At 38.7% G+C, this 71,629-nt stretch overlaps 4 protein-coding genes and 2 pseudogenes across 10 annotated transcripts; 5 read left to right on the forward strand and 1 right to left on the reverse strand.

Annotated features, from left to right (window-relative positions):
• The first annotated feature begins 5,430 nt into the window (after positions 1-5,430).
• LOC143883894 (disease resistance protein Roq1-like) lies at positions 5,431-10,549 on the forward strand. The gene is made up of 3 exons (XM_077387226.1): positions 5,431-5,731; positions 6,930-7,027; positions 7,166-10,549. Exon 3 carries the CDS (start codon positions 8,027-8,029, stop codon positions 9,059-9,061), a length of 1,035 nt encoding a protein of 344 aa, XP_077243341.1. The 5' UTR covers positions 5,431-5,731; positions 6,930-7,027; positions 7,166-8,026; the 3' UTR covers positions 9,062-10,549.
• Positions 10,550-12,780: 2,231 nt separating this feature from the next.
• Positions 12,781-18,222, forward strand: LOC143883895 (universal stress protein PHOS32-like). Of its 5 annotated transcripts, none has more exons than XR_013252592.1 (4): positions 12,781-13,617; positions 16,957-17,002; positions 17,456-17,657; positions 17,950-18,222. XR_013252592.1 is itself a non-coding variant. In XM_077387227.1 (3 exons), exons 1-2 carry the CDS (start codon positions 12,924-12,926, stop codon positions 16,962-16,964), a joined length of 702 nt encoding a protein of 233 aa, XP_077243342.1. In that variant the 5' UTR covers positions 12,781-12,923; the 3' UTR covers positions 16,965-17,002; positions 17,950-18,222. The 5 variants fall into 5 exon arrangements, 1 of the variants encoding a protein (XP_077243342.1); XR_013252591.1 differs by having other exon boundaries at positions 17,531-17,657; XR_013252593.1 differs by having other exon boundaries at positions 17,536-17,657.
• A 1,628-nt stretch (positions 18,223-19,850) lies between these two features.
• On the reverse strand, positions 19,851-26,752 carry LOC143883897 (uncharacterized). The gene is made up of 6 exons (XM_077387228.1): positions 26,602-26,752; positions 26,446-26,495; positions 23,266-23,736; positions 21,716-23,165; positions 21,430-21,576; positions 19,851-20,587 (listed from the first exon to the last, which is right to left on the reverse strand). The coding sequence occupies exons 3-6, from the start codon at positions 23,314-23,316 to the stop codon at positions 19,980-19,982; spliced, it is 2,256 nt and encodes a 751-aa protein (XP_077243343.1). The 5' UTR covers positions 23,317-23,736; positions 26,446-26,495; positions 26,602-26,752; the 3' UTR covers positions 19,851-19,979.
• A 9,613-nt stretch (positions 26,753-36,365) lies between these two features.
• On the forward strand, positions 36,366-41,551 carry LOC143883898 (uncharacterized). Of its 3 annotated transcripts, none has more exons than XM_077387229.1 (4): positions 36,366-36,831; positions 37,796-38,004; positions 40,226-40,336; positions 40,674-41,551. In XM_077387229.1, exons 1-4 carry the CDS (start codon positions 36,540-36,542, stop codon positions 41,373-41,375), a joined length of 1,314 nt encoding a protein of 437 aa, XP_077243344.1. In that variant the 5' UTR covers positions 36,366-36,539; the 3' UTR covers positions 41,376-41,551. The 3 variants fall into 3 exon arrangements, with proteins under 3 accessions (XP_077243344.1, XP_077243346.1, XP_077243345.1); XM_077387230.1 differs by having other exon boundaries at positions 36,369-36,831; positions 40,229-40,336; XM_077387231.1 differs by lacking the exon at positions 40,226-40,336 and having other exon boundaries at positions 36,368-36,831.
• An 11,214-nt stretch (positions 41,552-52,765) lies between these two features.
• On the forward strand, positions 52,766-55,559 carry LOC143883899 (G-type lectin S-receptor-like serine/threonine-protein kinase At2g19130 pseudogene; annotated as a pseudogene).
• Positions 55,560-65,107: 9,548 nt separating this feature from the next.
• LOC143883900 (G-type lectin S-receptor-like serine/threonine-protein kinase At2g19130 pseudogene) lies at positions 65,108-67,666 on the forward strand (annotated as a pseudogene).
• Positions 67,667-71,629: the final 3,963 nt, after the last annotated feature.

Consider the following 71,629-nt stretch of genomic DNA (forward strand, 5'->3'; position numbering starts at 1 on the left):
GTTTTCAATGTGCAATCAAGTAATGAAAAAAACATTAAATTTTGGAAAAGTTTTTCTTTTTTCAAGTTCTCCAAAAATATGCAAAGCCTAGGGTGTATCTGGAGGCTGTGTTGAAAATGATTTTTACACTCCCTTATTTTGATAATGACACTCCTACAACTTAGAAAATTACATCTTTCTCGACCTATTAATGTCGGATAACAAGTTTAGGGTGTGACCACTTTGCCTAGATGGCCATGCCCTAAAAATCTTTCTACACTAGACAACCCTAAAAATCAGTAGCACTAAAATCGTAAAACATGAATAATTTGGGTCAATAAGATTTTGGACCCCACATGTACATTGGTCAAACAGTATAAAAACGATTCCCCTTGAAACAAAAGAGATAGCCACGGTAGCATACCAGACCAAGACCAGAAACAAAAAGACATTTTTAACTCAGCCCCTTTGGTATGGACCCGACAGATCTCATTGTCCCTTGTCTTTTTTCTTACCAAAAAAAAACAAATATGCATGAACACCAAATAGACTCCCCTTTGTTAAACACTAAGCCCTGTTCGGTTTAGATTGTGATAACGGATTGTTGGCCCCAAACCTATTTTGAGTCCGTTAACGTCCTGTTTGTTTAAGATTATGGCATAATTTTGAGTTCAATAATCAGTTTGGCTGTCACAATCGGTTGTAATAATATCAAACAAACAGAGCCTAATAGGTTTGGGGTCCAATGGCCTTATTTTGAGTTCAATAATTGGTTTTGGACTCACAATCGTTGGTATAATCTCAAATGAACACGGACTACTAAATGGTTGTTGATTGCATTTTGGGAATTGTAAGCCTCTAATCGGGGTGTCAATGGACCCAGAAAGTCCGATGGATCCAAAGGATCTGAATGTTAATGGGCAGGATTTGGGCACAACAGTTGGATGTTGGATCCGATACTATTCATTAGATTCATATTCTAAAGTCTGAAATTATTTAGAATCATGACCCAAACATAGTGACAAAATCCAATGGAGCATCCTAGAGCCAAATGGAGGGAGCCTATATTAAAAAATACCCTTCATACTTTTGTTCATTTATGTCTACTCATAAGGGGTATTATTGCAATGAATAATGGTATGGTTGGTAACAACCGTTCGAGCGTGAACCAACAAATTAAATAATCTCTTGACACCGATACGGCTACTTGCCTTTTCTTACCTCCTGGTTTTTTGCATTTTTCTTTAAAATGACAAAGCTAGCCCTCCTTAAGCCATGTGACTTGTAGGGATTTGACCGGTTCCACTCTCGGTTAGGCAACCTGTTTCCTTAGCAGCAGCACTCTTTTGCAATATTTAGGCATCCTACTCAAAACAACAAATAATATTTTGTTTAGGGAGATGATTTTTTCACCCCCATTCCTACGATGATGCGCCCCCTGTTAACGTGAATTGGCGGCAGACTTTAACGCTTATTGACGTCAAATCACGTTAAAGGGGGGCGCATTATTCCTACAGGGGTGAAAGAAACATCGCCATTTGTTTATTCTGCATTTTTGTTTAGATGATGATCCTCCTCTCCCACTTGAGTTTCTTCCCTCTTCCCTTCGCTGACTTTAAGCCATAAATGTGTACAACGAAAGTAGCACCATAGAGACTTCGACGGTGACCTAGATAGAAAGTATGATCCGAAAGCACTTCCAAAAGGATCCGATTGGGAAGGGACCAAGATGAATCCGTTCAGAAGTGGATCCATTGACACCCCTAGTCTCTAATAAATAATTAGGAAAGTAGAAAATGAAGAGAATAGTGTCATTATCAAAATAACAACACCTTTTTCTTTTTTCTTCTAGAGAGATGCTACCTTAATTGCACCAACCTGCCCAACCACATCTATCTACATGCTTATATCTTTGTATGCATTCAATTAAGTAATGGTCTTTCATATCATCTCAAAATTTTCCAGCCATTAAAAGGTTTCTCCTTTTGGGATATGCCTGCTTGGCACGGGATTCCCGTTGTGTTTGGTGGTTCCAACGGCTATCTCGTGAAGCTTTTTTAATGCCAAAAAATTTTGAAAGTTACTATTCTTTCATACAATGTCCTTAGTTTGGTTGGAGCAGATAAAGGAGGCAAAAGGGTCGTGATTGGGGGTTGTTCTGTTTCACTTCCTAGTCTTCTAGAAAGGGACCCTCTTCTATACTTTTGGAGGGTAAAGCACAGAAGTGAAAGGCACACTACTTTCTCCATTAACGCCTTTTGGGTTCTAGATAAGGTCGAAGTCTAAGTAAGTCTATGTTGTGAATTTATATATGGAACTACTGTTTGGTGAGTGTAGTTTTGGGATTTGCTAGCGTCCATCGCAAAGGGATCAAAATAATGATGAAATTGTGTTGATACAATTATACAGAGAATCAAAATAATGACTTGAATCATTCAATTGTTGGAGACAATCTCATTGAATGGCATGTGAAGAAAATCGAATTTGCACATAAGAAATACACAATTTTCCCGTAGGACTTTTTGGGTTTCATAAATGTATCAGATTATCCGAGTACAACTCTTCGCCTCTAATGGCTATTAGTTGCACACATCTAATTAATCGTTACATAGTCCATCATAACCCTCCACGAAAAAAAGCTCGAGTACTGTGAATGTAGCACCACCCCTGAATGAAGGAGACAAATCAAATGTTGACAGAGAATTTGATGGGGTGAAAGAAGTAGAAATGAGGAAGAAAAAGAAAACTTCAATCCACAAGGAAAAAGACGGAAAAAAAAAATTTACAAAATTTCACTAATAATAAGCAAAAGATGTCCTTTACAACTAGTTATCAGAGATTTTATACGGTGAATGCACATGTAGATCGGTATCAAGGGTACCGCCCCTGATATTTGATCCAGCTGTAGGTACTGCTGGATCAAATATCAAGGGGGGGCACTTTTGCCGTACCACCAATACCAATCTACATGCGCATTCACCATAATTTCTCTCTTTAACAAGCCTTAAATAAACAGTCAAGGCTCCTAATCCAACCAAGACTTTTAACCCAACCCCACTTGTGTACTTACTAAAAACAGTAAAATCCGGCTTTCTAAAAATTGTAAAAATATTTGAATCTATCCAAAACTCAAAAGTAATCATTAATTAAGTGAATTCTAATATAATGTGATACTCTACAAACTAAAACGACTTGAAAACGTGCATGATGAAAAATAGTAATTTTTGAATCAAATTGAAATTTGACCCTCAAAACAGCTTCTTTTTATGATGTTGTCAGACTGCCAATGAACCTTGGCTGTGGCACCCTTGTAGGGCTCGTCATCATCTTTCTAACCGCATGTAATAACAGTGATTATTTCAACCGTAGCACCAACGTCAATTGCCCTTTCAACCCAAATGTTCAATATTAAATCCCAAGAAGGGCTCAATATTTTTGGTTCCTTTTTTTTTCTTTTTGGCATAACAATCTCGTATACAAGCCTTGTTTAAGATTCCACCATTATAAGCTGTAGGGTTTATTTTAGTAGGAATTACATATGGCCGTTCCATTTGACATGCATGGGAATAGAACCACGTCGATCTAGGGGTGCAACTCAGGTCGGCTTGGGTTGAGCTTTTGCTAAGGCCTTGTCCATTTCAGATTGTGACAACCGATTGCTAGCCCCCAATCTGACTATTCGTTCAAAATTACCAATAATCGGTTGATACAATTTGAAACGAATCAGGGCCTAAAAAAATGAATTGGAATCCACCCAAACCCAACCTGATTTTATGGTAAAAGCTCAACCTGAATTCTCAAGAATTGACCGAGTTGCACCCCTATGTTGGTGGCCTCAGAATGGTCCATCGGATCAATATTCAATAATCACGATTACACACATGTGCCAAATAGGGATCTAATGTTGGTCGTTGGGATTCAATCTTATGCTCACATAATCACTTCATGTAAAAAAGGACAGGATAAATGGTGAATCTTTATATGATGCACACATATGTTTGCCATTGAAAAATATCAGCGTGCTTAAGTTCAAGTGAGGACTGATGGGGTATAAAAACAGCAACCTGTAACAGGTCGACACTTGTCCAGGGGTATCATTGTAATTACTTCAGAGTAGGTAAACTCAAACCTATGGCAGGACGACACCTGTCCTGGAGTAGGTGAACTCAAACCTATAGCAGGTCGCCACCTGTCCAGGGGTAGGCGATCCCACGTCACCAATTTTCCCCTATAAAAGGGGATCCAATGTTCAAACCAATGGGTAATGCAATAACCTCTCATCTCCCACTCTTAAACTTAAAATTAGCTCTGCACTCTTGCACATACTGACTTGAGTGTCGAAAGGCCTGTCCGGAGTAACACCTCGGGTTAGTCTTCTGACCTCGTTTGCTCCTTGCGCAGGACTCAACTCCTTAGCTCCCTCACTTCAGTTCCTCGGGCCCTCACGCTCAGCTCTAACGTCACTGCCGTACCTGTTACCAATTTTAGGTCTAACAAAGCCCACATGTTTAATGATGAAAACCATTTATCTTATGGGTCTTGCCATAGATAGAACATGCACAAACCCAACGCTAATCAGACAATTATACATCTCTAAATTGTGGAGTCTTTTTCGATGAAATACAGATTTTATGTGGTGTGTGGTCCTATTGTCCAGTATTTTTCAAGACCGTTCATTTGTTGGGCTACAATATAAATAATCTGAGCCCCAAAAGTCTTTTCTATACTATTAATATCCCTCCAATTATTGGAGGTTTCTATAGCACTGTTTTTTGGAACTTTTTGAGGGAGCCATTTTACACCAAATGTATTGGTTGGTTAGGAACATCCATCCTACGAAGATGGTTTTTGAGATATGGCCTATCTAGCACGGGACCCACAAATGACGGGTTTAGATCATCAAAACAGGGAGAGCTTCGATCGGGTCTTGGACACAACTAGGGGTGCTTATTCTGTTAAAACCGAACCGAAAAAACCAAAAACTTAAAACCGAACTTATTTCGGTTTCCCAAAATTCGAACCTAAACCGAAACCGATTAAAAATTCGGTTATAACCGTTATTCAGTTATAACCGAATTGTGGGAGGAAAAGAGGGAAAAAAGTAAAATCTTGATTTGGCTCGGAGGGCTAGGATCAACCGATCGAAATGATTTTTTGAGCACAACCTAATTAAGTTGTGATCAATCAAATGGACGGTTTTAATCATCCCATGTAGTGCACATATAGAACTTTTTTTTGAAAAAAAAAAATGATTTTCATCCATTATTTCGGTTAAGATTTTTATTTTTTTGAGATAACCGAAACAGAATAACCGAATTTCCAAAAAAAAAGAACCGAAACCGAACCGAACTGACCAAACCAATTTGGTCGGTTCAGTTCGGTTATTCGGTTTTAACCGAAGGATAATGAACGCCCGTAGACACAGCTGCTATTCAAGTCCTTGTAAGCACATTGTTTTGCCCCTAAAAAGCCCCCTGCGAGGCCACCTCTTGAAGACTTGAACTGTCCGTGCGTTCGCACCATCGCTAGGGTTTTTGGGGATGAAATGGAAAGGGGATTTCAACAAGATATCGAGGGAGAAAAACGACGAAGTCGTTCAATTGCCCATGGTTACTTGAAATGTAGAAATCTTTCAAGGATTTCACGGACGATCAAGAATAAAAAGAAGAATAAAATGGAGGAGGGAGAGGGATTTGAAGCTACGAGAAGAATTGGAAATAAAGCAAAGGAAAAACTTCCTCAGGCTGTTAAGGTGCCTGTTCCAACACTATAAGTTGCTCTTGTATTTGATGAATCATTTAGACCACGTTTGGATACCGACAAGATTTAGATTTGGATTTCTCACAATTGCAGTCGAGATTTGGAACTGGATTAGATCCTTAGATTTCCAAATCTGCAACAACAGTGGAAAAAATTCCAATTTTCAAATCTGTTCTGCAAAGACATTATTTGGAAATCAATATTTGTGGCAATTACCCTCTCTCTCTCTCTCTCTCTCTCTCTCTCTCTCTCTCTCTCTCTCTCTCTCTCTCCCTCTCCCTCTCTCCCTCCCTCCCTCTCTCTCTCTCCCTCTCTCTCTCTCTCTCTCTCTCTCTCTCTCTCTCTCTCTCTCTCTCTCTCTCTCTCTCTCTCTCTCTAGTACAGCATGAGCATCAGCATGACCATGAGGATGATTGGTGTATTTTGTATCCAAACGTGGCCTTAATGAGGCATGATGCATTCTTGCTTTTTGTTAATTGCCCATTGTTTGTGCGCTGACAGTTCTGCATTTTGCTATGATTTCTTCCTGGAATTAAGGAATTGAATCAGTAGTTTTAAGCGCTGGCGGTTTTGGATCTTCATTCTGCTTCTTTGCCTTCATCTGTGCTGGAGATTATGCATAAATTAGAGATTATGCATAAATTAGTGGTACAGGATTGCATTCTGGCCCTGTTTGGATTGCAAGAAAAATATTTATGATTGAAAAGTTTTTCTTTGGATTTTTTTTTTCTATAATTTAGAGGGAAATGATATGATTATGGCTGATTTAGAGGCATATCAACATAAATTGAAGATACCTCTAAATAAAAATTGAATAGGATTGGTTCAAGTTATACTTTTGGTGTGTAAAAAAGTAGCAAATTTTAGAAATGTTTCCTTTTCCGAACTTTCCCCACAAATTATTGCAAATCAAACAGCGCCTATTGTTCTGCACAATTCCAATGTGGTATTATATTATTCTTGTGTTCTTCTAATGTAGGTTCTCAAGAAATGACCAAGTTCATAGAGTAACCTCATTGAAAAGATTTAAAAAAAAAAGGAGAAGAATGTAGGCCAAAGTGGGCATTTATATAGACATGACAAATCATTCACGACATTCAAATTTGGGATCGATGCTTACATCATGATTGATCTGCCTACTTCCAAGTTTGAATATGATGGTCTATGACCCATTTCTCTGTTCCCTTCAGTTCGTGTTGACAGGAGATATGTTGCAAAGCCGAATATCAATAGCTGAGCTTGTGCAGTCCAGGCTTACATTATTTTATGATTATTGGAGTCAAATGAGGTATTAATCATTTTTTTTCACGTTTCCTTTTGAAATCCAATTGAGTTCATGCTTCTTGCATACAGCTTACCATTGATCCATCAGCTCATTAGTGTGTTACCATTTGTACATTCATTTATTTTTATGACTTTTCTGTAGCATGGTACATGGTGTGTGACTCTGAGATGTCATCATTGAAGCAGAACTTTCATGCACATATAATGTATGACAAAGGAAGGTTGGGATAGTACCTGTTGGGTGGGTGATTCACTCGATCACTATTCTGGTGCCATAGGAAGGTTGGGATTGGCCATACCTGTCAATTTAGGAAGATTGGTTGGGGGTGTTCTTACAAAAATTTCATCTTGATGGAAAAGGAATTTGATGTGTAGGGTATAGAGAGTGTGGAGGTTCCTTTTGGGGTTGGCAACAAAGATGAAAAAAGGAATGTTACTGTTGAGAGGAAGAGACAAATCTTCTAGGATCCTCTTATGAAAGTAAGGTATTATTCCTCTTTTTCTTTTACGTAGCAGTGTAGTGATCTTCGCACCTCCCAAAAGGAAAAGTAAAAATAGAGTAAAGCATCTATTCGGTATCTGCATAAATGACTGCGTTCTCCCAAGTTTCTGAGGCCAACAACATAATATTTATTTCGAGGCTTGCGATCTATATAAGAAACCCTTAGACGAGAAGCTGGTATTCAGTTCTTGGTACGTTGCGCTTGATGATGATGATGATGATAATGATCTTCGTTTTGATGTTGGTGTTGATGTTGGTGCTGATGAGAAGGTAGCGTATAGAATCCTTGGGTCGTTGGTGAGTAGAAGCTTCTTGCTTATAATTGAACATACTTCTATTTCGGATAGGTTGGAAGAAATAGGAGTTCCCATAGGCAGTTTATTGGCAAAAAGATCCAAGATTGTAATAGTGACCCGTAAAAATGGTTGGTTGCGAGAAAAACCCTATCAACTCATCAGGTTTGATGGCTCAAACAAGGATGATGCATGGGAGTTGTTGTATATGGAGGCGGCTGAAGTGGCTACTTTGTTGAGATGTGGAGGAACTACTGCTACTCTAACTCCAGACATTGTCCTCGACTGCCTCTTTTATTGTCAGGTATTCAAGGTTAGAAATATGTCTGACTGCAAATGGCTTCTAACATGTTTGATGGCAGAGGGATTGATTGAAGGAGTGGAAGATAGCTATTCGCTAGCGACCACGATGCTTCTACCTCTACTCGTGGAACTCCGGGGGGATCGTGACATGCTCGATGATGATTATAGTCTGCCTCAAAGTATATGGGAAATAGCTTCTTCCAAAGGTTTTCTAATATGGTCTGCTTCCTCACCAGAAAAGCCTCCCATGTTTGAGGAGTGGGAAGGCGCAAAGAGGATCTACGTCGACTCCAATGACGATGTGAGTCTGCTCTTCGTGGACAATAGATTTAAGCTTCCTCCAAAATGTCCTAAACTAGTTACTTTGTTGAACCTCCATCACTTGCAACATCTCCCTGAATCCTTTTTTGAGCACATGTCGGGGCTTCGAGTCCTCCACATCTCATCCTACGGCATGTCATCATTGCCCTCTTCTTTGTCTTTTTTGCACAACCTCCGATTACTCATATTAAACGACTGTAATAACTTAGAGAATCTTTCCCCTTTCATATTACAAGCTCTAGAGAAACTTGAGTGGCTTGATCTTAGTGGGTGTTCCTTCAAGAAAATGCTAGATGAAACCTTTGAGCACATGCGCAATCTTCGACATCTTGATCTTTCTTTTACTGAAATCATCTCATTTCCATCATCAATTTCCAGTTTGCACAATCTTAGGTTTCTCAATCTTTCCAACACACTTATCATCTCACTTCCATCAACGCTGTCTAGCCTTCGAGTTCTCAAGAACTTGTCATTAGAAGGTTGCACTAAATTAAAGACCGTGATGCCTTATTTGCAACAGCTCACCACACTCGAACAACTTGACCTATCGAATTGTGCAAACCTACAAGATATCCAAGAAGCTGCTGCTTCTTTTAGGCACATCTTGCCAAAACTTTGAATCCTTGACCTTTCAAACACAACCCCAATTGTTCACCTCTCCCTTAGAGGTAACTCGACCTTGGAGATCATAAACTTGAAAGGGCTAACAAACCTCGAGGTCCTGGATCTATCTGGTACTAGTATCAAGAAATTTCCATATGAGATCTCTTCCTTTACATGCCTAAGATGCTTGGTCCTACAAGACACAAAGCACCTTCTCTCTGTTGATTGGGAAAGAATACGTCGGCTACCTCAAGAACTGATTTGGAATCAATGTAGAGGAAAAAATGGAGATGGAGATGGAGCCTCCATTTCGGTGACCAATACTAAGTTTTTTGGATCTCTAAAAGCTTCCTCTCCCTTATGGGACCAAAATTGTTTCTCCCAATTCTGTTTTTGTATCTCTCCTTGTGACGAACAGGGGAATGTGAGTAAAGATGTCCTTCATTTTCCAGGGGAGCAATTTTTCTACAACAACCATTGCACCCAAATCCAAAGACACAATTTTGCTAAACCTACAAGCCATCATGACAGACAATTAGAGATTCGAGGAGGTGGGAGGCTTGGCGATAAGATCTCTGGAAGCAAATTTATTGACGGGGTTTTATGCCACACACAGTCATTAACTATATGTAACAACATGTTTGTTACAAGATTATCGGTTTTGGCGAATGTCAAAGACATGGAGGAATTAAAAGAATGTCGGATAATGAAATGCGAGATGATGGAAAATGTCTTTGTTGGAAAAACTGCAGAGGTTGCCTCATTAAGTTGCCTAGAAAACCTGTGGGCCTCTAATCTAGCAAGACTGAGAATGGTGTGCGAGGGTACATTTGGGAGGGGAAGCTTCTCTTCCTTAAAAAGCATATGCGTAGAGTTTTGTCCCAGACTTGTGAAACTCTTCTCTTCTGATGTATGTTTAGGAAGATTAGAAACACTTGAAATAAGATTTTGTGCCAGACTAGAAGAGTTGTTTCAAGGGGGAGGGATAGAAGAAGGATCGCTCCAGAGGCTACACACCATATGTTTGTGGGAGTTACCGCATTTGACAAGTATTTACGGTGGGCATTGTCTGCGTGCATTAAAGAAGCTAAAAGTTAGAGGATGTCCAAAGCTAAGGAAGCTCCCTCTTCATGTCATTGTCGATGATCTAGACCCAAATGCTGCACCAACAAAGGTAGAGATTGAAGGTGAGCTGAAATGGTGGAACCAACTCAAATGGGAAGGCGAGGGGATCAAACGCAACATCCATTTTCTTGAATCGCGCCCCTTTACCATCTGAATCTTCACTCCTTATTCTTCATGGCTTCCAATTATATCTGTTCGTATTTGTTGCTTGTGTGTATTCATATCTGTGGTTTGTGTATTTAGTCGTTAAGAAAGTTATTCTATGAGTCCATGATTTGTGATTTCGTTTGTATATTTTTGTTTTTTGAATGATATTGATCCCCATTTGTATTCGAAGTGGTTTGCTTTCAAACTGGCAATCGATATCAGGTTTGTATTAGAGGCGGCTTGTTCTTCCAACTTTGATGATCCTCATTGTTTGATAGGTTAACTTTTGCTAATCGAATGTACAGATTGTCTCATTCTCACACCAATATATATATATATATATATATATATATATATATATATGAGGAAAATGATTGTGAGCTTGAAGCTCATATAGCTTATATGAGCTTGAGGGCCCAAACACATGTGGGCCCACATTGTTAGGATGATCCAAAGCATTCATTTGAAAGGCCCTTACATAGATAGAGTGTGTACAAAAAATCAGCTCCATAGGATCATCCTAACCCATCCAAAAGTGGAGGGCAAAATGGACAGACACTGTTTGCCACAAATCTGCCCATTTTTGCCCTCCGCTTTTGGAGGGGTTAGGATGATCCAATGGAGCTGATTTTTGGTACACACTCTATATATGATCGGGCCTTGCAAATGAATGGTTTGGATCACCACAAAAAATGTGGGACCCATATGTTTGGGCCCTCAAGCTCATATAAGCTATATGAGCTTCAAGCTCACAATCATTTTCTCTCTCTCTCTCTCTCTCTCTCTCTCTCTCATATATATATATATATATATATATATATATATATATATATATATATATATATATATATATATATATATAGCAGAAGAGAAAAGGAGAGAATTTTGTCCATTTAACGCGTCAATGTGGATGATTTTTACCGTTTTTTGCCCTCCCTACATATCTGTACATACTATCTATGTGAGGGTAAAAAAGCTATGAATGTTCGGAATTATTTGCAAAATCTGTGGCATTAACACCTTGCTGGTAATTTCGAATCTTGATTTGCTAGCCACCTTCTCCAAACGCTATGTCTCGCCCATCCTTTCCAATTGTATGTCTTCAGAGATTTGTCTTATTAGATGTGATGAAAAACTGCACGGAAATACTATTTCTTGAAAGGTTGATAGCAATAATACGTAAAGAAAGAAGCTAGCAAATAATCAGAGAGAAATTATCGGTTTCGGTTTTTAAAAATTTCGGTTCGGTTTCGGTTACCGAAATTTGATAACCGAAATTATTTTGGTTATCAAATTTCGGTTATTTCGGCTCGGTTATAACCGAATAACCACCCCTAACCCAGATTACCCCTGTACCGTTGTTCAATCTAGACCATTCAACTAAGTACCTGAGCAAATATTAGCTAGAAAATCTGCAACCTTTCATGTAGACCTGGCAAATGGGTGGGCCGGGCTGGGTTTGACCCGACCCCTACGGGTCCGGGTCAAAATGACCTGGAAAAATTTACTGGTCACGAATCTTGGACTTCCAGCCCGTACGGGTCAACCCACATGTCACCTGTGTTTTTAGTAAATTTTTGTTTTTTCTATTTATTTTTTTGTTTTTATAGATATTTGCTAGCAACCTTCTTCAAAGACTACTTCTCGTCCATCCTTTGCAATTGTATGTGGAGAGATTTGTCTTATTAGACGTGGTGAAAACTGCACGGAAATAGTATTTCTGGAAAGTGGCTAGCAATAATAAGTACCGAGCTAGCAATACTAATCAAAAGTACTAAAGTTTTGGAGGAAAATTACGGAAAATGCTGTAAAGTAGAAAAATTACGGAAAAAAGTACCGACAAATGGTACCTTTATATGACAATTACAGAAAAAACTACAAAGAGGTATAGAAATATGACACTTACAGAAAAACTACTTTGTTTCATTTCTCCCGGCACCCGCGGGGGGTGGACCCACCCAGTTGCTGGTCAACTTAGAAACAGGTCACAAAATGTTGACCCGGAACCGGAAATTACGGGCGGGCCGGATCGACCCGCTGGTCCTGGTCAATTCTTGCCGGGTCTACTTTCATGTGGACTTCAGCTCCAGTACTTAAAAGGCTATATGGAAGTCATGTGGGCAAGAGAATCAATCCCCCTTGGTTTGTGTAACTCAAAACAAAGTGGCCATATAGGGGAACGGTTTGAACAAAAAAAGGGAGTGTTGATACGGTAGCATATGGTAAACTTGAAGGTCATTCAATCCTCAATAGGATTGCGTCAAAACATAACTTTGGATGGTACTACCAAAAGAGCATATTAACAGATCAGTTCTTTAAGCCCGGTTTTTTAACGAAAACGAATTCCCGTTTTACTACCACTCTAGCATCCCTCATTTAATAATTTAAAACTAATAGGAAGGTTACTTTCGTCATTTGACACAAATTCCACATCCTTTACCTTCCTCGTCGCCCCTTCCCTCATTTCCTTTCTTAAGTCAATCCCCATACACACTCCCTCGCAACCCCCAAGTCCCCAACTAGGAGAAAGAAAGCTGCAATTAGAAAAGAAAAAACACATAAAAGCTTAAACCCTAGACTTGTGAACGATCATATCAACTCCCACCATGTCTACCCAACAAAAACCCTCAGAATCGGACCTTATTTCTTCCCCTGCCATCCAACCCTCTTCCCCTCGATTCCATCCCTCACCCTCTCCCTCCGGGTCCCACCACCGCAAGATCGCGATCGCCGTCGATCTCAGCGACCAGTCCGCCTTCGCCGTTAAATGGGCCGTACAGAATTACCTCCGGCCCGGAGACTCCGTCATCCTCCTCCACGTCCGGCCGACGAGCGTTCTCTACGGTGCCGATTGGGGTTCCGTCGATCTCACCACCGACGAAGAATCTCAGCAGAAACTCGAAGATGATTTTGACGCCTTTACAACAACCAAAGCCACTGATCTTGCTCAGCCCCTTGTTGATGCCCTAATCCCTTTCAAGATTCATATAGTCAAAGACCATGATATGAAGGAGAGGCTTTGTTTGGAGGTAGAGAGGCTAGGGTTGAGTGCTGTTATAATGGGGAGTAGAGGGTTTGGAGCTTCGAAGAGGAATAGTAAAGGAAGACTTGGGAGTGTGAGTGATTATTGTGTTCGTCACTGTGTTTGTCCTGTTGTTGTTGTTAGATATCCGGATGAGAAGGAGGTTGATGAATCTGTAGTTGCTGATGTGGCGAAAGGGGTTAAGATGGTCGTGGAGTTGCATCCTGTGCCGGAGGAGGAGCTTGATTATCATGATGCTGATTATGAGGAACACAAAGGTCTGGGTTCTTTGTATTCCCCCATCAAAAAAAAAAAATAATTTGTTTTTCTGTTCTGGGTTTCATTTGTTGTTTTTGTTTCAATTCAAGGCTGCTTCTTTTGGGTTTTGTTTGTTTGTTCTGTTTATATAATAGTCTAAAGTTGTATGTATTTATTTATTTGACAATTTTGTTTGGAGCTTTTATCTGTTTATGTTGAGTTTCGGAGTTTCTTTTACCCATCTTTTTTTTTTCTTTTGGAGTTTCTCGTGTTTATTTACTGTATTCTGTTGGATGGTAGGAAGTTTGAGTTCTTTACTAATTTTATCTAAATTTCTCCATTGGAGGCCTTATTGTTGCACTAATTATTTGCTGAAATTCTACTTTTTTTTCCTGAAGTTTGTAAGATTGTTTTATTTGTGTTGCTAGTGACACTGTGTGTGTATTGCACTTAGCCTTGATCTTCTTTTGCTCTTTTTGGTTAGCAGTTGTCGACTCCCCCAAGTGGGCTCCCTTTTACCTTGGCTAAAAGATAAATAACACACGCCCAACATTCCCATTAAAAAAGTAAATCTAGTTACTTGTTATAAGTAAAAGATTAACTAGACTATATCTAAGATTCCGAATTGATCTAGAACTACTCGTGAATGATCGTTAGAATCAATATGTTTCTCCAATATCGAATCTATGTTTTGGTTTCCTGTGCTTCTTTCACGCATCTTTGTATTGTATGTAATATAGACTAAAGCATTTAACTTCTCTTGCTCTAGTTTATATCTTTTTTAATGGACCTATAATTAAAACTATTTTATTTTAAAATAAAAAATACTCTAATTTCTCTCACAGCCTGAAATGTGTGGCTTAGGACCAACACATCAAAGGATGCCAACTTTGGCGTCTGGATCCAAAGCCAATCCACCAGTCAGTTTTAGCAACCGTCTAATTTATTTGGGAGTTGATATTTTTTCCAGATAAATAAGTAGTGAAACTGACAATCAAGATATCGGATCAAGATATGTAGTCCCTTGTCTCTATATGTACTCTCTTCATTCATGGAATAAAATTGTTACCTTTGAAAAAAAAAAAAGATATCAGATTAAGTGATAACTAAATAAGTAAAAAAATAAAACTAAAACGTATTGGAGAGCTCTTGTTACTTTTCTCATGGCCATGCAGCTGCCAAAATCTATCTGCCCCCGTCATATAGATCTACCTGGACATCCACGTCAATGCGCTCTTCAGAGCTCTTACCCAGCATCCTATCCATACATCCATAGAGACTTATCATTTACCTTGCCACATTGGAGAAGTTATCTCCATACACCCATAGAGACTATCTTTTACCTTTGCCACATTGGAGAAGTTATCTTCATGTCTGAGCTGGGGATTTAAGTAGTAGTCGATTACTCGATTGTATGTAGAGGGCGATGCATCTCTGGAGTCCATCTCTTATCTATCTTCCTTCAAATAGGACTATAATTTCTTTTGTTATCCAATAGTTATACACATTCTTTTCTTCAGCTCAGAGATAAATCCCATAACAAGCCTCTCCTCTGAATTCACATCTTTAATGATAGTAACCAATGGCATTATAGTCTTCATACAAAAAACTACATCTGTCCAAAAGAGAGGATCAAATAGTATTTTATTTCGTGCCTTAATGTCCTCAACCTTATTAGACTAAGCATCGCTACTAAATGATTGAGGAAAACAAGACAACGAGAGGCTACTTCTGCTTATACAGGCTTTGCAAAGTGATTTAAACCGTGGAAACTCTTGTAATTGCAATGCGGAGAAGCACATTCTTTGTATGGGTTCTCATGAAGTTTAGAGCCCATGGATGCTTATAATAGTTATAAATAATCTGAAATATGAAAGGAGATAATCTAAAATATGAAATAATCCAACAGGACAAAATGATCCCAAGGGACTCGAGTTGTATAACATTTAATTAACAAGCATTCTAAGATCCTTTTCAACTTAACTACGTTTGTTACTGCTGAATATCAGACGGGGATTGGTTCGGTCAAGGAAGAGACAACTTAGCGGCAGAGTGAGAGTTCACATGGAAGTTCGTCAAACTCGGATTGCCTCTCAGACATGATATTGAATGGCAAGCTTGAATCCTCCTTCATGGAACTTAATTTTTTGAAGCAATGATTTTATTAACAGGAAAAAGGAAAGTTACATCAGGGTAGAGCTTGCTGTATATATAATACATTAGAACCAGCTCCTCTTTTCGTATGGGAGTCGGCTACGTTGTTGGCCACTCTAAGGACCTATGTCATGGGTATGACTTTTACACTTTAATGCTGGACATAATGTCACCAATTAGTTTGTGTGGAACGCAGAGTATAGCAGCAACAAGAAATTATGCCGGGAGAAATCCTTGGACTTGCTTGAGCATATGCTAATGTATTTCATGAATGTGGCTTTAGCGGGATACAAGGAACTATTCTGAATTTCTGATATAGACGTTGAGTTGTGTGACCATGAACAACTGATAGAGGTCCTGGGGTCTCGTGATTTTGTAGTAACCTGTCAGCAATTAATATCACGTTACCCGAACCAGAAACTAAGGTCCTTTTCGTTTCGGATTGTGGCAGCCGATTGTGAACCCGCAACCAATTATTGGACTCAAAATTAAACTTAATTTTGAGAGCAATAATCGGGTTGGGGCTGACAATTGGTTTTCACTATCCGAAACGAACCGCGCCTAAGCTACCTGCACACTTGCATTGGTGAATCAATAGCTAATCTGTTATGATGTTCAATTCATGAGTGGCATTTGAAATACCTGCATGTCGGTTACTGTTTTACGGTGGTTAATTAGTGGATCTGTGAGGCATTTTTTGTTAATTCATGCATTAATTATTTTGAAACCAAGATATAGGGTATAGTTTTATATTTTCTATGCTCAAAACAATAGAATTCTGAGACATTTTCTTTTAATTAATGCACCGTACAATTTATTTGGCCAAAAACTCATCGTTGAACATTATTTCATGCCCTATACAATTCATATGATGAAATGTACTGTATACAACATTTTACATTTAATTCCAGTCCCTTTTTGGTATGCGTATACTGAGGCATGAGAAGCTCAATTGCAATAAGTATGGCATCATAAACGCCATACACTGAAAACCTTACAATCAAATATGGCATTCATTTATTATTTTCTTTAACAGTTAGCATCAAATATTGTAGCCATATATCATTTTTTAGCATTTTAAGACGATGCTATTTTTGGGCGATGATTTTTAGAAGTTTTATCTTCTTGTCTCAATCAATCTCTTTCTTTTTCTTTTTCTTTTTGAAGAAATGTCTCAATCAATCTTTATTCTTCTTTTATTGCAGATGCTTGACAAGTATCGGGGTCATGGCATGGTCCTCTTGAATACAGGTGAAGGGACATTTTCTTTCATGTCAAGAATCATAACATTTCTCTTAATATGTTGATTTGCAGACTTCTTTTTTTCTTTTGTATCTCGCAAGTAATATGTTTAGGCTTCCAAGTGTTTAATGAGATATCCACATTCACTTCTATTTGTTAGTTGTGCAATCTAAGGCCCATTGTTATCAACATCTTTATGCATGTGATCTTCAGCTTCCATAGCTCTTTGTTAGTGTGTTCATTTAGGCATTGTTCGTATTGGATTTTGAGAATTGATCGAGTCCAAAGCTGGGTATTGGACTCGAAATCTAAAACGAACAGGGACTTGGAGTCACATCAGGTCTTAAATTGGCTTTTTGGTCACAGGATTTGTTATCTTTGCATGTCCTAAATAGATGCATGTTCCTTCATTGGCATTCTTCATTCGGACATTTATATGCTTCATCTGTTATCCATTAGTAGGTGTTAGATCTCTGCATGTCCTAAGAACATTTTTTCTGTGATCATCTGGGATGATGGCATGTGATGATTTGCTAGTGAAGGTAAAGCTGATTTGGTCTGTGGGGTTTGATAGTACGGTGCAGAAAGTGATGTTGATGTCCAACTCATTGCGATAGGGGAGCTGGCTCATTTGTGAGGCAGATTCATGCCATGATATGGAATGGTACTCTTATTGCTACTCTCTTCTTCCTAGTCAAACTTCTTCACATATCGACTGGATGTTTTGTGGTGTTGTATCTTGTGGGTTTTTTGGGTTCTTGTAAGGTCATCGAAATGTCCTACTGTTTTTCTTGTGAAGTATCACCAGAACTGTTTATGACTACTCTTTCAAATAGTCAGATGGTTTGTTCTTAGCTGCGGAAAATAACCCAAATTTAGTCTTATATTGCTTATTTAGGGACTTGTTATGGTTTTCTTTTCCATGTTTGCTTGACTTGATTTATGTGATCTCGTAGTTTGTTGCTGCCAAGAGAACCAACGCAGATAAAGCTCTCCGACTTGGGTCACCCCCCCTTTCCTTTGAAAGGCTCATTAAGATAGAGAGCTATTACCTTAATACAATTGGGTCCCATTGTTGTCTATGTGAGGTACCATGTTGCGAATAAGAATTCAACCGTTGGAAGCAATCTATTGCTTCACCTAAGTTGGCCACACACGATAAAATGTAAATTGCATCCTAACATTTTTCTAGATTGATTTAAATAATTTCAAGCTCATGTTTTAAACTACTCTGGGTGCCATTTTATTTGGTACGTTTATGCACGTATTGTCGAATATCCAATGATCTTTTCTTTGTACAAAATTACCAATTCGGGTGTGTGCGTTCCATGCAAGAACGGATATTGGTATTTAATTCTAGCAGGGCCAGCATTGTTGGATTGGACAGTTGATGATCTACCAGATCGACGGCTCTGATTTTCATGAATGGGTCATGTGTACTGTGGGCCATATTGGTTCTTGTTGGTGAAGAAACTATCAGGTCCTACACCCACTTCTATTCTCAAGGAGATTATTGTAGTTAATAATAGTAAACAATTGAAGCTGCTTTCGTGTGTGATAGAAAGAAGGGGTTTGCTAGGGACCATCGCAGAAGGCATTTAGTGGGCAGGCTGTTGCATGAGAGAGAAGGCACCTCAGTTGACTTAAATGAATAAGACATGAGACAGAAGTGAGCCTATGTGGCTGCTCTCTCATGCAACAGCCGGTCCGCGAAATGCCTTCTACAATGGTCCTTAGCAAATCCCAAGAAAAAGTATCACACTTGAAAGCTAATATTTCAAATTTAACATAAACCATGTAACTAGGGGTGGCAAAATTGGCCGACCGGAAACGAGCCAAAGCCGAACCGAAAATTCGGCTTCGCTTTGGTTTGGTTTGGGATCAAACTGAACCGAAACCGAATATTTCCAATGATTATGAGTAAGGAGTGGCAAAATTGACGGCAAACCGATTCAAATTTTGGTTCGGTTCAGTTTGGGGATCAAACCGAACCGAAACCGAACCATTGCCACGCCTACACATAACCATCTTATATATAAAACTCGCTCGAAGTACATAAAATGTTGAGAAAAAGATGGGGAATTGAGTCCATACTTGGGAAGTAGGGAGATTGTAGCAAAAACAAAGGGTAGGTGTGGTGATGGATGGAAAACTAGAAGTAGAGGGTGATTACATGAAAGAGCAGCCAGATAGGCTCACTTTTCAACAGATTTTGACATTTTGACTTGTTCATGTGAGGTAGCTTGACTTGTTCATGTGAGGTAGCTGCTATCTCATGCAACAGGCTGTCTGGAAAATGCCTTCTGCGATGATCCCTGGCAATTCCCTTGACAAGATGAGATCCGAGTTTTGATAGATCTTTTTCACTTATCCCTAGAAGCATCAACGGTCTAGCTGACCGTTTAGTCAGATATAGGGCTTCTTGTGTTCTCTTTTATGAGGGTACTTCTTTACCCCTAAGATGTGCACATGTAATATTTATCTTTCTTTCTTAATAATAATTGGGAAATGATATCCCCCCCCACTGACGGATAAAATCCCCCCTTAACAGCTGCCCGTTGCAGCCAATGGGGGCGCCATTTCACCCCATTTCTGCAGGGGCACCCTTCAGTTTAGAACACCCCCGAAAATAAGAAAAGAAAAGGGTGAAACGCATTCGATTCCAAATGAGTTTGCTTTAACGACCGAATAATCAAGATGTATAGCCTATATGTTTGACTATCCTGTGTATAGTCTTGGATCAGTACTAAGTGTAATCTTCAATGTCTTCGGTAGGCCCATTGAAAAACGATACTGCTGTGTCTGAATTGATCTTTTAAGTGGAGTGGTGGCTGATAGACCACACTAAGATATGACAGGCATAAATGGCAATAGATTAAGATATGATATTGCTAATATTCGACTCATTGAAGTAGATAAACATAACCCGAATAAAAAGTAAAACCAGGTCCCCAGCTAAAAACACAAACTTGCCTGAAGTAAAAGCTCAGAGTGTTCCCTCACTTCGACTCCTGCGCATAGCATGAGTTGATTGCAAGCTCAGCAGTCTGTTTCCAGTGTTCAGCTGCTGATGAGCTTCTTTTGATCCACCAATTGGTGGCAGACGGCCATGCCGGCTCTTGGATCGCTTTGGAGAGCCCACAGCTTGATTCAAACGGCCATGATTTGATGAAGATAAAGACTTAGGAGCAGTTGTGCTATGGATTCCTCTGCGGCCGAGTTTATGTTCTGATCTCACCCCACGATCAAATTGATTATATGTAGTAATGGATCGAGCAGGTCGGTCTGTGACTTCTTTCGAGGAGCTACTTCGGATTGCCTGCCTGTTGAAGTAAACTAGATTGGGAAGAAGACCCAGTAGATACTTCTTCAGTGGCTCATCTCCAACATTTCTCTGAGCTGGGTTGCCTTCCAAGTTGATGGCTTGTAAGGAACTGTAATTAGCAGCAAGTTGGCCTAGACATTTGGTTGTTGAGATTTTGTTGAAGCGCAAATCTAGGACATTCAGTTTCAGGAGACGGTGGAGACCTTCCACGTCGCTAATCTTGTTGCCAGCTAGATACAGCTCTTTTAGAGATGAACAAGAAGCCAACCCTTACAAAATCAAAGGAGAGAGATGTGGGTCAATAACAGGAACAGAAACAAATACAGTGAGAAGAAACCAAAACCAGAAAGTTGATGTACACGGTTGAAGGTGCACATTGTACATTAAACATCAAGATTTTTCATGTGGACAGGTCAATGCCATGTTTCAGACAAACAACAATGCAGGAAGATATAAGAGGTGGAGTAGGAGTCGTGGCCTGCCACTTTTTTCATGCAGAACTATCATACCGACAACATGCATTACGTGGCAGCAAAATATTGCGACGCCCTAAAGCTAAAACATATCAGATCTTTTACAGAAGAAGACATTTGCAAATAGCTAAAATATTCCCCCCTTTTCTGCCATACACATGCCAGTTAGTTCAAAAGAAAATGATTATTTCATCTAGAAAAGTGCCAATGGTAATTCTGCATTCACACTCAGTTTTCATCCACCGACCACTACTGTGTCTTCATAATGAAAGACGAGATATAAGGCCCTGAATATTATATGAGAGAACTTGAAGATATTCAACAAAAAATGGAGCAAACAGATCCATAAAGTTCAATGTCATCCAACTATTGCATTTCCAAATTTTACAGTTTCAAGAACCAAATCATGCCAGCAGGTGATGCAGATAATACAAGCCATAGTGAATTAATGATTAATATCCTCTTAATATGTAAATTTGAAATCGAGCTAGTCTATAAGAACTAAGCAGCACAATATAAAGCATATGAGCACTTCAGTTGTACCTCAGAGTTGAAACACAATAAAATTAATACAGCATAACAATATAAGTTTTAATTAACTAGTCAAAATGTCGGTGCTAGGATAATATATGCAATACCATGCCCGATTCTAAAAATCCGGTTGTAGCTCAGATCCAGCACGCGCAGACGCGACAGTTCACGAAGACCTTCAATGGTAGAGAAATTGTTTTTTGACAGGTTTAATGCATGAAGACCTCTTGGAAGAGCCCCAGCAGTAATTCGCACTGGACAAAAAGTTGTACAAGGTAAGTGAATAAGAGACCTTGAGAATGTATTTGGGGTAACATGGTAGAAAAGATGAAAGAAGTATATTAGGAGTTACTAAGGGTGACATAAGTCCTTCAGTGGTAGTAATATTCGTACCTATAGCATTGCCTGATAAATTTAGCACCCGCAAACTAACGAAAGCACTGAGAAATGGGATCACAACCAACCCGAGATTTGCCATCTGTGCTGATGAAGACATGGCAGTTAAAGAAGCAATATAATTGTTAGCCATTTCCATGCCAGGAATAATCCTAGCATCGAACTTGGCAGTAGTCACACTGTTAACCACATTGGGATCTTTCTTTTTCTTCGAAGAACTGGAGCATTCCCCTAGTTCCTGCAAAGGGCTGCTGCTCTGAAGATCAATCTTGCTAACCCACTCATCAATGCGGCTGATGTTGAATTCTTTGGAAGGCAATTCATCCCACCTCTGAACTGGCATTTCTGGTTGAAGGTTTTTCCCAACATCGACTTCAACTATTTCAGGGGCTATGCAGTCTTTCCCTAGAAGGGAAAGGTTGCCAGAATCATATCCATCACTAAACTGATTCTCACAATCATGTTTTTCAATCTCAAATGTATTATCTCTTTCTTGATAGGTCATTTCATAAGATCCACCACTCAGGTCGGATAGAACAGACCCTTCCCTTGAAACTCCTTGGTGGAGCAACCCTTTTCGAAGTAAATGAGATGTTTGTGACAAATTATGAAAAGATGAAGCACTTTTGGATTTGTAGAAGGAAATTCCAGAGTGTAATCCATCTTCATTTCTTAAATACTCTGTCCTTGTAACGACTGTGTTCAAGTCCTTGACAGATCTAGAACGAGCCCCCCTAAATCTATGAGCTGGTGAACCTTCCACTGAGCTTGCCGTGCTGACTCTCAGGTTAGGCAAGGAACATGATATCACAATAATAGGTGCAGCACCGGGCGTATGATGTCCAGAGTTGACAAAATGCTCTCTGGATAACTGTGTATCGGAATCTCCATGCACCTCTCTTTCTAACTGCTTAGGATCTCCAATGGAGAAGATGGGTTCATCACGCACCAGGTCATCATTTATACAAAAAGATTCAGCCACCATTGTTTCTGGGGACCCATTAACCAAATTGATTCCAGGATCCTTGTGGTCAAATGGTTCTTGCAACCCATTGTGGTGCAAAGCACCAAGTATTCTGTTAAAGTTCTGCTCGTAGGAATCATTATATGACAAACCTGGATCTGTCTCATCCTCCATGTCAAGATCACAACAAATGCTTCTCTCCATATCCAACCCACTTCCCAGAGACTGACTTTTTTTAAGAAGCGTTGTCTGAACAACCTCTACATCAGGACTGAAATTACTATTCATTTCCCCAGATTTCCAACAACATTCAAAAGACGAACCCGTAATTTGATCCACACTGGTATTTGAAGGATTACTGTTGGATGCCTTTGAATTTAATGGGTTTGAACTTGAAGTGCTACTAGAAGCATTTGGTGTTGAATTGTGAAAAGAATCTTGAGAATTTTTATGCATTGCTTCAGCAGATCGTTGGACAGATTTCTGAAAAACGAAAACATGTTTACTGTCAAGATATGCCTATATCCTCTTCACCTTAAAACAAACTTTAAAAAACAATAACCCATAATAACTCTTTACATACCTTTGATTTGTAGTAATGGATGGGCGTAGGGAAGCATGAAAACCTAACCATCACGATAATATAGAGAAGACCACAGCTTCATTCACACAGTAATATTACTTCAAAACTGAAAATCTATTGAGTGAGAACTATTCCGCCCATGCATGGACGGGAGTTCAGATTACATATGTTGAAGACCTTAAATTTATAATGTGCAACTAGCAGAAAGAAAGTGTTCTACCAAGTATACTGAATCTCAGTCAATGCCTCTTAGCCATAGTCGAGTGATAGACCCTCCAATATACGGCACAATCTCCAAATGTCGGATAATTTTGACTCCCACGACAAGCACGAAATAATCACCTGGTCATAGTTTCCCCACACCCACCTGGAGGTGCGAGAAGGGTATACTTCTTTTGGAGCGGCCAGAGTGAAAAAAATGCTTGATCGACTAGGAAGATCCAACCCCAAATATATAGAAGAGACTCACACCTGTGATAAAGAAAGTTACGAAAATGCAGATGCAGAATAATCGAAAATCACCAAAGAATTTAGTAACACGTAAAATTGATATGCGAAGCAACTATCTGGACAAGACACGAACACAGAATGATTGAAGAATCACCGAAATATATCATGCTATTATTCCAAACTACGAGCAGAACATAGCATAATTGCTGATTCGTTATGTCTTTGTGAAAATGTTTATCATTTGATCCTTAGCATTGTTGGCATAAGGTTGAATGCAGTACTTTCTTCCCCAACAAACCGATGAGTACTTCAATGTGCCTAGTTTTTATATGCATGACATGATTCAATTCAAGTTACAGGGGCAGTGCACTTAGCAAATGAAAACCCCAATATGTAATTTGTGCTTCACAATCTAATTTGCAAATCATAACACCCGTAAAGAATCCTGACCCATCATACAGGCAGGAAGCTAACTCTTCAGTCACAAAAGAGACATTTCCATTATAATCTAGATGTTTGAACCAGGAAATCCATCTCAGGCTTGAGTTAAACATGTATAAACAGAAGATAACAGATTGATGAGCACTACCTAATCAAAATCAGAGAACCCAATGAGCTAGAATGATATCTCACACAACATACAAAATTATTGCTTGATCTCAAGTAGGTGAAATGCGGCGAGAAGTGAAACTTGAGAAGGCTTTCAAAGAGTTCATGAACTGGATCAGAACTAAAACTATATAAGAACCATCATGGTTGTCAATTTCCAAAGAAACATTTTATACCAAAAGAAAATCCGTACTGAAAGCAAGACTGAACCATCCCAGTCAGAAATTCGTTCTGTGCCGGTATTTTGTCCAAAATTGTATATTAAAAAAAAAAAATAGAAATTGCATATTAAGGTTTTTTCGGTTTTTTTCCTATTTTAGCCTAATATTTTCCAATCATATAGCTACTATAGGAGCATTTTATGTCTTTACATATCGTAGAGTATACTATAGGAGCATTTTATGTCTTTACATATCGTAGAGTTAAAAACACATAAAATGCCAACTACATCAGGAATTCCGGAAATATCCTTACAGAAGAAATCTGAAATAAATCACGGTCAGAATCCAAGACATCTACACAACATTTTTCTCAATTTTTCTGTATTGCTTGTACTTCCAAAGCATACTACACTAAAGGGAAGAGTCTTTACCTTCATCAAAGTGGTGTATTGGAAAGATGTACCGTATTTTAAGTTTTATTTGTCTTTTTAGGATTTATTTTGTTGTGGTTTTATTTAAATTTGTAATATTTATAGTTGGCATTTGGTACGATGCATGGTTAGTTTCATTAACATTTGGTACTAAATTTGATAGTAATTCGGCCTGTCAAGAGCCAATATTATGACTAAGGTAGGTACTTCAAGTACTAAATTGTGTCTTGTTGTTAACTTTAGTTGATATAATGGTTTCTTATATTTTAAAAGAACTTTTCTTTTTACAATTAACTATTAAAAAAAATCTCCAGACACTGGGTCTTTTCCAAAATGAAACACTGAAACAGATGAAACATCAAAACGCTTTGTCCCACTGACCAAAACGAAACGCCGAACAAAATAAACTTGACAACTATGGGCAATAGTATTGTGATCATTAAATAAAACATATACTCATTGGGGATATGATAATCTGCCAGCATATGTTTGCATCGGGTCAGTCTTCTGCAACTCAAAGCTCCAACTTGCTTTCATAGATCATTCCATACTTGCCTAGAAAATTACATAGTATTTGTGTTTGATAGCTCAAAAACATTTCTACGAATCTGATGTCACTTCTATTTCCAAAAGTGCTTCAGCTCCTTAAGCTTCATTACTTCAAAAAGACTTGCTACACTGTCTTTAATTCCCAAAGTATGAAATCATGTCATCCAGATGAACCATCTGGAAACTGAGCCTTCTCCTACCTATTCCATAAACAAACGTGACGCCTACCAAGCCCTTGGTATTGCTTAAATTTATAGTTATCAGAGACATAAATACGTAAAAGATAATTGGGATGTGTTTTTTGTTATTTTTTTATCTTTTTCTCATTTTTATGTTTGGAAAAATCACACAGCCAACAAAATCCCAAGAAACAAAAAACTGAGAAAAGTACAGGACAAACAATTACAGTATGTAATATACTTTCGCCAAAATATTCATGGTGAAAAAAAAAAAAAAACTCTTACACATGGTGATTAATAATGTTTTGGAATCTGGATTTCATCATGCCTTGACACACAGCAACTATAGATATGCCCCATGGATTACAACGAAAGCCAGTAATGGCTCCCCACAAATTAAAGACTAAACTTTACATCAAAGGCAACCATAATAAACTATCAATTATCGGATTAAGTTATGAAAGGCATTAGGCATTACATTTATAAAAAAAAAAAGGTATTTTTTTTTTAATGCAGAAAAAATAAAGAAAATGTATTGCACAATTCATAACTAACTACACAACCAAAATCAAAACATCAGAAAGACAAAGGAAAAGCAAAGAATCAATAAATTTAGACTAAAACTAACAACAAATCTCAAATTTCAACCGAAACAACAAATGAAAAACAGCTCATGAATTGTCTCAACTCAATTAATCAAATAAAACAGGCGAAATCGATCTCCAAATTCAACAGACACAACAAATTCTAACCTAAAACAGAGATCGAAAAACTAAAGGCCGGAGTAAAACAAGATCTGACCTTTTCCCGGCCAGATTGTAGTGGAGAATCCGTCAAAGGAAGATCTTCTTCTGCAAGAAAAAGAGGCTAATCTAATAAAACTTCAGATCTAAAAAAGAGAGAGAACGAGAGATAAAACAAAAGCTTAGGGGGAAATGCCTATTTATAGAGAGAGACCTGAGACCGTAGGAGAAGCCGGGCTGCTTCGAATATAGGGTTAAAGATTTTCTCCCTTTTAATCTTTTTTTTTTATGATTTAATAATTATATCTTTTTTTAAGAAGGAGGAGTCCTGTCCGCGTAAATCAGTGGCTGCGGATCTTTTTTCTGGGCAGTGATATTTCTTCCCTCCCCCACATGGCTATTTGCCCCCCTTTAACAGTTTCCGTTAGATTTGACGGACGGGAATAGTTAGGGGATGACCTAGAACTTTCGTTTAATAACGTAATTGCCATTTATTATCTGAATTAGACTAAAGAGAGCAAGTATACTTTAATCGAACCACATCGCCACCGTACATATGGTGGGGCCCGGTGTGAAGAAAAACAAGCGATAGGTTGATGTTGACCATCTGTATACTTCTTACTATCACGAGAATTTTTGCATTGAGGCGTGTATCTACACTGGTCCAAGTTTCGGGTGCCATGCTTTTCCCATTAATTATATGGAGAATGATATTTCCACCACCGTTTCTTTGTCTTTGCCCAGAAAAGTAATTGCATTTTCACCCCTTGTCTTTCTCTTTTCCTTCGAGTAAAGCCTAAATTGAGATAAGGGACTTGCTAGCGTCCATTGCAAAAGGCTTTTCGCAGTGAATAGAGATAAAAGCTGTTGTTGTCTACATTCACGAGGTGGCTGGTATGAGGTACGACAGACCATCCACAAAAGCCTTTTGCGATGAACCTATGCAAATCCCTTGAGATAAAGTTGGGTTGGACAAAGTTTCTGTTGACAGTGTGATAAGAAATGATATTTTCCATGAAAATACATTTCCCCAATAAATTCTTGTTCTCTCTTGTTGAGGTGGGAAGGCAATAACGCAAAATAGAAAGTGTTTATTTTTCTTAGGTTTTCTAAAAACCAAACGAATAGTAACGAGAGGTTTTCTCGTGTGGGCGAGGGGAAGGACGGCAAGAGAGAACGAGCGATAAGCTTGGGGTGTGACAGCTACCCTAAGGGAGAGAGAGAGGAAGAAGGAAGAAAAAGGCTTTTTCTTAGGTTTCTTCTTGGGTTTCTCTTGGGTTTTCTTTCGGGTTTCTCTTGTGTACAATCTTGGGTTTGAGAAGCAAGAAAGGGTTGCGGGTTTGTAGGTTTGTGATTAATCCATTGTAATCATTGTATTTTATTTTCTCATAGTAGAAGATCGTGTTTCTCGCTCGTGGAGTAGGCTTGGCCGAACCACATAAAATATCGGTGTTCATCTTGTAGCTTGTTTGCTTATTTTATCTTTTCTGTTTAATTTGTGCACGATTGGATTGATTAGCCCGGCGGATTTTCTCAACATCTGTTAACTCCAATGAGAGATGTATTAGAAATAGGGGTGGCAAAATTGGCCGAACCGGACTGGAACCGAGCCGAAACCAAACCGAAAATTCGGTTTTAGTTTGGTTAAACCAAACCGATTCAAATTTTAGTTTGGTTCGGTTTGGGTATCAAACCGAACCGAAACCGAACATTTGCAATTATTATGAGTAAAGGGTGGCAAAATTGGCGGAACCGAACCGAAACCGAACCGAAAATTCAGTTTTGGTTCGGTTTTGGTTTGGTCAAACCAAACCGATTCAAATTTCGGTTTGGTTCGGTTTGGGGGTCAAACCGAACCGAAACCGAAACCGAACCATTGCCACCCCTAATTAGAAATGGTTTGTATAGTTCGTTTTATGTGTGTGGCAAAACAGACATTCATACTCTATCGTGAGATGACCTACATGTTTGATTTTTTACCTCCTTCACTATTTTCATACTCTCGTTTTTTTTTCTTTGCCTTCTTGTTCACTCCTTGTGCTCTCAACCTTTTCGGTTGTAAATTTTTATTCTCTTTAATAAAGTACTACCATTTCACAAAAAAAAAAGAAAAAAGAAAGACTTAGATGTTCCTCCTCCCATGTCAACATGGTTTAAAATTTTGACCAAAATCCGAAATTTCAGATACCGTGGGGACCGAAACTGAAAATTTCCAAAATTCAATTTTTTGCCATTTACCAAATTTCGGTAATTTCGGTTTAATGACATTATTTATTTAAAAAATAAAGTGTAACAAATTGTCTTTCTCTTTTCCTTCGAGTAAAGCCTAAATTGAGATAAGGGACTTGCTAGCGTCCATTGCAAAAGGCTTTTCGCAGTGAATAGAGATAAAAGCTGTTGTCTACATTCACGAGGTGGCTGGTATGAGGTACGACAGACCATCCACAAAAAGCCTTTTGCGATGAACCTATGCAAATCCCTTGAGATAAAGTTGGGTTGGACAAAGTTTCTGTTGACAGTGTGATAAGAAATGATATTTTCCATGAAAATACATTTCCCCAATAAATTCTTGTTCTCTCTTGTTGAGGTGGGAAGGCAATAACGCAAAATAGAAAGTGTTTATTTTTCTTAGGTTTTCTAAAAACCAAACGAATAGTAACGAGAGGTTTTCTCGTGTGGGCGAGGGGAAGGACGGCAAGAGAGAACGAGCGATAAGCTTGGGGTGTGACAGCTACCCTAAGGGAGAGAGAGAGGAAGAAGGAAGAAAAAGGCTTTTTCTTAGGTTTCTTCTTGGGTTTCTCTTGGGTTTTCTTTCGGGTTTTCTCGGGTTTCTCTTGTGTACAATCTTGGGTTTGAGAAGCAAGAAAGGGTTGCGGGTTTGTAGGTTTGTGATTAATCCATTGTAATCATTGTATTTTATTTTCTCATAGTAGAAGATCGTGTTTCTCGCTCGTGGAGTAGGCTTGGCCGAACCACATAAAATATCGGTGTTCATCTTGTAGCTTGTTTGCTTATTTTATCTTTTCTGTTTAATTTGTGCACGATTGGATTGATTAGCCCGGCGGATTTTCTCAACATCTGTTAACTCCAATGAGAGATGTATTAGAAATAGGGGTGGCAAAATTGGCCGAACCGGACTGGAACCGAGCCGAAACCAAACCGAAAATTCGGTTTCAGTTTGGTTAAACCAAACCGATTCAAATTTTAGTTTGGTTCGGTTTGGGTATCAAACCGAACCGAAACCGAACATTTGCAATTATTATGAGTAAAGGGTGGCAAAATTGGCGGAACCGAACCGAAACCGAACCGAAAATTCAGTTTTGGTTCGGTTTTGGTTTGGTCAAACCAAACCGATTCAAATTTCGGTTTGGTTCGGTTTGGGGGTCAAACCGAACCGAAACCGAAACCGAACCATTGCCACCCCTAATTAGAAATGGTTTGTATAGTTCGTTTTATGTGTGTGGCAAAACAGACATTCATACTCTATCGTGAGATGACCTACATGTTTGATTTTTTACCTCCTTCACTATTTTCATACTCTCGTTTTTTTTTCTTTGCCTTCTTGTTCACTCCTTGTGCTCTCAACCTTTTCGGTTGTAAATTTTTATTCTCTTTAATAAAGTACTACCATTTCACAAAAAAAAAAGAAAAAAAGAAGACTTAGATGTTCCTCCTCCCATGTCAACATGGTTTAAAATTTTGACCAAAATCCGAAATTTCAGATACCGGTGGGGACCGAAACTGAAAATTTCCAAAATTCAATTTTTTGCCATTTACCAAATTTCGGTAATTTCGGTTTAATGACATTATTTATTTAAAAAATAAAGTGTAACAAAATTTCGACCGAAATTTCTAAATTTGGGTCTGGAATTTCGAACCAAATTACCAAATTTCGGTTTTTGTGGGGTCCGAAACAGTTACCGAAACCGAAATTTTAAACCTTGCATGTCAAACAAACATCTTATTTGTCAAATACGTCTATAAAAATTAAATTTTTATCTTTTCTATGTAAAATCCTAAATGAAGCTTGATGGATCAATGGTTTGGAATCTTCCGATCAAAGAGAGGTCAACAAAAATTAGATATTTTTTGTGTTGCTGGCCGGATCAACAATCAACTATATCATTCAGACAACGATTATAATCATTATTTCCAAATAATCAAATTTCAACATCAAAATCATTTTTAATATTATCACAAATAGTGAGGCGGATAGGCTTGCTCCAGAGATCGGCCGGTGTTGGAGATTTTTGATTTTTTGCCTCCTTGACTATTACACTCTTTTTTTTGCTCCATTTCTTCTTGTTATCCTTGTGCTCTCAACTGCCTCGATTGTGGTTTTTTCTCATTAATGAAGCATCACCATTTCAAAAATATATGTATTATATGCTGTGAAAACTATTGCATGTAATTCATTCAAGTTCTTGCTCATAGTGGAATTTCTCTGACTAGCCTGTAGATGTCTGCTTTTATACCCAACCACGTAAATCATGTATTGTAGTCTTCTTATTCTTCTGCATGCAATCGGGTCTTAGCCCATTCGGTTTCTACAGTCAGTAATAGCTTCCAAAGAGGTTAGATGTCCCATTTTGTAAATAACACTAAAATAAAACGCAACTAATTTTTGGTCGCATCCAAAAGAGGCCATTAGTTTTGTCGGTTTTTGAAAGAGAAGATAAGGTCATGGACAAGATTTCTCACATCGGTTTTATTCAAGGGAGGACAATCTAGTGCAACTCACTTTTGGCGCAAGTGCATCTCATTCTACTTTGGGATTATAAAATTGAAAAACAAAGTAACAAACACATAAGAACAAAGGAACATCTATATTTTTACACTAAAAACTATTTATTTGAGTAAGTTCGCATAAATTAGGAAACACCAATCATGCCACCTCAAGAATAGATTGACCACTTCGGTCCTCTAGCCCGGTGGTTTTGATACTGCCAAGTGCCTTTTTCTACATTATTGGTTAGTTTAGAACGGTAATCCTCAAAAGGCCTTTGATTAGATTTTTTGGAAGATTGATTTGTGAGATTTGGAGCTATTGCAAATCCATGATTGGGTTCACAATAGATGAATGATTTAAATTTGTTACTAGTGATACTAAACGAGTACAATGATAAGTGGGAAGGAAGAAAACTATGTCTTAGGCCTCCGTGAAATTTTAGTGTTTTTTGTTGTTGTGGGATAGGGCCAAGGGAGGTGGTAGATGGAGAGAATTGAGAGAGCATGAGCGAGGAGTGGGTGAGAAGTCACTTTAGACCATTTCCTCACTCCTGCCCCGTGAATTCCATCTGCCATTCTCCCTCTCACCACTTGGTAAACCAATATTCCATGGAAAAAAAAAAAATTCATGGCAGCCAAACATGGCCTTAGTGTATACTTTCTCATAATGAAAAGTGTAATTTTTAGTAAAAATATACTAATTGAGTTTTACAGGAGTCAAGGCAACTGATATACTAAAATTATGGAAGCTTGCAGTCCAGGACTGGTTTCTTTTTTGCGTGTTAAAAAATAGAATATTGTTATATGAATCAACTCTGCTTCCACATAATCTAAAATTCAAATATGCAAATGCAATTAGGAGAGAAAGATGGATAAAATTGATGTAGGGGATGATGATGCACCCTTTTTATCGGTGACTGATCTCTAGAGCTTCATTTCATTTTACTGTGTTGTGAAATAGTTTTGGCATCTAAGCCTGTTGAGACAGAGAGAAAAGTTTGTTACCTGTTTGGAATGCAAGAAAAATATTTCTTGACGGAGTTCTTTTTCTTGTGAATTTTTTTTCTTTACACGATTGAGAAAGAAATGATATGATTATGGTTTTTTTTAGAAAAAATCATTCTCCATTCACACAAGTTTAGGCAGCTAAGAAGAACGGGGACACATTTAATATTGGAAAAGGGGAATCATCAGGGCTATATACTTTGTTATATAATTATTCCGTGTATAGTAGTTTATCGACAACCTGCCACCTCAAAACTGTCACTAAAGAGCTGTTTAGATCTCGAGGTGAAGTGGGTGGTGGGCAATCGACTAAGCTCTAGATTTTGGTCTATAGGGAAACATTTTTAAGTGTGAACAGGAAAAGCATTTCAGTTGCTTGGGTAATGGCATTTGTAAAGTGGATTATCTTTTAATCGAACATTTTGAGCGGCTATAACTCAAACAAAACCTTGGCTCTCTGCTTTAGAGGATATGCTTATTATCACATTTGATTTTGTGTGTCCCCAAGGAGGAACTATCATTTACCTAATAATTTATATTCGTATTCTCTCTTTTCTTAACCAGAAAGAAAGATGTGATAGAAATGGGAGACTTTATATGAGGTTTGCATACCTCTGTGTATTTTTCAAATAGTAGGGTGGGCCCTCCTTCTTCATAGATCCCAAACCATTGATTTGGATTGCCCAAACCTACGTAAGTTGTACCCCAATTTTCAATTCCAAAAGATAATCCTAACCAGTAATTACCGTCCCTCTAATCAACCTTTAGAAGGAGGGCCTACTTTTTGAAAAATATGCAGAATTGGCATATTTGGAAATTTGATTTTTTTCACTGTCAGTCGCTGATTTGGAAATCAAAGGATTTGATCCGGATCCAAATCACAACACAAAAAGAGCTGCAAATGTGAGACATCTAAATCAAAATCTTCTCGGCATCCAAACGAGCCATTAGGGAAATTATATTTCTTCTCCCTTTTCCAGCATTTACACCACATCGTGTTTGTATTTTCCTTAAAGTAGCTGCATTTTTCTATCCCCTTTTTTGCCCATTTTTGTAAACAAAGTTGTTTTGATGAAATAGACAAACAAAAGAGGTGGAAATACTGAACAAAGGAGGCGAAAATACAATTTCCTTAAAAATAAATTCACTCTATTCAATCAAATTTAGCCTATTCACCTTAAAAATAATACTAAAGAGCTTTTTAGATCTGAGGTGAAGTGGGTGTTACGTGATAGACTACACTTTAGATTTTGGTGTATAGTGAAACATTTATTTATAAAGTGTTAATAGAAAAGGCATTTCAGTGATAGTTGGAAAGTGGATTATCTTTTATTCGAACATTTTTTAGTGGATCAGAAAGTCAACAAAACCATGGCTTTCTGCTTTGGAAGTTATGCTTATTAATAATACATTGGATTTTGCATGCCACCCACCTATTACTAAACTACTTTATGATATATAATTAAGGAAAATGTTATCAGCACTACTGTATTTTGATAGGGCACTCTCACTTTATTAAAAGTACGGTATGGCGTGCACCATAAAATGATCCAAACCGTCCATTAGATGGGCCACAGCCTAAATAGAATGTGCCCCAAAAATCATTTCCATAGGTTGATCTTAACCCTCCGATTTGAATGTTAGAGGGTTGATCCTAACCCTCTATAGATCAGAGGGTTAGGATCAACCTACGAAAATAATTTTTGGGGCACAACCTGTTTAGGTTGTGGCCCATCTAATGGACGGTTTGGATCATTTTATGGTGCGGGCATACCGTACTTTTAATAAAGTGAGGAGTGCCCTCATCAAAATACAGTAGGGCTGATAACATTTTCCTTAATTAATTTCCTCTTAGATTTTTCGTCATGGATTTAAAAGTACGTTCAGCTCAAATCAAATATACCGTGTTGGCATTTGAGGTAAGGCCGCCATCGACCATGGGTCCATGGGACATGTGTTGTCTTATATGTTTGGTGTCATATTGAAGTTGCCTAAAGTTGTAAGAATAGGAGTGGAATCTTAGTACAAGTGGTCCTTCAACAGCGGCAGCTCATGTTGGTCCCAATCTAGGTAAAGGATAAGAAGGATGCTTCGATAATGAGCTCTCCTGTTCTCTTTTCTCTAGATTTTTACAGCTGGTTAAATAATAGATTAAAGACATGGTGAGTGCGTCTATTATCAAAACATGCTAGCTGTTAAGGATGGAAATCTATGATATTACCAATCTCTCCATATGGCTAGGAGCGTGCATGGTGAAACTCTTGCAACCAATCTAGCAAGGGAGTCATGGGCTTTGCTTTATCACATCTCGATGCTGGGTTCCGTCTTTACTTTTTCGGTCACACATGGTGGGGAGAAAAACGGATAATGAAAAGGATGCCCCGCCCCAAATTCTGCCTCATGTACATGATCCGATATGTTGATTCGAATGTTGACCATAATTTCGGTCATATTTTGTTGAGAATACTATGATCGAATGGTCTAAGGTCGTTTGCAGGGGCGGCGCCAGGAATTTACACTGGGGGGAGACCAATTCACACTTTGTATGCATTGGTCATTTGGGGGGGGGGGGTGTCTAAAAAATTTCATGCTGCCAAACTTGGTGTTAATGGTCCAGAGTCCTCTAACTTCAATCGGCCCTCTCAAGTCTCAAATCTCTCTCCTTCTCCCTCTCAACAAAAAAAAAGGTTAAAAGAGGAAAGAACACTAGAAAAAATAGAAGCATAAACTGATAAATCCTAGAAAAAAATGAAATAAAAAGAATAGAAAAGAATGAAAAACCTCAGAAATACAGCTTCTTGAGCGCTCAAAGAAAAGAGGAGTGAAGAGTTAAAAAAAAAAAAAAACCGAAAAACCCTAAAAACCCGAATTCAATTAGAAAAGAAAATAGAAGTAATTTTTGGGACCGAATGATCCTAACCCCTCTATAGTTCTGAGGGTTAGAATCAACCTATGGAAATAATTTTTGGGGGAAAACCTATTTATGGTGTGCTCGTTATAATGGAAGGTTTGGATCATCCTATGGTGCGGGCCATACCGTAATTTTAATAGGGTGAGGATTGCGATCATCAAAATACAGTAGTGCTGATAACATTTGCCTTTAATAAAGGGCAATGATATTCCCATCTGACACAGGGGGGGGGGGGGGGGTTGAATTTATCCTCAAGCAGTTAACCATTAACGGAGGATTTTATCGGTTGGGGGAATATCACTTTCCTTTGATAATATCCCTATTTTATAGGGATGAATTCCCGATAAAAATGCGATTTTTTTAAAAATCCAGGCGGAAATTATGAAGTACTTAAAATTAAAGTAACGATTTTACAAATCTTTGGGGAGCCACGGCCCCCCTCACGCTATACGTAGTTCCGCCCCTGGTCGTTTGGGGCTACGTAAGAAAAGAGAAACGGTTGATTTTTGTAGTTCTTTATCTTGCATGTAAGAGGGAATGAACCCAAGACCACACGGGTTGCCATTAAGGTTGCAACTTAGGTCGGGTTATACCGGACTCGCGTTGACCGGACTAAAAATACCTTGGGTTGGGTTCAGAAATTATGGGTAGTGGATTGGGTCTTTGGTTTCCACCTTGAAAAACCCAATCCAATCATGGGGTCAGGTCTCATGGGGTCAGGTTGGTTTTAAGAAAACAAAAACCCAGAACTGACCCGACCCAACTTGAGTTTCATAACATACAAATTTTTCCCCTCTTCTTCGTTAAAGCTTAAAAGATAAAACCATAACATTCCTCTCTTTCTAAACATACCCAATCTCCCTTCTTTATTCTCCTTCATCTTTCTTCCAAGGGAATTGCTAGGGTCCATCGGAAAAGGCATTTCGCAGCTGATCCATTGCATATCCTAGCAAATCCCTTCTTCCAAACTCCAAAGTGATAACCATTAGTTGCATCAAAGAGAAGCATTTCCAAATCAGACTATCTCTTACACATCATGCATATCAAACCAAACCCGATCCAACCAGACTCAAGAAACTATCCCAAGTAGGGTCCAATTTATGAACCCAAGGTTTTCCTATAAAAAAAAACCACCCAACCAGGCCTAAGTAGTTTACTCGGTAGGCCTAAGTAGTTTACACATTTTTAGTTACGATATGATGTTCCAAAAGATCAATGTTCTTGATTTTACATACAAATGATCTTTTACCAAATTACCATTGACGGTGAATGTGACTTTCTTCAATGTCGGCATTTTTAGTATACAGCTATGACTGATCTGTGGCCCACTAACATTAGCTTCCCGGCCCAGTCCAATCTCAGTCCATATAAAATCCCCACTCCCTTCCAAATTCAAAAGACTCCTCCCCCGCCATTTGAGTCTCTCTCATCTCCCTCAATTTTCAAACCCTAAACGCTTCAATCCAAACCCTAATATCATGAAAGATAGATTCTAGGGCAGAAAAGCTATGGAGAAAGGCCTAATTTCAGTGGATCGATGGGGAGAAGGGAGCCAGGCGTATTTCCTCACACATCTCCACGCAGACCACACACAAGGCTTATCTTCCAAGTGGAATAAAGGCCTTCTCTTTTGCTCTCCCATCTCTGCCAAGCTCTTCCCCAGTAAATTCCCAGATTTTAACCTCTCCTTTCTTAGGGTTTTAGAAATTGGGGAGACTCATTCCATTCCGTTTATCTCTCCAACGTCAGGATCAGCAATCACTATTCGAGTCACGCCAATCGACGCACACCATTGCCCTGGTATGCTATCTTCAATTCGATTTAAATTTTGGTTATTGGCTCTAGTAATGAAATATTAGGTTATTGATTAGAGCTTAATTTGGCTGTTTATCTCTTGGTTTGGTTATTAGGGAACCTAACATCTTATATTCATGTATTTTTCTTCAAATACTTTATTTTCTGCTGGAATTTTTTTTGAACTGAATGGGGTTATCTGTTAATTTTGATTAAAATACACAAATTAGGTAGGATCAGTGGGATACAAGCAAGATTGAGTTATTTATGATTTTTATTTTGTGTTTTAGAGTTCACTAATTTTGCAATCAGTACGTGTTGGTTTAGGTTAACACTGGTCTGGAAAAGAAAAGGAACCAATAGATAAATTCATTGAATTTTGTGTGGAGTTTTAATTTTTAATTCACGTTTGTAGGACAACGTTTTTTTTGTCCACCTTTAAAAAATTGAGTTTATTTAATCCATGAATCTAATAATGCTGTTTCAGTAATTGAATCTCTAAGTTGATTAAATCTTGAGACTGAAGTACATGGGTTGTTCTTGGAGTGATTTTTATGAGCCCATTAAATGAATTATTCTCAAAACCTTTAATTTAGAAGGAATAAATTAAAGAGGAATTGTTGTGATTTGAGAATGCAAATCTATGGTTAGTCTCTTGATTGCAAGAAAACGTTTTGCTCAAAATTCTTTACTGGTTCTACACAAAAAAGGCTTGTAATATTGTGGATAATATGGGGGCAGTATGTCCATATGAAAGGATCACGAAATTCTCATCCTTGCTTAATGAGATTGTCAAATAGATATAGTGACTTGTTTAGGGTATTTAAGGCGATTCTTGAATTCTCTAATTTTTTCTTTGCTCTTTATTTACATGGTAGGCAAATGATATTTGCCATGTCAGTATGTTTTTGTATTTAATGATGTCACTAGGCCAATGGAGTTCATCCTTTAATGGTTGATTGTTTCGCAGGTGCTGTCATGTACTTGTTTCGTGGGGAGTTTGGTTGCATGCTAAACACGGGTGATTTTCGTTGGGAAAAAGACTGTGAAAGAGCACTTCTAGGGAGGATCATGCTTCTTAAGGCTCTTGGGGGTGATGAAGTGGATTTACTCTACTTGGACAACACTTATTGTAATCCATCATTTTCCTTCCCTCCTCGCGAAGTAGCTGCTCAACAGGTTTGCTTCCATTACATTTATTGTCATGATTCTATGAAATTGCTTTGTATCTATAACAAAAAGTTGCATCACCATATTGAGGTGATACAATTAATATGAGGTTAGTGGTGCTATTGCATTTAATATACTCATGTGCATATGCTATACAATAGCCAAGTCAGTGTTGGTCTTCTGAAGCTAATTCTGTCATTCTTTTGAAGAAAACAATGGCAGTCTTCTTACTCTAGAAATTTGTTTGATGTTATCATTTTTACTCCCCAAAAGATTTTATTTCATATTTGTTGCCTACATTAAAGTGCCATCTTGGAAGCCTGGCAGACCATAACCAATAGGTCCTGGGATAAAAAACTAGCTGTAGTCTATTAGTTAAAGCTGGTTAAACTCGATTGAGTAGATGGAAAACTCGATGAGTCAACTCCACTCAGCTCTGACTTGAGTCAAGTTGAAGTCACAATGGGGTTTCAAAAAAGAATTCAAGAAAACTAAGGTTGCATTCGGCAACCCTTCAAGCAATGGATTCTGTGGATTAAATGCTGCAGAGAATGAGAATGGGCAGAAGAAACTGGAGGAACACGTTGGACAAACTCGACCCGCGATGATCATAATTCTTGTACATGCAATTTCCTCACTCTTATCCTGTTATACACGGAAAGTTGTCTAGTTTGTAGTCATCAATCTGCTAGATAAACCAGAAGCATTCTTAAACTTCATGGTCCATGTAAGAAAATCAATGCATAAATTGGCAGCTTTTAAAACGTAAACTGCTTATCTCTAGTCAGTTGTCACAATACCAATTGTTGTTTGTAGCTTGTGTACAGAACCTCCTCAGTGCTCATCATTAATCTGTGAAAAATGGTTTATTAAAATTTATCATACTAATGAAATGTGAAAGAGTTTTTGTACATATGTTTTTTATAATCAATCCACCACCTCAATCTTGCAATGCAGGGTACTAGTCAATTGAGCTTTAGGCTTGTGCCTTGCTTTTGTTCATGCATTTACTGACGCATAGCGCTCGTCGAAAATGATTTCTGATCTGTAATTTTTCTTTTTGTATTTTGGAAAAGATAGGGATCTTGATCTTATTTCGGGCGTGGGGACGCTTGGGATTGGATCAAGCTCAGAATTATCGACAATGGCCCTTGCATGCAACAAGGGATCAAAAGATAGTAGAAATTGAAAAAAGCTTCAATCAATAGCTTGCAATTCCAATGTCTCTAAAAGACAAAAGATACAAGAGAAAATTTCTCTTCAAATTCTAAATTATCAAGAAGTGCCTAAAATGAGAGATCATGGGACTTTATACACTAGCCCATTACAATATGAAATGACTGAACTACATCCAGTAAGAAAATGACCACTAAAGACACATGAAAATATGAAAAATACAAACATGACACCACATGACTAATACTAGTGAAACCAAAATAAACCTACACTAGGGAGACATAGAGGCTGGCGTAAAATGCCCAGGGGATGCTCCTACATCACAAAGGACCACAATACCCTTCAGGGGTAGAGAATAAAATAGCTAATTTGCATATGTTTATTTCTTATTATTAAGATGCGATCGACCGATGAGCTTATGACCTCTATTTTGCAATTCAGAGCAGTAACCAACTGAGTTATGACCGTAATTTTATTCAAGTAGTTCAACATGGCCACATACCCTCCAGGGATAAAAAAATAACTGAATATGATAGTGAAATTGTAAAACATTACTTCACCCTTTAAAAAAAGAGAGAATGGCTGTGCTACTTTGCAAAGTGTACATGCAGCCATAGGCCTTCCAGAATTTGAAGCAGAGGAAAATGTAAATGACAAATTCATTCACTTGAATATGACCTATATATGGTTTTCAATGCAAATGTGTTGTAGAAAAACAGGAGTCAGTTACAGTAAGTGAATGAATAAAACACTACAAAGGTTTTTGAAATTTTCTACATTTCTGTATTGTGATGCTAACCTCCTTATCAAAACTAATTAAATTTGGAAAAGCTTCTTTAATGATTGACATGCTTCTTGTCATGATGTATTGGATCTTGTAGTCTGATTTATTGTTGTCATTGTTAACAGTACTTAGTATGGTTTGCACCTTATAAATATTGAATATTAAGTGTTTAAGTAAATAACCACGTGCTACAAAATCACGCCTTTTCACTTAAAAAGAAAAAAATAAAAAAGTTACCTTACAGAACTTTTGTCTTTGATGGCTGATTAGCAGGTTGTTGACATCATTACTTCTCATCCAGATGTTGATGTCATCATTGGCGTCGATACACTTGGAAAAGAAGATCTTTTGCTTCATATTTCACGTGTTTTAAAAACAAAGGTTTCCTTTCTTACTTTATTTAAGTCTTGCACATTTATATTACTTACTTTTATGTCTTTGCTTGTCCTTATTATTTACTATATTCATGATCATCTTCAATTGTCTAGATTGATCCAAAATTGCTATTTAGAACTTAGAAGTAAAAGAATATTGATTCTTTCATCTTCTATTGAGATATTTAAATTAATACTAGAAGCAAGATATAGCTTTTGTTCGCTCATGCTTGTGTATGTATATCCCTTCTTTCGCATGCTCTTGTTTATGTTTTTGCATTCTCTTGTTCATCTCTGTCTTGCATATAATTTGCTTTTCTTTAATTTTATAACTGTTCTTTAAGATCTGGGTATGGCCTGAACGTTTGCACACCATGCACCTTCTCGGGTTTGGCGATGTCTTCACAACAAAAACTTGTCTTACAAGGGTGCGAGCCGTTCCTCGTTACAGTTTCACCATTGAAACCCTGGAGGCACTGAACACAGTACGTCCCACCATTGGGGTCATGCCCTCTGGTCTCCCATGGCGTGTGAGGACACTCAATGGGAAAGATGCCTCACTTGGTTCTTCCCTTTCTTTTTCCTGTAAAAGAAAAGAAAAGACCGATGGAAGAGTTTGTCTGGGTAAAAGTCAGCTGATTGAAAATTCGAGCTCCCTGGAAAGGATCCATCGCCACATTTATTCAGTTCCTTACTCTGATCACTCGTGCTTCAGTGAGATAGGAGAATTTATTAAGCTTGTTCAGCCATCCAAAATAAGTGGAATTGTGTCTTCATCATATTGTTACGTCAACCCTCGTTACTACTTTGGCAATCTTTCGGGACCTAATCAGCACTCTGAACAGTCATTGAAGAAGTTCCAAAGAAGCGGGCCCGCACCCAGCACGTTCAGTGAAGATAAGGTAAACGAAGAAAGGACCATGAAGGATACTTGTCGAGAGGTGCGCCGAAGCAGGGTGAGCATATTAAGACGACAAAGACGTGGTGTGAAGATTGAGGAAGCGGATGGCATTTGCAGATCTGATATGGATGCTGGGATTACGTAGGTCGAAGGAGTTGAAGGATGATTGCCAGAATGGGTTATCATTTTCATTGCTATAATCTCTTGCCATGTTGTCTTGTAAGAATACCGGAATGTTCAATGTTGATAGTGTCATGTTGTACTTTGATTCGAGTATTAATGAAAGCTTTCCACTCATAAATTTGAGTTTTTTCTAATAAACAGTTAACAATGCTTATAAATTTAGGAAAATGATGTCCACACTTATTTTGATATTGGGACTTTCTTTATTTTACGCTTCGAACATTAGCTGTTACCTCCCCAAAATGCTATCGAGTCAGTTTGAGACGTTTAATAAATAGCGGTTCCTTTATTTTTTCCTTATTATTGACGTGGTCCTTCATTTTATTTCCACTTTTATCACAAACAGCATAGGGTATGCATTTTTGGTTAGGAATCTATAACCTTAAGGCCGCACTCGCTGCTACGGGCCCAAAGCTCGTGGTTATGTTAGGTACCTAACCATACACCAAAAGCCTTAGAGCTGATGGAATGTGTTTGGGTCATCCCTTTAAACCTGTCTCATGGCAGGCCGGGTTTCTGATGTAGGGGCATCCCATGGGACCTTCACATCAGCCCATCCTAGCTCATTAGTGTAGTAGTTTCTTTCTTTGATTCATAAGCATTACCTATGTAGCGCTAGTTTAGTCATTATGAGTTGCTGCATGTCCTTTTTAGTCTTTTAGTAAAGCAGGGGTAATTTTTAATCCTCTTTTAAGTATTCCTTTTTTGCGGAACGGTAAGGTTGCTCCATTGTGACCTGGTGGTCACGGGTTTGAGTCATGGAAACAGCCTCTCTGAAAAGTAGGGGTAAGGCTGCGTACATCTAGCCCTCGCCAGACCCCATAATGGCGGTAGTCGTGTGCACTGGGCTGCCCTTTTAAGTATTCCTTTTGACCTCAAGATCTGAGATCAAAAGCAAGAGATCAGAAATTTACATCCAGGCCTATTGGTAGTTTTGATCTGGAATTCATTTATTTTCTTCCCAGATCTAGGCTTCCAAGTTAACTTTCAGGCTTGCTTGGAATGGATCTCCCTATAGACTCTACAAGCAACAACAGATCTGAACGATTGGATCATATAATTGGCTGATCGTTGATAGTTCTATCATAAAATTCGGTTGGAAAGGTTAACTTTGCTGCTCAGATTTAAAGATCAAGGATTTTCTTCTCAATATTGCTTGCGTTGAATCATTCAAGAACTGTACAACTGGAATTACTTCAAATATGAAACCAGCCAACAAGTAACTTCAGTAGAAAGCGGATTAAAGATCCGGAATTGTTAAAACAAATAGATGAGCGTAGTATTCACATATAGAATAATTCTGCTATTGGTCGTCCCCTATTCTGCTAGTCCCTCGCTGGTTTGTATTGAAGGGTGAGTGTTGTGTGGGATACTAACTAAAGACCTGCATCATATCATCCAAAATCCTCAGCAAGAACCATGATTTATGGTCGCATGACTAGAACCATTCACCGTATGAGTTCACAATTTGATCTGAGATGATCCAGGTCTGAAATGATTTAACCTCAGAAGGATCGTTTTCAATGAATTTCTGGATGGCATTCAAAGTTGTTTTGCTCACATTTATGAAGGCTTTCGGTTACCATAAGGAAATTTCTAATTAGTGAACAATTGTTCCCTTAATTCTACCATAAGATTCGTATTTGTTTTAACCTGCTAGTTGAACTCCAATTGAGCTCACTTTCTCTGCTGGAATAGATACTTATGTGAAGTTCAAGATTAGATACATAAGATCTGATAGCTAACTATATGTCCGTTACATTTTGGATGAAGAAAACACACCTGAATTCAGTGACACTTATTTGAAAGTTGTCTCAGCTGAGTACTAAAACCAAACTGACTTCCCAAAAGAAACAAGAATATGCCGAATGGGGGGCTACGGGAAAGATGTGGATCAATCTCCCTAGATAGACAACTACTTAGAGTCTCTACAAATTTAGAGAGAGAGAAGTGCAGCTACACATACGTGTAGCTAACTTAGCTACACCGACGGCTTAAAATACAGTGGGCCCCACATTGTTTCGGTGGTACAAACCATTCATTTGATGGGCCCGCACATAGATAGGGTGTGCCCAAAAAATCAGCTCCATAGGATCATCCCAACCCTCCGATTTGTGGAGGCAAAAATGGACGTTTAAAAACCTTCACAAATCTGTCCATTTTTGCCTCTACAGTTTGAAGGGTTGGGATCATCCAATGGAGCTGATTTTTTGAGCACACCCTATCAATGTGAGGCCCTATCAAATGAATGGTTTGGATCACCCAAACAATGTGAGGCCCACTGTATTTTAAGCCGTCGGTGTAGCTAAGTTAGTTACAGGTATGTGTAGCTACACTTTTCTCATATCTATCTACTATTATAAAGAGGGAAGGGTTTTTTACTGTTCAAGCTTACGTGTCAGCCCCTCCTTTCTCCCTCACCTATATTCTGCTGATTTTATAAATTGTAAAATATCTACCAAAAAATTGAAAGTGAGATAAATCGCTAAGAAACTGTAAAAAACTATGTAAAAACTAAGAAATCGCGAAAAGTCTCTCGGGTTTCTTGAGATTTTGGGCGATACGGGCTTCTGAAATATTGGTCGTCTCGAGATTTTGCCTAGATTTTCGTGCCAGTCAAAACCGGAAAATCGTGCCGTATGGGCTTCTTGATATTTGGGTTAGGTATTTGCTGCGTTTCAAAAAAAGGCACCAAAATCCCATCGGTTTTCGTCTATATCTCACAGCAGAAATATTCCAGATTTTTTGCGATACGGCGTCACCTCCTCTGTACTGGAAAATCCCATCGGTTTTAATCTCTTACCGAACCGCCTTTCTCTCTCTGTCTTCTTCCTGTTAAACCTTCTTTGCCTCTGATTTCAGCGCCCTGCATTTGAGCAACGTCTCAGAGAGAAGGAGAAGATGAAGAGAGAATTTGAAGAGCTTGAGCTTGGGATGAGGGCACCGAACCTTTGGTGTAAATAGGGTTTTATTGGACCGTGGGTTTTCTTCCTCTTCACATTTCTCGGTTATAGACTTCTGCATTTTCTCCTTCGTTTCAGATTAAGAATTTGAGGTCAGGTAATTTCTTTGGAGATTTGTTGCTATTGCCTTCCACTATTAAGTTTTATCTCTTTGCAGGTTTTGTTGAAAACTCCTGGAAATCCTTAGGGTTCACCACTGGAGGGAAGCCATTCCTCCGTTTCTTTAGTTTGGGTATTTTTTATGCATAATTTCGTGGATTATTTCCTATATTTTTTTGGGTATTTTTTGATGAATCATCTGTAGAATCCTGATGCGTGACTAGATAGATGGGTCCCAATTAGAGTTGAATAAATCAGGATTTAGCTATATCTAAATTGGCTTTTAATATTAATGTGGCTGCTAGTAATATTTTTAGTACTTATTTATATTTAGTAGGATATGGAGATTTGATACAACTCTTAGTATATTGGCTACTCTTAGAATAGAAAGCTATTATTTAATTAGGAAGTAGATTTGGGTAGGATTCTTATTAAGTAGGAAAGTTGAATAGGATCTATGGCTTATAAATAAATTGTAATCTTCTATTTCATCAATGAAGAAAGCATCTTAAAAATTGTGTCTTTTGTACAAAGGAGAACCGATCCTTCCCTCGAAGTGGATCAAGAGGCTGATCTTCCCTCTAAGAAGATCAATCACGTTACGAACCGAATCGGGTTCGTAACAAATCTTTTGCTGGTTTCTGATTTCTATAATGATTTTTTTTTTTTTGAATTTATATTGTGCGTCAGATGGTTTGTTCCCACAATAGTTGAAACCATTTGCTTATTGTATACATTTATGGAATGGGCTATCCAATTGCCTGAACACCAATCTGATATAAGTTGTTTTTTTCCATGCTATAAGGATTAGACTAAATGTAATGACATTCTTCCTTTCCAATATGTACAACTCTCCATTCTTACCGTCATCTCATCCATTTCATCAAAACCACAAATTCACCTCTCTCTCTCTCTCTTAGTCCTTCAACAAGTCTGATACTTGAGTTTTCTCCAAAAATTACAGGACACATAAATTTAATGTGGTGATAGTGGCAGTTTTCCACCTAATGGGATGAGGTTTTTGGTTAATATGTATGATTGTATCCATGTGGGCTTCTTTTTTCTTTTTCCGTTGTCGAACCAATATACCGTTGCACCAAAATGCTCTGTTTCAGCTTCTAACCTGTTTCTATGAAGTTAAATGAATTAAAAGGCGCATTGGAACCTATATTAAACCTCAAGGTGTCCAATTTTGTGCAAATCAGTTGACCTAATCAATGACTTAAAAAACTTTGCAAGAGATTAGTTTAGAAAATCCTTTTGAAAACAAGGACTATGGATATCCATGGCACCCACAAATCTCACTCATATCTACTTGGAATTTCTCTTCAATGCAGGATAAGATCAGAGAAGAATCACAGAGGTTTCATCAAATGGGCTGGAAGTATATCTTGCCCATGGGATTTGCATCAGGTAATAAAGCTACAATTTTTTTGTATCTCGCTCTCGCTCATGATATTTTTTGACAGTTTTTCTTGGCAATTCTCAAGTGCAGTAGCCTTTCTCCAGCTTCTAACCATTCCTTTCCAGTTTCTATGATCAATCATTTCTCCCCCAACGCCACAACTGCTTCTATGAAGCAGCAGCCACTTGGTGGAAAGGGGTTTATAGATTATTAGATGGATATCATTATAAATTGTTTCTCTTTAGATGGATATCATTATAAAATTTATAGATTATAAATTGATTCTTCTTGCTTCAGTTCGTGTACCCCATGCTTCTTCAGGAAAACCCTATTAAAACCAGTTAGAAGAGGGTTCTTGCTGAACTTGCTTTTTGATGAACTTCTTGCTTTTTAAGTTCGACAAGCTTCTTGCCTTTTGAAATCAGCATTTAACTTTTTTTTATAGAGAAAATCAGCATTTAATTTGATAGTTCTCTAAGAGTGTATTTGGATGAACACCCCCACTGTTCACAGCGGTATGTGTGATGATTGCTCTCTGTGTTATCAATTTCATCTTTTTTTTTCATTTTTGGTTCTTTTAAAATGGAAAATTTTCCTCTACCTCTTGGGTTTGGTAACATGAAAACCTGTTTAACAAAATAAATTGACTATGCCAACATATTTGAGTTTTCCTGAAGAGGTAATGTTTCATGATTTTATTCCGACTGATTCGTAGCCAACAATTCATCTTAGTTTCTGGAATAATCCATGGCCCTGACAACAATTAGCAAAAACAGACTGACATGCTATTTTTTAAATAGGTATGTAAAAGCTTCTTATTGAAATTCTGGATTATTTGGTTTGACATGCTATTTTTTCCATTTTGTTGATCTTGATTGGCTTGACATGATGAATTTCTTGAATTTACATTGATCAGTTCTCAGAAAGCCACACATTTAACTAATACCCATCACTTGGTTTTTCTGTATGTATTAAAGAAACCGATGAAAATATATATGATGAATGATCTACAGACCACTTCAATTTGCGTAGGCTTTGATATGTTTCACGGCTCTGTTGAGATGCATCCTATTACTAGCGTTGCAATTTGGTTGAGTCAGATTGTCCTTTAAAAGAAAAAAAATCGGTTGGGACAGGTTGACCTTTCTTTTAAAAAATGCATCCGAATAAACCTGTACCCGATATCTTTCAAAAAAAAAAAACCCAAACCCAACCCCATTTGTTGATAAAAGCTCACATAGATTTTTATGTGAGAAAGATCAAAAGTAGTAGTGATTAGGTGTTCTCCACAGCAAATGGGGCAGTCCTCCCCATTGCTCCATGCCTTAGCTCGGATTGTTTCTTTATTAATTGAGCTTTTAATTGATTAATTGTTTGGTTTAAATGTGTATATTCTGGTTAGTTATAGTAGGCGTTTGGGTTTTCCTCTCTTCGTAACTTTTTTGCTGAAATACAATAGCATCTACCTCACATGAAATGAGATTTCTCCAAAGTGCCAAATTCATCCGCTGAATGGTATAAAAGCATTTACACCGAGATTTTCATGTTTTAATTTATAGGTAGTTTCAACCATTCAAAAAAATATATTTGTAGGTAGTTTCATTATTTTCTTCTATGTTGTAGGGCCTAGCTGTATTTCCAACTTGCATCCTTTTAGAACAGTTTCAGCGCATTCATTTACAGAACTGTTAATATTTTTGCTTGCCCGTGGATGCACGGGGTGTCTAACTAGTATCTATCTATTACTTATATATTATATATAAAGCTGGATGTGGTAAGCTGAGGGTGTGCCACGTGGCACCCCCCCTCTATAACAGCCATCCTATATATGCCACGTGGAGAAGGTACTCCCTGGAGTAGATAACTTGTCTACTCCCTACCTTAAAATAACAGTTGGGGCCACAATGTTTGAGTGATCCAAAGCATTCATTTGATGCGCCCTCACATAGATAGGGTGTGCCCAGAAAATCAGCTCGATAGGATCATCTTAACCCTATCATCCAAAACAATATATATATATATATATATATATATATATATATATATATATATATATATATATATATGAGAAAACGGTTCCTACACATATGTGTAGATAAGTTATCTACACACTAGCTTAAAATACATTGGGGGCCACATTATTTGGGTGATCCAAACCATTCATATTTAAGGCCCTCACATAGATAGGGTGTCCACAAAAAATCAGATCCATAGGATCATCCTAACCATTCGAACTGTGGAGGCAAAAAATGGACTAATTTGTGAAGGTTTAAAAACATCCATTTTGCCTCCACAAATAGTAAGGTTGGGATGATCCTATGGATCTGATTTTTTGTAGACACCCTATCTATGTGAGGGCCTTTAAAATGGATGGCTTGGATCACCCAAACAATGTGGGCCCTCACTGTATTTTAAGCTAGTGTGTAGAGAACTCTCTACACATATGTGTAGGAACCGTTTTCTCTCTCTCTCTCTCTCTCTCTCTCTATATATATATATATATATATATATATATATATATATATATATATATATATATAGAGGAAAGCGAAGCTACACCACCGGTGTAGCTAACTTAGCTACACCACAGGCTTAAAATACAATGGGCCCACATTGTTTTGGTGATCGAAAGAATTCATTTGATTGGCCCTCACATAGATAGGGTGTTCACAAAAAATCAGCTTCATAGGATCATCCCAACCCTACGATTTGTGGAGGCAAAAATGAACGTGTAAAAACCTTCACAAATTTGTCCATTTTTGCCTCCACAGTTTGAAGGGTTGGGATGATCCTATGGAGCTGATTTTTGGTGGACACCTTATCTATGTGAGGGCCAATCAAATGAATTCTTTTGATCACCAAAACAATGTGGGCCCATTGTATTTTAAGCCGGCGGTGTAGCTAAGTTAGCTACACCGGTGGTGTAGCTTCACTTTCCTCACACACACACACACACACACATATATATATATATATATATATATATATATATATATATATATATATATATAAGGTTTAAAATTCCAAACCTCATCCCAGCAGAGTTTCCAAGAGTTCATCTGCATCAAAATGGTAGAAGAGAACCCCTGGAACACTAGCTTATTGCTTCCGCGGCTCCCACCTAGTCCCATACCTTGGAAGGCCCCCACTTAGAATCCTACAGTTTGCTAGAACTTCAACATTTATATGGAACAAGCCTCCATGCCAAAACCATTGAATTTAGGCTTCAACCGAGTCCTTTCTGTCCATTTCTACAAATTCCAAACAGGTTAAACCTCTAGAACACTCGTTGATGGGCCAGGGAATTGATGGTGCTGCGGACTACAAAATTGATAGTCTTTTTCCAATTATCTCGTTGATTGATGAATGATGAGCGCAGTAACGAAAGTTGCCGTGAGATTGTCAGCTTTTCACATGCCCAATCGTTCCTAGTTTTCAACATTGAGGTGACGCTTTGTCTTCTTTTATCAGCTTTCAAAGTGGAAGCTTATTTTATAGGACCTAAACATGATTCCCCGGCTCATGTGGCCATGTGAAATAACCAATTAGTCCAAAAGCTTAATCTGTTGGAGTTATTTAATCTTTTATACTTAATATACCTTCTCTCCAAGGCCTGGCATAAAGACTTCTTTGCCCATGTGATTCTTCTTTAAGCTGATTTAAAAGCTGAGGGCCTCCTTATATGTCTAAAAATAATATGGGTTTTGAAGTAATATATAATTATTTGAAAATAGTGATTATCATAATTTTAGAAATGGAATTGTTAATACCTTCCGAAAAGGCCTTAATGTCCTATTTGCAAATTAAATTAAACTAGAATAATTCTTACTAGCAAATAAGGATAAATTTTGATTATCTTTTCTTAATGTGAATCCCTGTTTGGAAACCAGACCATATCTTGACTTTTATTGTTTCAAAATTCTTTCTTCAAACTGTAACATCTAACAGCCTAGAGATATGTATGTGTCTAGGGCCCATTGGATTGACTAGATTCATCGGACTGTTGTGCCGAATGTAAGGTAGTGCTGGCCACAAGACCATTCAGTGTGGTGCTCCTCTTTCATCAAACACTAACAAGAAGAAAAAGAACAAGCAAACACATTGGGACTTTTACCCATATCCATAAATTTAGAGATTCATAGCTTCTCTTATTTGTCTTATCTTAGGTTTTCACGTATATCACATATATTTCTATGGTCCGAGTGAAGCCCTGGTTCGATGGCTATGCCAGCAAATTTGTGGAGCTTTGAAACTGATGTAGAAGTACCGCAAATTGCTATTAATGCATATCGTTGGAAAGAGAACGAGGAGAGCTACAGGGGTGGCCCATCAACTAGAATTCATTATTCAGAAGCATCTCAAAAGGGCCCATTTAGAGTCAAATTTTAGTTTGAAGTCAAAATTTACTATTTAGGCTCTATTTCTTTTGATGTAAAATGTGAGTAAAACAAATTGGGAAATGATAAATGCGCCCCTTTTCATCACTCTGGACACCCAGCTGGATTGTACGTGGCAATCAGGTCACTTCATTCCTTCAAATGCGAAGTACATCAGCCCCTTTGCAATCATAGACACACTGTATCTAGGAGTCCCAAGTGACGAAAAGGGGGCATTTATCATTTCTCAACCAATTTTATGCCCATTTTAAGTTGAAAATATAGGTGTAAAGTTTGTTTTACAAGCATTTTACATTTGAGAGAAGCAAAGCCTTGTAGTAAGTTTTTACCTTGCACGTTTTTAGTCATTGTAGGATGTCTAGAGTCCCATTATATTAGAATTATCTTAATTAAGGGCTGGTAACAAGTTTTGGTAACTTTATTATTTTTTACTATTTTAGAAAGTGTGAAACAACCGATTACTGCAAAAGCTTAAGTTGTTGGAGGTGTTATTTAATCCTTGGAAAACACTATGAAAATGGGATTCCGTTCGGAAAATAAAAACGGGGCTGACATGACCCTTGTTTTGACGGTTTTAATGTGTATTTAATGCTTTTATGGGGATCGGAGCTCTCTCCATTTGTCTTTTAGTGGATGTGGCTCTAATGATTGAATCCCGTTTATCTAGAGCTTGCACATTACACATGTGGCCTCTCTTTTTTTTGGGTTGGCCATTACATGTGGTTTTTTAATATCCAGGAGTTCTGAACCCTGGCAATTGCTCATAATGACATAATACCAATGGAAATAACTAATTACTCCAAAAGCTTAAGCTGTTGGAGAAGGTGTTATTTAATCTTTTATACTTACAAACAGGGACTTACATCTGAAGTAAAGTTTGCTTAGGAGTCTTTTAAAGGAGCTTTTCATTAATATCAATGAAAATTTGTTTTTAGAAAAGTTTATCCTCCATTGCTTCTTTTGTTGATTCGAGGGTTTTGATCTTATCCCTCAGTTTCTCATTTTCCAATCATCTCACCGATTGGTGAATGAAGAGTACAGTATGTGAAAGCTGAGGCTCAGACTTTCAGCTTTTCAAAGTCCAGAACTTCCTAATTTATTAATTGGGAGTGGACATATTTGTCTTCTTCTTCTGTTAGCTGTTAGCTTTTTCAAAGTGAAAACCTCTCTTTTAGGACACCAGGACATCTTGGACTTTGTGGCTCTTGGTTACCCGTCTACAAAGGAAAAATGCTGGATATGTCTACATGGTCAAGTGTGAAGCTTTCTCTTTCTTTCCGAAATTAAGAAGTTGCCCATGTGATTATTTTCTTCATCTATTGCCAGAATTTTCTGGAAAAGTTTGGAACGGAAAATTCTTTCTAAAATTTCGTAGTTTTTTAGCAAACAATAAAATGAACTTTCTGAGATTTTGTACGGTGTAAGCCCTTTTAGTCCCATATTTTTCAAAAAGTACTGTACGGACCAATATGATGATCCAAACCGTCCATATGATGGGCCATATAGCTTAAATAGGTTGTGTCCAAAAAATCATTTCCATAAGATGATCCTAGACCTCCGATCTTCAAAGGTTTCTTTAATATGTAGGTCATCAATGATCGGAGGTCTAGGATCATCCTATGGAAATGATTTTTTGGGCACAACCTATTTAAGCTATGGCCCATCATAAGGACGGTTTGGATCATCATATAGTTTGGTCCATACAGTACTTTTTGAAAAATAAGGGACTATAAGGACTTACACCGTATAAAATCTCTGAACTTTCTGTCTTATATACATGGACAACCTTGTGGCTAGGAAGACCTGCGCGTTAGGGAGCATCCTAGTTCCTAACAAGCCACCCAACCCACATTACACTAGTGTAATGTTATTTGGTTTAAACATCCTCATCCGTTTATAAAATAACCAATATATCCCTGCTTTAGTTAACGATGATAATTTTAAGAGGAATGCTAAACTTAGAGGCACCCTTGCAGAAGTCAAGTGAAAGGGCGGCCCCATTGGCTGCACCTCTTGAATTTGTAGCCATTATTAATGCACTTTGGTGAGGTGCAGCCAATGGGGCGCCCTTTCATCTAATTTTAGCAAGGGTACCCTTGATTCAAGCATTCCTCAAATTTTGAAAGGTCATTCCTTACCTCTCCTAATATACAGAGAGCTACTTGATACAGAATTATTAGTGCATTTAATCTCAGGAATAAGAGCCAATAACTGTTAGGGATTTGCCAGGGACCATCGCAGAAGTCATTTCGCGGGCCGCTGTTACATGAGCGAGCAGCCACATCAGATGAATTAATGAACGAGACAAAATCTGTTGAAAAGTGAGCCTATATGGCTGCTCTCTCATGCAACAGCCGCCCCGCAAAATGGCTTCTGTGATGCTCCCTAGCAAATCCCAATTAGTTAATAGAAAAATAATAATTACGAGGGCAAAATAGTCATTTTATCCCACCGACTGTCCAAGTCCAACACTCCTACGCATAGGCAAAGTGCCTTCCGCGTAATCCCTGCCAGAAAAATCACAATTAGCCATTTTCAGGCGTATTTTAATCACTTTACGAACACGTTATAGTCTAGTTTGGCAGCTTTGCATTCTGAGAAGAGCCTTTCTTTTAAACTTCAAATTAATAACCCCATCCCTTCTTCTCCTTCTCCTTCATAATAGAAAGCCACTCGGTGCATTTTTTTTTTTGCAGAGATGGAAATCAAAAGCAGACCATGGTTCTTTATTCCTCTTTATCTCTTCCTTTTCAAAACCCATTTTTCTATGGCAGCTAATAGCATCTCTCGAGGTCAATCTCTGTCTGGAAACCAAACGATAACTTCTCAAGGAGGCAAGTTTGAATTGGGTTTCTTCAAACCAGGTAACACACATAACTATTATTACATAGGCATCTGGTATAAGAATATCTCAAAGAAAACAATAGTTTGGGTAGCAAACAGAGCAAACCCACTTCCCAACAATTCAGCAGAACTAAGAATCATAGAAGATGGCAATCTAGCCTTGCTCAATCACTCAAACATCTCAATTTGGTCTACAAATTTAACCTCAAACACCCTCAATTCTACTGTTGCAGTGCTTCTTGACACTGGAAATCTAGTTTTGAGAGATGGGTTGAATTCCTCTAATGTAATTTGGCAGAGTTTTGATCACCCAACTGATACATGGCTACCTGGAGGGTGGCTTGGATTCAATAATATCACAAAAGAAAAACTTAGTCTGATTGCATGGAGGAACATAGAAGATCCTGGTCTGGGGACTTTTTCTCTTGAGTTGGACTCAGATTCAAAAGGCAAATATCTTTCTATGCTGAGAGGTTCACAGGGGACTTGGGATTGGTATCTGTTTGATAGTTTTGCTGATTTTATCTCCGATGAAAATGGAACAGGGAGCTATATCACTTACTCTGTTAATGATAGTTCTTTTATTTCAAGAATTGTGTTGCATATTTCAGGACGAATCATGAAATTTACATGGTCGGAAAGTATACAAGACTGGAATTCAACTTGGGTACAACCTATTGATAATTGTGAAGTTCTTTCTCCTTGTGGGGCTTTTGGTATCTGCAGTAATGTAAGTAGTCCTCCTTGTATATGTTCGCGAGGTTTCGTACCGGGGTTTCCGAATGATTGGAATTTGAGTGCTCAAGCTGGTGAGTGTGTGAGGAGAACTTCTTTACAGTGTAGTAATAGCAGCTCTACTAGTGGAGAAGAAGATGGGTTTTTTTTAATGTCCAATATGCGAAATGCCGATAATTATTCAACAGTTGTTGGAAATGCCAAAGAATGTAGATTAGCTTGCTTGAGAGACTGTTCTTGTTCTGCTTATGCTTATGTTAGTCAGTGTTCTATATGGAAAGGAGATTTAAATAATCTGCAACAGCTAATTAATGGTCAGGGAATCGATCTTTTTCTCCGGCTTGCGGGTTCTGAGCTTCCGGCGACTAGCATTAAGAAGGGAACTATTATTTGGTATATTGTTGGTGCAGTTATAGGGGTTGTCTTAGGCCTTGTTTTGGTGTTGGTTTGGAAATGCAGAAGGAGATTAATAATTCGTTCATCAGAAGCACTTGAGGGGTTTTTGGTGATGTTTAGCTACAAGGATTTGAAGAAGGCGACATATAATTTCTCTGAGAAACTTGGGGCAGGAAGTTTTGGTTCTGTTTTTAAAGGGACTTTGCCCAATTCAAAAACCATAGCTGTGAAGAAACTTGAAGGATTTAGGCAAGGGGAGAAGCAATTCCGAATGGAAGTGAGCACAATTGGACTTATTCAGCATGTTAATTTAGTTCCCCTTCGTGGGTTCTGCGCCGAAGATAGTGAAAGATTATTGGTTTATGATTACATGCCAAATGGTTCTTTAGCTTGTAATCTGTTCCATAAGAATTCTGAGATTTTAGACTGGAAGACCAGATACCAAATTGCACTCGGGATTGCTAAAGGACTAGCCTATCTTCATGAAGAATGCAGAGATTGCATCATACATTGCGACATCAAACCAGAAAATGTGCTATTAGATGCTGAATTTTGTCCCAAGGTCTCAGATTTTGGTATGTCAAAGCTCATCGGAAGGGATTGCAGCCGGGTTCTAACGACCATGAGGGGAACCTTAGGCTATCTCGCGCCAGAATGGGCTTCTGGCACTCCTATAACCACAAAAGCTGATGTTTATAGCTATGGAATGATGTTTTTTGAAATTATATCAGGAAGGAGAAACACAAAACAGTCTAAGGATGGGACTGTTGATTTTTTCCCTATTGTTGCTGCTTCCAAAACATTCGAAGGAGAGACATTCTGCTTATTAGATGAAAGGTTGGAGGGTAAAGCAGACATGGAAGAACTGGAGAGAGCATGTAGAGTTGCTTGTTGGTGCATACAAGAGGATGAGTCTTGTAGGCCATCTATGGGAGAGGTTATTCAAGCACTGGAGGGAGTTCTGGAAGTGAAAGTCCTTCAGGTTCCGACGTCTCTCCGGCGACTTGCACAAGATTATGAGAGCACAGTTTACTCGGATTCATCGTCTGATGAAAGTAGTACTTATCTTATGGTGAATGCCTCTGTCTAATTCTCACTCCATGAGATAGAAGCAGTGAATCATGGTGGGTTTTCAATTTCTCAAGTTCCATTGGGGTGAGTGAGATTCAGATTAGTTTTAAATCTTTGTAGTAGCTTAGTCTTTATTAGTTCACTTGGATGTAAATGGTTTTCTGATTTTATTGTGGTTCTTATGAAAAGAACAGGAGAGGCTTCATGTATATGATCACAGAATGGTTTGAGCTTTAGATTTCTTCTGCCTGTTCTTGGGTATTTGATTTTACGTAGGGAAATGGCATTTCAACTCACTTTCCCAGCAGTTTCACTGCCTTTTGTTTGTCTTTTCATGAAAATGACTATTTTCAAGAAAAGACATAAAAGGAAGAGGTGAGAATCAAGCTTTTTTAGGAAAAGATAAAACAAAATGGGTGGATATATTATGAGATTTTATACGGTGTAAGCCATATCAAAAAGTACTGTACGGACCACAATATAGGATGATCCAAACCGTCCATGTGATGGGCCACAGTGTAAATAGGTTGTGCCCAAAACATTGTTTCTATGGGATGATCCCAACCCTCTGATCTACAGTGGAACTGCAGATTATGGAAACCTCTATAAATCGAAGGGCTAAGATCATCCCATGGAAATGATTTTTGGGGAACAACCTGTGTTCCATCACATGGATGGTTTGGATCATTCTATGATGTGGTCTGTACAGTACTTTTAAAAAAAATACGGGATTACAAGGGCTTACACAGTATAAAAACTCCATATATAATTTCCTTCCCAAGGAAGGGTAATGTTTGATCTCTTTATGGATTTCTTGGAAATGAAACATCTGGCTCAACACGCTTAGATGTTCTTGAACAAGATTTGTGGTTTGGACACACATAAGTACCGTGACCGAAACCGGACATCCCGTGGGCCACCACACCAGGTCAGATAGCTGTCTAAATGGGCCCAATATGTATCAGCAATGGTCCAAAACAGAATGTGAAACCGTTGTCATTTTTATTTTTTGTTCTTTAACTTCGAAAGCTACAAATCAAATGGTCACAAAAGTCCGATGAAGCTGGCGTGAGTGGTGCAAATTTTCCCCAGCCGAAAGTATCAAGTTTGTCCACATCCATTCTTTTATGGGCCCACCCTGTGAAAGCCCGTGAGGTACGTGTTGTAGGAGGCAAAGTATCTAATTAACCCTCCACGAATGGTGATGAAGTACGTGGGCTGAAGAGTCTATCAAAGTCCATGCCTACGTTTTCCTCTAAAAATAACAAAAAATGTCCATGTACCGGATTTCCTATAGGGCCCACCTCTTTGGATGATCTAAGTCATTAATTTGTTGGTCCCTGCCTCAGATAGTCCATGCCCTAAAAATCTTTTCCATAGGATGGTCCTAGCCCTATGATTTACTTGTTCTAAATGGACGGCTGAAAGAATTTCAAAAATAATGGTTTAGAAACCTTCACAAATGGAAGGATTAGGCTCATCGTAGAGAACGACAAATGAATGGTTTATATGAGTTTGTTATGGAGTGTCCACCTCCAATTAGACATAATTAAGATGCCATCCTTGATATTTGATCCAACAACGACTTTATAAGAGGTAGTTGCGTGTAATGAAAGATGCCACCCTTGATATTTGATTAAAAAACGGTGACTTTATAAGAGGCGAGGCTGTCATTGGATCAAACACCGAGGTCGGCAACTTTACGGTTACGTGCAGCCATCCACATACAACATGAATTCGCTTAGTTCCAACATTGGAAGGTCACGCACAAGCTCGAGTGTGGCCCCTCTTTTTTAGGGTTGGCCTACACGTGGCAGATGAGGCTCCTTTTTTGGGTTTGGCCATTACATGTTGATTTTTGCTACGAAGGAAGTTTTAACTCGGGACCTTTGGCTCTAATACCATGTGAACTAACCAATTACTCTAAAAGCTTTAGCTTTTGGAGAAGGCGTTATTTAATCTTTTATACTTAAACAGCTAATGCGGCTGCAGATTATCTAAACGGGAATGTCTTTGTAAAGGAGAGGACATATCCCCTCCCCATCTTCCCCCATCCTAGACATTGTATCCCACGATTCTTTTGGAGTTTGCTACTCTCGATTGTAATTCTCTATTATTTTTATTTAAATTTTGGTAGGGGGTCGTCCTATGTAACCCACAGCTTACTCATCCGAAAAAAAAAAAAAAAGTTAGTTTCTACTGCACCTGTTTTTTCATGGAAATTGATTATTGAAAAGTGATGTTAAATATAGTATAGAAGATGTTAGATGTCTCACCAACTTCTCTTTGAACACAAACATCCCAATCAAAGTTTTGGAAGCCAATATTTCAACCATCTCAGACCATTTCTGGTACTAATATATCGGTATGGATCAGATATATCGGCCGAGATATAATCAGTCTTATTATTCTGGTGATTTTCAAATTAAAAAACAAATCATATATCAAGGATATCAGTTGATATATTGGTGTCTTAGATATCATTTGCTGATATTTGTAAAACTAGATAATAATTTATAGAACATTCTTCTTATAATTAGGAAAAGGGCAATGATAAATTCGCACCCTCTGTAGGATAATTCGCACCCCTTTCACGTTAAAAAGCGTTAAAAGCAGCCTGCCGCATAGGGTGCGAATTTATCATTGCCCTTAGGAAAAATTATGATCTAGTGGGGTCCACCCATGGGATGGCCTACATGTGAAATGAAATGCATGTGTATCTAGCAGCATTGGTACGGTCTGCATTTAAATGCATAGTACGCCATCATTACTCATTAGTGTGCTATACTTATTAAATGAAATATATGAAGTTCCCAGTACCTACCAGCTGCTTATGCGTCCATCACTTGGTCCCTCTTGGTTTATTGTACTTGCTAAATGAAATACAAGTTGGACTTAACCTCATTAGGTCGCACTTGTAAAATGGTATATACATGGCTGGCTCACTTTAGTGCACCATACTTGTAAAATGAACTACCAGGTGAGCCTACCTTCACCATGCCACAATGTCACATGTATTAATGAAATGCATGGTGGGCTCATTTCGTGTGCCACACTCGATTTATGAATTAGGATAATTCGAACAACCTTCACAGTACCCGATGCATAAACGATATGCCATCAATCCGTGGCCATACTCATAAAAGTTCGTGGGATTTGCTAGGCAATTTCGTGGAAAGTCATTCCGCGGCTCACTTTTGGAGAAGCGAACACCACTGCACATACTCACTTTTTAGCAGATTTTGTCTTATTCATTTAATTAATCAGAGGTGGCTCTTCTCTCGTGCAATAGTAAGCAGGGAAATTGCTTAGCAAATCCCAAAGTAAACAAATATAATTTTTTTGCCAGGCAATTTCCCGGAAGGCCATTTGGGGGCTCACTTTTGCAGCCAGCTAAAAAAAAAGGTTGCTAAATCGCCACACACGCTGGCTTTTTAGAAGATTTTGTCTTATTCAATTAGTTCATCCGAGTGGATGTTCTCTCAAGCAAAAGCACGCCCTGAAATGGAAATGGCTTTCACCAAAGTTGCCTAGCAAATCTCTTTTTTGGAATTTGCTAGGGACCATCACAGAAGGAATTTCGCAGCTGGGCTGATGCTTCCAAATATTTATTCAAGGTAAAAGCAATAAATTGATGTGAAAAAAAAACATTAGAATTTCAATTTCTTGAAGCTTACCTAATGAGTGTTTAGCACTGCCTTTTTTGTTTTACAACTACCAGGTTAAAGGGCATAGGTCAGAGGATTAGGACTTGCTTTATGGCTAATCAAAAGTGAGGTATTGAACAGGTAAATAGTTTGGATTGTGGAACAAGTGTCCCAACTTGTCCTTTTGCCCCACCACCATATGACTAGGGGTGCAACTCTGGTCGAGCTTGATCGATACAACATCACAGAAAGACATTATTCATAAATTACATGTCAATATATGGATAAATCTTACCACCAATGAACTCGGAGTGATGCAATTTTGTAGGAGGACTCCGAAACTAGGCGTATTTGGGTCATTTAATTGAATTCGGGAGTTTTCCACGACAATAAGGCCATGTTCGGCCCCCCTGAATTTTTTTAGGGGTGCAACTTGGATCGGGTTCAACCAGAAAAAATCACGGGTCGGGTTGTGTTTGAGTCGGCTCGGGTTCAAGTTGAGGAAGTTGAACCCGAGTCCGGTTGGGTTCAAGTTTAGGTTGACATATCGGATTGACCCGACCCGCATCAAAACCCGACATTTAAAATAAAAATCCAATTTTCTGTTTTATTGTTTTAGAACATAAACACCTAAGTGGGAAGATATCAACCATAGCCGGGTCAACCTGACCCAACCTCACCGAATTGGGAAGTCAGGTCGGATTCAGGTTTGGTTTGAGTTGAGTTATTAATTTTTCGGGTTAGGACAGGTCGGGTTAACCTTCATCGGGTTGAGAGTCAGGTCGGATCAGGTTCGGTTTGACGGTTTAGAGTTTCAGGTTGGGGTCGGGTCCCAACCTGAGTTGCACCCCTAATTTTTTTCCATGATAAATTAGTGTCTTCAAGTGGTAAAAGAGGTGTAGCGTGGGTGGGAGAAGGGGAGAGATTTGAGAGGACCCATTGAGATGAGGGTGAGGTGGCTAAAATTCAGGAAGATAGACATTGGATTTCGCGCTCTGCTTCGTTTGGTTGCACAAAAGGTTGGCAGCCGCCGGAATTTGGATTGGATTTGGCATTCCATTCCATATTTGGTTGCCAAAATAGCAATGGACTCCCTTGGATGTCTCACATGTAATGATTACTTGTCTCTCCTTTAAGAAAATCCTTCTAAAAGCAAAGAATTTTGATTTAATTGTCTAGGGAATGATTCTCTCTCTTTCTCTCTCTTCCCTCTCTCCTTATATTGGTAATGACAACCCTACTTATTCTCCTACTCTCCAAGTATTTGTCATGCAACTAAATACTACTTCACTATCCTCCGAGGTAATTCTAGACAAGTCAAAATTCTGGCCTCCTCCCTTTGACTCCTTATTCCACTAATCTCCGAGCCACTTCCGAGCAACCAAATGGAGCATTTGAGTTTTTTGTTTTCTGATTTTTAGCTCCGCCCCTGGGTGTAGCAAAATAATGAACTCGTTTGTTTAGACAAAACGGGCTTCCGTTGTGCTAGCTCCGCCCCAACTACTCTCTCCCCTGGCGAAATACATGCAGAGTACACAATACTTCCGTTTTCTCCTCGCAGCCTGTAAATTTAGGTGGTATTGAAAGAAACCTCGATTTCAAAAAAGTCCACATGAATTAATTTCAAAGTTTGGTGTGTGTAAGGTATAGATAATTTGAGATTTCTTATCGTATTTGAGCAATAATACAACTTGAGTCACTGCTTGACTTTTTCTACATACTGTTTGGATTGCTAGAGAAATACAATTGAAATTTTTTCCCTTTCCACATTTTACAGTGAAATGATATGTTTATGGTTAATTTAGAGAGACGTTATCACAAATAATTGAATGTCCTTCTAAGTAAAATTGAATAAGGTTAGTTAAACTCATCTTTTTTTCGTGTGTAAAAAAATGGCAAGAACTTTGAGAAATAATTTTCAACGTGATAAGGGCACTTTTGTCCTCCTAAAAATTGTTTTTTCTTTTTCTTTACATCTGAAAAATCTTTTTTTACGTGCGCCATTAGGTCTAGGAAAATCAACAAAAAAGTAGATTATTTTGCACACATGGCACATTCTCATTGTTGGGATCTCCCATCAGTCTTACTCGGGTGACGATATTATTTCCCTTTTTCCTTCCAAACTTTTCCAGAAAGTTCCTGCAATTCAAAGAGAGCCTTACCAAGGTTTAAAATTTTGGTTTCGGTATAGGTTTCGGACCCTGAAATTTCAAAATTTTGGTTGAAATCCGGTATCACAAAGAAAATGGTATTTTATTCAATATTAAATTTCGGTCGAAATTTCGGTATAATATTAAAATAATAATAAAAAAAACTGGTATTTTGTGAGAAATTTCGGAAAAAAAGAAATTTCAGCCGAAATAAATGACCGTTTCGGTTTTTGGTGGTTTCGGTGTCGGTCTCCACCAAAATCTGAAATTTCGGTCGAAATTTAAAACCATGAGCCTTACTACAACCATTTGGTGCATATATGGGATGCTAGAATGCTACCAAAATTGGTCCTTGCATATAATATTGTTTTGATCTAATCTTGTTTGCAAATGAAACATTAAGGCCTCTTTAAATCCCATACAAATTCATATGGGTTTTTACTCCCACAAATATGTAGAAAGTTTATTAACTGCCGCTTATTGTTGGTTAAATGAAAATAAGCCCAAATTTAGATACAAATGGTAAATATTGGAGGTATTTGGACAACCTCACGCAAGCGCAGCTTCATATCGATTTCCTCACTAGATGAGTTTCTGTGACAATATGTGGATGAGAAGTGTAGTTTGGGAGCATCCACCTGTTTGTTTCTCGTATTAGGATCACCCAAACCTGTTTGTTTCTCGTATTAGGATTTTCTCACCTCGAAGAATAAAAATAGGGAGATGTTATCCCCCTAACTAGGGCTGCACACGGTTCGGTTTAGGGGGATTTCTGGAACCGAACCGATGCCATCGGTTTGGAAGAATTCCAAACCGTAACCGAACCGTTTGGGGGGTAGAACCGAACAGAACCAAACCGGTTTTGACCGGATCGGTTCGGTTCGGTTCACGGTTTATCCGAATCCAAAACACAAGGCAAAAAGGGCTGCAAATGTGACAAATCCAAATCAAAATCTTCTTGGAAACCAAACAATTTCTGAACAGTGTAAATGTAAAGGGCTGCAATGCATAGTTTTCAGCGTGAAATTCATGATATTTTATATTTTTCGCCCCTTTATTTAGTTGGGACACCCATTTGGTCCTCTTTCCAGTCAAAGATACACTAGATTTGGGTGTGCCAAGTAAAGAAAAGGGGCTGATATATGTGTATTTTTCGCCCCTTTACTTACTTGGACACCCATTTGGTCCTCTTTCCAGTCATAGATATTAGATATACTAGATTTGGGTGTGCCAAGTAAAGAAAAGGGGCTGATATATATGATTAAATAAATAAAACAAAAATGGCAAAAATGCCATCGGTTCGGTTCGGTTTTTCCGGTTCAAAATTTTTCTAAACCGTGACCGAACTGATCCAATCGGTTTATGAATAATGGAAACCGTGACCGAACCAATGGCACTAAAAACCGAACCGAACCGAACCAAAATGCCCGGTTCGGTTCGGTTTATCGGTTTAGACGGTTAAATGTGCAGCCCTACCCCTAACGGCTTAACGGTTTTTGTGAGAATGGTTCACTGCTTGAGGATAAATTCACCCCCTCAACATTTTTCTTTGACTTTAAAGCTTAATGAATAACGTTAAGGGTGGGGGGGGGATTTTATCTGTCAAAGGGGGAAACTATCATTTCCCTAAAAATAAACAAAGCGGTCATACTTGATATTAGCATGATCCAGGCCATTCATTTGGTAGGTCCTGTTGTGGAGATGACATTTCTGAAGATAACTCAACAATCTTAAAAAATTGCTTGGTGTTACCATGATGATTTCAAAATTACGGGAGAAGAATTATAAATTTAAACCATAATGAAATCTTAGGACAAAATTACAAGAGGCTATTGATACTGCACAACCAGGGGCGGAGCTACATTGAGAATAAGGGAGGCAGTTGCCCCTGTTGAGTTGGACCAAATCCTTAATAGGTCCAACTCAATTGGGCCCAGCCCCTTTAAAATTTGATGGCCTGCCCCCCTTATGTATAATCATGGCCCCCTTGTGCATAAATCCTAACTCCGCCACTGCGCACAACCATATCTTGATAATGGGACGAATTAACCTTGATTTTCATTGGTTAAAGTGCAGTAAAAAGTTATTACAATTCCCAATTCTCAATTCTCTACAGACAATTAATAAAGTGTAAAACAAGGTGAGTTCGGGGCATTATCAATACATGGTAATGCGGATATCAGTAGCCTTAAAAAATGCCAAATGATATCAGCACAACCATGTTTTGATAATTGTACTAAGTCATCGGTAGAGGCTTGGATTGCCTCCTTGGTTATTGTCCTATCAATTATGTAGAAAAAAAATTCAAAACAAACAGCAGCTTGGGTAGAAAACAAAGAGGATCCATCCTTGACGTTTCATCAGGAATTAAAGTCGCTAGCTGAATTGAGTGCGACCATAGTTTTAAATTTCGGCAAAAATCCGAAATTATTTCGGTGGAGACTGAAACCGAAATTTCGGCAGAAATTTCAGAATTTTAGGAATTTTGGTCCGAAATTTAGAGAAATTGTAATTTAAAAAAAAAAAAAAAAATGTTACAAAATTTCGGCCGAAATTTTGGAATTTCTGTCCGAAATGAATTAAATATTCCTTTTTAATTATTACCAAATCTCGACCAAAATTTTGGAATTTTGGTTTTTGAAAGGTCTGAAACTGGTACCGAAATTGGAATTTCAAACCATGAATGCGATAGTGGCCGTCTTGACTCCGAGTCAACACTGACACCAAAATTGCGGATGGGGGACACAAAAAAGCAGGAATTGCCAAACGGGGGGCACAATTTTTAAAAATTGTTAAAGAGGGTTGATAACCCCCTTCTGAGAGTTTGATAACCCCATCTAGAGGGTTGATAACCCCCTTTTACAGACTTGATAACCCCATTTCGTCCCTTTGTAACAATTTTTCTAAAGAGTGTCCCCCGCTGGCAATTCTCGTATTTTGGTGTCCCCCATTGGCAATTTTTCATCCTTTTAGAAGTAGTTGCTTTGAAACTGACCCTCCACCCAGAATCCTATCCATTTATTAATAGCGTTACGGGAAATTTACACCCTTTGTTCATTTTTTTTCAAATTGTATGCGGATGGGGGACACAAAAAAGCAGGAATTGCCAAACGGGGGGCACAATTTTGAAAAATTGTTAAAGAGGGTTGATAACCCCCTTCTGAGAGTTTGATAACCCCATTTAGAGGGTTGATAACCCCCTTTTACAGACTTGATAACCCCATTTCGTCCCTTTGTAACAATTTTTCTAAAGAGTGTCCCCCGCTGGCAATTCTCGTATTTTGGTGTCCCCCATTGGCAATTTTTCATCCTTTTAGAAGTAGTTGCTTTGAAACTGACCCCCCACCCAGAATCCTATCCATTTATTAATAGCGTTACGGGAAATTTACACCATTTGTTCATTTTTTTTCAAATTGTATGCGGATGGGGGACACAAAAACGCAGGAATTGCCAAACGGGGGGCACAATTTTGAAAAATTGTTAAAGAGGGTTGATAACCCCCTTCTGAGAGTTTGATAACCCCATTTAGAGGGTTGATAACCCCCTTTTACAGACTTGATAACCCCATTTCGTCCCTTTGTAACAATTTTTCTAAAGAGTGTCCCCCGCTGGCAATTCTCGTATTTTGGTGTCCCCCATTGGCAATTTTTCATCCTTTTAGAAGTAGTTGCTTTGAAACTGACCCCTCACCCAGAATCCTATCCATTTATTAATAGCATTACGGGAAATTTACACCCTTTGTTTATTTTTTTTTCAAATCGTAGGAAGGTAGACCTTGACTCTGGACCATGACTTCATTTTTAGACCATCGATCGGACAGTTGGGATCATCCGATGAGTCATATTTGTTCCCTGAGAATTGAAGAGCATTTCAGTCGTTTTGAACAGTTTTAAAGTTTTAAACGCAAGGGCTAGTTTAGTAATTTCAACTGGGATTTTTTTTCTTTTTAAGATGCAAGTGCGACGTCTTCTTTAGGCTATACACTCACACTCACACTACCAGTCACACCTCATCTCCTCTTCTTCAAATATCTTCTTTATTTCTGCTGTTTCCGCAGAAATGGGTATCAGTTGCAGGCCATGGTTCTTCTTTGCTGTTTTCATCTTCGCATCCTTCTCTTCAGAATCCCATCTTTCTATAGCAGCTGATACCATCTATCGAGGCCAATCACTCTCTGGAGACAAGACCATAATCTCTAAAGATGGCAAATTTGAATTGGGTTTCTTCTCTCCAGGTAACTCTCGGAAACATTACATTGGCATCTGGTACAAAAAAATCTCAAAAGTAACACCAGTATGGGTAGCAAATAGAGAAACACCCCTCCCTGACACTTCATCACAACTAAAAATCTCAGAAGATGGTAATCTAGTCCTCCAAAACCAGTCAAGCATCCTCATCTGGTCCACAAATTCAATTGTTAAAGCCTCAAATGGAACAGTCGTTGTGCTTCTTGACAATGGGAATCTAGTTTTGAGAGAACGGTCGGATTCCTCTGCTGTGATTTGGCAGAGTTTTGATCACCCAACTGATACATGCCTTCCTGAAGGATGGATGGGGCTGAACAAGATCACTGGAGAAAACAAGATTCTCACTTCATGGACCAGTTCTGAAAATCCAGCTCCTGGTCTATTTTCTTATGAGAATGACCCAGGAAACAGCAGTCAGGCTTTTATACTATGGAATGGATCAGACATCTACTGGAGCACCGGGGATTGGAATGGGCATTTCTTCAGCAAAGTTCCCGAAATGGCAGTTCAGTTGTACTTCAAGTTCGGCTATATCAATGATGACAAGGTAAAGTATTCTAATTACTCAATAACTAATCCTCACATTACCTGCAGATTTGTGATGGATGTGTCAGGGCAAGTGAAAGCATTAAACTGGATCGAGGAGAATAAACAGTGGCAATCAATTTTTTCTCTACCGAGAGACCGATGCGAAGTTTATTCTCTTTGTGGGCCTTTTGGTAGCTGCAGCCAGAGCGTGACCTCCTGCACATGTTTGCAAGGTTTTGAGCCAGCTTCCGTAAAGGATTGGAGCTTGAGTGACTGTTCTGGTGGATGTGTGAGGAAAACACCTTTGCAATGTGGAAATGATGGCTTTTGGAGGATGGATGATATGCAGTTGAGTATGTATGATATGCCGTTGCCTGTAAATCAACAACTTTTGACAGCTGGAAGCGCTGATGATTGCCGATCAGCTTGCTTGAATAACTGTTCTTGTACTGCCTATGCTTATGATAATAGTAGATGCTTCATATGGACTGGAGACATTTTGAATATGAGACAACTATCTACTGGTGACGGTAAGGGAGGAGATCTTTATCTCCGCCTTGCGGCTTCTGAGCTGCAAGGTTCGGCTTTTGAGCTCCCGGGTTCTTCAGGAGGTAAGAAGAAAGCAAATACAGGGTTGACTATAGGTGCAGCTGCAGGGGTTATGGTTGTCATAATGGGTATTGTTTTGGTTCTGATTTGGAGATGTCAGAGGGGAAGGGCCACTATAGCATCAAATGCAGTACATGGTTCTTTGGTATCACTTAGCTATAAAGATTTGAAGAGTGCCACCAAGAACTTCGCTGAAAAATTAGGGGGAGGAGGTTTCGGTTCAGTTTTTAAAGGGATTTTGCCTGATTCAACGTCCATAGCAGTAAAAAAACTCGAAGGCCTTCGACAAGGGGAGAAGCAATTCCGAGCAGAAGTGAGCACGATTGGGACAATTCAGCATGTTAATCTCATTCGCCTTCTCGGGTTCTGCTCTGAAGGTGATAAAAGACTGCTGATCTACGAATACATGCCAAAGGGTTCTTTAGACGGGCATCTGTTTCAAAGGGACTCCGGTATATTAGACTGGGCAACCAGATACCAAATTGCACTTGGAATAGCCAAAGGGTTAGCTTATCTCCATGAGAAATGCAGAGATTGCATCATACATTGCGACATAAAGCCAGAAAACATACTTTTGGATGATAAATTCTGCCCCAAGGTGGCAGACTTTGGTCTGGCAAAGGTCTTTGGCCGGGAGTTTAGCCGGGTGTTGACAACCATGAGAGGAACCAGAGGGTATCTCGCACCGGAATGGATTTTGGGCCTCGCTATCACATCAAAAGCTGATGTCTATAGCTACGGAATGCTTCTTTTTGAAATAATATCAGGCAAGAGAAACTTAGAACAATTTGAAGATGGGAAGGTTGGCTTTTTCCCTAGTTCGGCTTCAAAGAAAATAACCGAAGGTGAAGTTCTTTGCTTGTTGGATCACAAGTTGGGGAGTAATGCTAACACAGAAGAACTTGATAGGGTTTGTAAAGTTGCTTCTTGGTGTATTCAGGACAATGAGAATTCTAGACCAACCATGGGGGAGATTGTTCAAATTCTTGAGGGAGTTTTAGAGGTAAACATGCCTCCAATTCCAAGGACTCTTCAAATCTTTGAAGAAGATCAAGAGAGTCTTGTGTTCCTTTTGGAATAAATCCTATTAGAAATTCTATTATGTTCCGTGAATTCCTATGAAAATTACTACTCAATGAGAGTTTCATATTCTACACAGTAATGTTTTGCATGCTTTTATGGAAGATTAGCTTCAATTTCTCTTTTTTCTTGGTAGTATGTCATTTGAGTGATAATATTATATCTAGGGCGGTGATAAATTCACCCACCTTTGCCGGTTGTGAAGCCGTGAAGCCACATCCGGTACAACACTTTTGTACAGCCAGTACAACACTTTTGTAGAACCAATACTTAACCTCCCCTCCCTCCCTCTCTCCAACACGAACTATAGGCAGGGCCAACGATTGATTTGTTTAAACAATTGGAGATTGGCCAAGTCTGATGTCGATCGATTAGCTCGGGTGGATGTTGATAGAGATAGCCTTGCTAGCTTTGATTTCCTTCTTCCTTGAGGGAGTACGTGTTTGCGGATTTACGTTTATCCTTGGTTCATGTATTGCTATTTTGCTATTTTTATGTATTGACCATCACGGTCGCCTCTCTATTTAATGAAGCCAACTACGATTAAAAAAAAATCAAATGAATATGGAAAAATGTCATCGATAGGGGCCTATTTGGATTGCATTGCAAGAAAAACATTTCAGGCAGAAATTTCCTTACTTTCCACAATTTTCTATACAATTTCAAGAAATATTCTTCTGCTGTTTGGTTTGCCAAACTTGGCAAGAAAAAAATTTCAAGAATATTATTTCTTATGTTTGGTTTGCCAAGTTTGGAAAGGAATTTTTTCCTTTGGATGCTCACATTGAAAGCCAATGACTAATAAAACTAGAGGGGTACAACTTCGATTTCTTATAAATTAAAAAAGGAGCCCAAATGTAGTATATAATTACACACTTATAAGGCTTGTGACCCCACAAGTATGGTCACGAGTGATTTACTACTGAGACCCACTTGGTGGAGGGCTGAATGGCAAAAAAAACACAATGGAGACCACATGTATCTTAGTGGCTAGTCTATTATAATGGGCCTTGATGGAGGTCACAGTGATCTTATATACATATTTGTACATTTTTCATTTCTCATTATAACTTAAGAGTATAAGAACCAAATATAAGTAATAAGGTGAACTTTGAGAATTTAGGTAATAAGCATATTTTCGTCTTCACATTTGCAAGTCATACACATCTGAGACAAGTCATAGAGATATTTTCATCTCCATAAAAACTTCACTTATGGCAATTGAACACAAACTGTGGCAAGCTTGTAATAAAACAAGAAGACCAAAAATGGAGAAGTTTCAATCCAATTCACATTTCAATTTCAATAACAGTTAAAAGCATGTAAGATTAGATTCTCCAGTGTATTTTCAAAAGAATAGATGGAGGGATTTCAATCCAGAACTTGTCAGATGTAAAAATAAAACAAGAAGAGCAAAAGGAAAATGAAAACCCAAGAACTTGTCAGATTGAAACAACATTCAAGAAGAATGAAAACACATATAAGATCGACATTAAGAAGACAAAAAAAATCCCATGAAAACACAAGTAGAACGAAAACCCATGAATGTACCATTTTGCATTTTTTGATACAATATTAAATATAAATCAAGAACACCAAAAACCCCAAGGAACGAACAAACCGAAAACTCCAAGAAAACGAACAAATGAAGACATATAAAACAAACCCTAGAGTCAAGAAGAATAAGAAGAGCACCATGCGCGAGGAGCGAGAAATTGAATTGTTTCCAGCGAGAGATAGAGACCGTTCCGAGACTTTTCTTAATCTAGGTTTTAGAAATCCAAGGATGGGAGAGAGATTTATAATCTAGCTTTGTCTTCTTGGATTTTTGCCTTATTCACCGTTAGATTGTTAGTATCATTTGGATGATTATGAATTTTTTAGGTTAGCGAATGGCCATACAGGTTCGAACATTTGGATGTCAAATGTGGGCCCATCCCGATTATTTTCCACGTCCTTTGCCGGTGAGAGCAGGACTTCGACTCCGAGATTATTTTCCACGGCCCATCACCTCACCGAGTCCATGCTGGGCGTCATTAGAGACAAATATTGCGTGCCCCCGAGATTTGAGCTGAGGGCGGCTATAGAGGGAGATAGGGCCTGTAATGAGAGTCAGGACCTCTGTATCTACGAGGAGTCGTTGAGAGCAGGACTTCGACTCCCTTTACACCCGTTCTTTGCAGCGGTGCTCCGATATTATGGACTGGCCCCAGCCCAGGTTGCTCCGAACTCATGGAGGTTACTGACTGGGTTTCTGTATCTTGTCTATGGCCGGCTAGAGAGGAGTGTGAGCTTGTCGTTGTTTCGTGCTTGTGCGCATCTGAAGAGACATAAGGAGGGGGGCTGGATTTATATTAGCCAGCGCCTTGATTTGAAAATCATTACTGGTATCCCTTCGTCAATACACTCGTGGAAGAATAGGTTCTTCTACGTCAAAGATACAGAGTCGAGTGAAGCCTGGCCAGGTCCTCTAGTGTGGGATACTCCGGATACCACTGGGCTGAGTCGCAAACCGCTCCTTGAGGGTGAAGATACGGGGACCTTCGCCTTGATGCGAAAGGAGATCGAACGAACAGGCCTCATCCACTGTTCGGATTTTTCGGGAGAGGATATTCTGGTCGGACTCGGCTTAAGTGCTGCTACTCCGGCACGTATGTAGCTGTACTCTTAAAACTGCTGTTTTTCTTTTATTTGCTTCTAACTGTTTGCTTGCTCGCAGATATGAAGAAACAATCGACAGTCGAGAAGATAAGGCAAGGAGCCCAGCCAAGGGCGCAAGAAGGAGCTCAACAGGCCCTTTAAGAGCGTCAGAAGAGAAAGGCGTATGAGATGGCGAGTCCGGCCCCGTCTCGAGACACTGCGCCACGCCCGGCTCAGAAGTCAAAAACCACCGTGAAGCTAGTGGGCCCCTATGCTCAGGGAGGTGGTTCCTCTAAATCTGGCGGAACATCCACTGGTACTGGGGCTGGAGTCCGTCCTCCCGTGTGGTCAAGTGATAATGTTTTTCGGCCTAATTGAGCCGTTCAGAAGGACGATACCGGACTGGGCGAGAGTCGAGTAGCGGCCGAGATCGTGAGCAAATGCCTTCTTGTAAAGGACAAGCAACAGGCCATCCACGAGCCACCGACTACTGGCGAAGAGGCAGTGTTCTCTTCACTCTATCAGGTAAGGAGAAGTGATAGTGATGGATTTGTTTACTTTCTGTCCGTCTTTTGCTTTCTTCCCATACTGATGCTTGTTTCTGCCTGTAGATTGCGACATACTACAACGATCTCAACCAGAAGAGCAAGAAATTTTCTGAGGCCATCACCAAATCTGAAGAGGTGAACGGCAAGCTGGCCGCCGAGGTCAAGGAGCTCCAAACAAGCATCGGACGAGTAGAAGCTGAGAAGAAGCTGTTGGCGGAGGATCTGGCTTTAGAGAGGCAGAAGTTGGACAAGGCTGCCGAGGCCATAGAATCCCAGAGGAGGAGAGCCAAGGAGAGGCAGGAAGTGGCAGTAAAGGAGGCCGCAGAGGCGAAGGAGGCCGAACTCTTCAGCCTGTCGAGTGAGGCTTATAGTCTTGGGTATTATGACTGCCTCCAGGAACTCCAGGCTTGCAATCCGAACTTGGTGATGGCCAATCTGACTCTTCCTTCCAGACCAACGATTGTTGACGAAGAGCCAGAGGCCCCTGCGGATACTACTGCTGGTGCCGCTGTTGACACTCCCACCTTCCCGGATGCCTCTTAGGATTTCTTCCTGCTTCTTTTTGTAATGGTCCTGGAGGCCCTACACTTTTATTTGTTCTGTTATTTTTCTCCCTCTTTTTTTTTTGACGGCCTTTAAGGCAAATCCTGTAATGGTCCTCGAGGCCCTACATTTTGATGAATGAACTTATACTTGTCCATATCTGTTTCTCCTGTCTCTGATAGACTTTAGTTGAATGACTTGCCCGGCTGGCCCTCAAGTTTTAATACACTGGGATTGTAGATGATTGTTTTATGAATCGGGTTTCCAAAGTACCCAAGTTTTATAAACTGGGTTTCCAGAAAGTACCCAAGTTT

The sequence above is a fragment of the Tasmannia lanceolata genome, unplaced genomic scaffold (assembly GCF_043159265.1).
Source record: "Tasmannia lanceolata isolate RefF3 unplaced genomic scaffold, GAP_Taslan_0.1 ptg000008l, whole genome shotgun sequence".
NCBI lineage: Eukaryota > Viridiplantae > Streptophyta > Magnoliopsida > Canellales > Winteraceae > Tasmannia > Tasmannia lanceolata.

Bases quoted from the DNA above. Each gene is read 5' to 3' on its own strand.
- LOC143883898 (XM_077387229.1), top strand. From the start codon at position 36,540: ATGGAGAAAGGCCTAATTTCAGTGGATCGATGGGGAGAAGGGAGCCAG. The intron at 38,005-40,225 runs GTTTGCTTCCAT...ATGGCTGATTAG, and splicing joins GCGAAGTAGCTGCTCAACAG to CAGGTTGTTGACATCATTAC. The intron at 40,337-40,673 runs GTTTCCTTTCTT...CTGTTCTTTAAG, and splicing joins CACGTGTTTTAAAAACAAAG to ATCTGGGTATGGCCTGAACG.
- LOC143883894 (XM_077387226.1), top strand. From the start codon at position 8,027: ATGGAGGCGGCTGAAGTGGCTACTTTGTTGAGATGTGGAGGAACTACT.
- LOC143883897 (XM_077387228.1), bottom strand. From the start codon at position 23,316: ATGGTTAGGTTTTCATGCTTCCCTACGCCCATCCATTACTACAAATCA. The intron at 23,166-23,265 runs GTATGTAAAGAG...TTCGTTTTTCAG, and splicing joins TCCATTACTACAAATCAAAG to AAATCTGTCCAACGATCTGC. The intron at 21,577-21,715 runs GTACGAATATTA...CTTTTTGTCCAG, and splicing joins TTTATCAGGCAATGCTATAG to TGCGAATTACTGCTGGGGCT.
- LOC143883895 (XM_077387227.1), top strand. From the start codon at position 12,924: ATGTCTACCCAACAAAAACCCTCAGAATCGGACCTTATTTCTTCCCCT.